Source organism: Mesoplodon bidens, assembly GCF_964165515.1.
Source record: "Mesoplodon bidens genome assembly, chromosome: 12".
In the NCBI taxonomy this organism is placed as follows: Eukaryota; Metazoa; Chordata; class Mammalia; order Artiodactyla; family Ziphiidae; genus Mesoplodon; species Mesoplodon bidens.
The window spans coordinates 76,207,167-76,279,255 of record NC_138168.1 but is presented as its reverse complement, the minus strand read 5'-3'; the positions used below and the strand labels follow the sequence as shown (position 1 = coordinate 76,279,255).

The 72,089-nt window shown below is 40.5% G+C and overlaps 1 protein-coding gene across 1 annotated transcript; it reads right to left on the bottom strand.

Moving 5' to 3' along the window:
* Positions 1-18,652: 18,652 nt before the first annotated feature.
* On the bottom strand, positions 18,653-70,917 carry SAMD5 (sterile alpha motif domain containing 5; the record flags this gene model as incomplete). The annotated part of the gene is made up of 2 exons (XM_081251042.1): positions 18,653-18,673; positions 70,453-70,917. 2 exons carry the CDS (start codon positions 70,915-70,917, stop codon positions 18,653-18,655), a joined length of 486 nt encoding a protein of 161 aa, XP_081107168.1.
* Between the last annotated feature and the right edge of the window lie 1,172 nt (positions 70,918-72,089).

Sequence of the window (72,089 nt, the reverse complement as noted above, 5' to 3'; positions counted from 1 at the left end):
AGAAAAAGAAGATCAACTAGTTTTTTTCTAATAAACTTCTTCCAGGTAACTTGCCAATTTTTGCAGGGTTTTTTAAAATCCACTGTTTTACATAATTAGCAGGTAACTCATTCTAGAGCAATGGAATCCTTCCATAAATTTCTCTTGCTCTTCATTTACCACTCCTCGCAGAATGGCAATAGGTTACAGACGACTTTATGAGTAGTTTTTCACTTCAGTATAGGGCTGATGGTTCCTGCATAAAAATTACCTATGACCTTCTGGATCTAACTTTCAAGTAGCTATGCATATGGTTTAATACCCTGGCCCAGGAATATTAGAGTCAGCTAAATATATGAATTGTATGTGTCAGCTCTTTCTCATAAATAATAATGTTATACTTTCTCTCTCAAAACAATTGGCTGCCACAATGACAACTGATTGTAGGAAAAAAAAAGAGGGTTCCTTGTGATGGATCCTTAATAGGTTTTAAATAATAAAAATTACAACGTGATAAGCACAGAAGCATAGCGATTACATTTCCCTTGTTCAGAATGTAACCCAAATTCTCGCATTAATTCCATGCTGTGTGTTTAAATTTTGATTCACTGAGGCTTACCGATTAGACCAGATATATCTTGTAGTATTTCTTTCAATATCTAACTAACTGTGGACTGAGTAACTATTCCCTCCAGAGCCCTGATGTGGCATCTGGAGAAACAGCTGCTCTGTTGCATACTGGAGAAATATTCAGGTAATGAAATGTTTATGTTTAAAACTAGATATGGATATTTTACATACAGTTTTTATGTAATGAAAAGGGTATGTTATTTTAAGAAATCATTAAGTATTTTAATGTTTAGTCATAGTTTCATTTTGCATAATAAGACTTTCTCAGAAGCTGATGCCACCCAGATCCCAACCCACCCCAGTCGCCTGAAGCAACTGTGTTTTCTAGCACCTGTGAAGACAATGACGGCTTCAGCTGTGCACCAAAGCAGCCAGGCAGGCAGGCACCACAGACCCCTGTCTCACACAAACAGGTGCTTCTAACACTGGGCCTCTGGCTGCAGCGCTGATCCAATCCGAAGCATAGCTCACAGCTTTTAGGGCTCTGCACCTTAGAAACTCAAGGATGCATTTTGGTAGAGTTTTTAAAATTAAAACCACACATTTGCAATACAAACTGCAGAGAGGAGAACCCAAAACAATGATTGTGCTCGCTTCCAGCTTTTAACTTACTCAAGGGGGATACCTAGAGCTCCTCTTGATTTTATTTTTTAAGATTTATTTATTATTTGATATTTAGTTTTGGTTGCGTTGGGTCTTCATTGCTGCGTGTGAGCTTTCTCTAGTTGCAGCGAGCGGGGGTTACTCTTTGTTGCGGTGCGCGGGCTTCTCATTGCGGTGGCTTCTCTTGTTGTGGAGCACGGGCTCTAGGCACGCGGGCTTCAGTAGCTGTGGCTCGCAGGCTCAGTAGTTGTGGCTTGCAGGCTCCAGAGCACAGGCTCAGTATTTGTGGCACAAGGGCTTAGTTGCTCTGCGGCATGCGGGACCTTTCCGGACCAGGGCTCGAACCCGTGTCTCCTGCACTGGCAGGCAGATTCTTAACCACTTCGCCACCAGGGAAGTCCGAGCTCCTCTTGATTTTAGAGCCTCAGGACTGCTTGCTGCTGAGTCCTGCAGATGACAGTGAACCCGTCTCTTTCATAAACCCTGGACCAACTTCAGAAGCACAGCTGATTTGGATGGGGACTCTTTATGAGCATATTTCTATTAGGGTAAATATAAAGGTCACCGAGAATCTTAGACATAAAACTAGCTTTGGCAAAGCCAGCACTCAGACAGGACTTCCTCACCATCTACTGAGCCTCTTAACTCACCCGTGGCCATACCGGTCCTTTCCATCTTAGATTGAAAGTCACCCCTCTCTCTGCCTAAGGTTGATGTCTCCCCCTCCACCTGTCCCTGGACCCCAACCATCTGCCGTTCTCATGAGCCCCCTCCCTGGATGACCTGCTCACTCCCTTTCCCATATCACACCTTCAACCCCTCTCTATGGACCCCTCAGCTTGAGCCAACTCTAACCTACCTTTAGAACTAAACAAAACCAAATCCAAACACCTCTCCACCCACCTCACTTTCCCTCAGCTACAGCCATTCCAGCTCTCTCCCCATCACAACCAAACATTTTCTGAGTAGTGGAACATACTTGTTGTCCTTGTTTTCTCACCTCCTACCCATCCCTCAAAGCTGTGTCACCCATTCTCACTGGAGTCTCTACTTTCCATGTCATGTGGCTTCATCTGATGGCTACTTTTCAGTCCCTCCTTAACTGGACCTTTCCACAGCACATGACACTGTCAAATGTTCTTTTTCTTGAAACTGTCTCTCCTTTTGTCTTTGGTGACTGTTTTCTCTTGGTTGTTTCCTCCTACCTCGTTCAAAGCCGCTGGTCTTCATCAATCACATAAATACTGATGCTGTGGCTATGTGCTGTCTCTCGTCCTTTCTTTTTCTCACTCTACACACTGGGTCTGGGCCATCTTATCTTTCCTGTGGCTTTAATTAGCATATGCCAATGACCCCCAGACATTTATCTCCAGATTAGATCACTCTCCAGAGGTGCAGATATACGTCCCCCATCCAACTGCACATTTCACCACAAAGACCTCGAACTCAACATGTCCAAACTGGAGCGCATCACCTCCCTGGCCCTGCTAATGGATTTCTTCTCCTGTGCACCCTTCATGAATGAATGGCACCACACATGGAGTTCCCGTCAGGTCATACGTGAGCCCTCCCTCTCCTTCACCCCACATCGCTTAAAAACCAGGAGCCAGTGAAGAGGAACCATATCACTTTGCCGGGTACCTTTTTGTCTAAACAGACCTACCTCTTCTCTCTTGCAATTCTTACCCTGAGGTAGCTTGTTTAGAAAAGAGAAGAAGAAAAACAACCATTCTTTTCCTTGGTTAGAGACTGGCAAGAGGTAGATTAAAATAAAATGCCACAGTAGAGCTGTATCCCCAAGCTGTCATCTCTTTCCTGCCTGCTAATATGGCCACAGGACCCTATTAAACAGCAATGTCAGTCTCCTGCTCCTCGATCTAGTTGAGAATTAAAAAAAAAAATCATAGATTAGCTGCAAAAAAGAATTCCAGGTACTTGAAAACTAGAAAAATTTGCCAGATAGATGACTGTCAAGGAAGTAGAACATGGCATTGGACATTTTTTATGAACGTCTAGATCTACACTGTCTAATATGTTACTGCTAGCCACCTAAGGCTATTTAAATGTAAGTTAATTTAATTTAATTTAATTTAATTTAAAGTTGCATTCCTGGGGCTTCCCTGGCGGTGCACTGGTTAAGAATCCACCTGCCAACGCAGGGACATGGGTTCTAGCCCTGGTCCTGGAAGATCCCACATGCCGCGGGCAACTTAAGCCCCTGCGCCACAACTACTGAGCCTGCGCTCTAGAGCCCGTGCGCTACAACTACTGAGCCCACGTGCCTAGAGCCTGTGCTCCACAGCAAAAGAAACCATGGCAATGAGAGGTCCGTGCATTACAACGAAGAGTAGCCCCTGCTCACCGCAACTAGAGAAAGCCCGTGAGCAGCAACGAAGACCCAACGCAGCCAAAAATAAATAAATAAATAAATAATAAAATAAAATAAAGTTGCATTCCTCAGTAGCACGAGCCATAATCCGAACACTTAGCGGTCACGTATGGTTAGTGGCTACTGTATTGAACGGTGCAGAATAAAACATTGCCGTCATTGCAGAGAGTGCTACCTGACAGCGCTGATCCAGAAAAATATAACGACAGAAATGAGCGTGGTAAATAAAACAAAGAGAGGTAAGACTGAATGAGAGGAAAAGGCCAGTGGTGAATCTGCACTGTCAGCAGCTGCGCCTTTAGCCTGTGGTATAAAGGTGGTGCCGACAAACACAAGTAAGAGCAAGTCTCAGGGGAAGCCCAGGGAAGGGCTGCCTGTGAATTCATGGAATGATGGTGCTCACAAGACTAGGCTTTTGTTTGTTTTTTTTTTTCACACCATGCAGCATGCAGGATCTTAGTTCCCTGACCAGGAATTGAACCCGTGCCCCCTGCAGTGGAAGCGTGGAGTCTTAACCACTGGACCGCCAGGGAAGTCAAGACGAGCCTTAATATTAGCATCCTCTGGTTTCTTCTCAGATCACATCCCTTCCCTCCTGAGCAGCAGTTGGCAGACGCTCAGAAGAGCTGGCATGGATTTTGAGTATACATGTCAGTAATCTGCTGACAAGTACATATAAAGCAGCAGTTTGTGCATAATTAGCAATTTTATGCACTAGGTTCTTCCTATCATAACCACATTAAAGACGAAAGGAATAGCCACTAAATGACCCACACCTATATTTCTCTAGAAACACGCTCTCCATGATGGCAGGATTATGTCTCGTTTTCCCTAGCACTTAGAACAGTGCCTGGCATGAGCAAGGAATCAATACACATTTGTCGCATGAAAATACATTGTGCGTGTGAATGCCATCCAGCTGTACACCTCGAGAAAGAAAAGCTTGAAAAGACCCAGCCTACAAAATAAAATATGTCCTCTTAGTATAATATTTAAGGATCTGAGACCTGCTTCCAAGCTATGACAGACATATCTTCCTCTCATTCACCTATCTGTCCTAGGTTCCTAGGCTCCAGAGCCATTGGCCAACATCCTTTCCTCCATAGGCACCACACACTTTCATCCCTTTAGTCCTCTGTTCATGCAGCTCCCCGATCTGGGAATCCCTCCCCACATCACTCCTCTTCCAACCCCCCAATAATCAAAATCCTACCCACCTGTTAGGACTGTTCATCTAAATCATACACATCTCTTTACTTCTCATCATGTCCTAGGAATTTACTTGGCACTAGTGCCATTTTGTTTTGATGGAGTTTGAATCCTCTGCACACCCACCTCCTCCTATACACAGTAAATCCTTTGCTCATTCCTCCTTGTGGTCCCCTCAGAGCCCACTGTGGTACCTGTGGGCATACTGCTCAATAATGTCTCCTCAAACAGCATCGTTTAGGAAATGGGCCTTGGTTCATCACACAATCTTAACAGTATAGTTGTCAAAAATGAAAATGAATTCTGATGACAACTGTTAACTAACATTTATTGGGCACTTATTATATGAATAGAACTACACAAATAGTTCATATGCTCCTGACATAGGTGAGGTAACTTGCCCAAGGCCACATCGATTTAGGTGGCAGAAAGAAATTCAAACCCACATCTAACTCTTTTCTTTCCACTGATTTTTGTGTTTTCTTTTCTTTGCACTGTGTTTTATCATCTGTAATAAGTGTGGATAGGTTTGATTTTTTCACTTTGAAGATATTACTCTTGATGCTATCTATAAAATATGAATGATTATTACCCACAAATGACTTTCAACCTCTGCCATATGTTTTTCCTATGGACATTAACTCCAAAATGTTTGAAAACATTTTAAACTACAGGATGTGGACTACAACCTATTAAGGTTTACCACTCTTATGTCTACTGTAACCTTTACCATCAAGGGGAAAATCATGCTTAAATTTTTTCTGTGACTAGATAATGCCTCAGAATTATTTTTGAATCACGCAAAAAATAAACTCATCCTTTACTGTGAAGAAATATTTATTCTCATGCAGTTTTTGTTTGTTTATTTTTTGCTGCATCATGCGGCACACAGGATCTTAGTTCCCCGACCAGGGATCAAACCCATGCCCCCTGCAGTGGACGTGTGGAGTCTTAATCACTGGACCACCAGAGAAGTCCCTCTCATGCAGTTTTTTAATAACTGATGTGAGTTAAAAGCTCCCTCAGTATCTCCAAGGTGAGCAGAGAGGTGCATTACCCAGGGCAGGTTACCTTCCTAACTTAAGGTCACTCTTCTTTTGGGAGGTGGGAGTGAAAATGGGCATAGCATTTTAGCTGCTGAACATTATTTGCTGTTTATGAAGCCAGGTAAATTATACGTAAGTAGACCCTAAACATTCTACTAACACCACAACTAGGCAGCAGAGTATCAAAATGATTAAACCTTAAGCAACTATTAATTAGAGTCAAAAAATCCAAAGGCAATATTCAAAAACCTTAAAAAGCAGAAGGGCAATAAACTTCTTCCCATGGGCAGTAAACTTAATTCACAGCACCTTCTTGTCCTTCCTTATTCTGTCAGTTGTATGTAACTCCATGAACTAGGCTTTGTAAATGTCTTCCAACTTCTCCTCATTGTATGACACAGATGCTTTGCCTTATTCCTAACATTGCACTTAACAGACCTATTATGTTGATAGATTGGACTGTTTAAATAGTATACTCAATGTTAGAATGCAGGCCTCATTGGTTTATTCTTTTCCAATTATTGGTTGAGATGACACTATGGTTTGTGTTATAAAAACACTAAACACTAGATTTATATATATATTTAGTTGCTACATGCTTTTTAAAAAACTCATTCATCAAAATCACATACAACCTAGCTATTTTCCTTACTACAAATAGCTATTTTGGTTTACATCAATGATGTCTCTGGAGATTTTAAATCTAAAAGAGATTTAATTTTTCATTCAAAAATCACTTTTTTTACCAACACTTTCCTCCTTCCAAAATCTAGGAAATGTGCCAAGATTTTCAGAAAATATATTTACTTATTCTTTGAATGTACTTGGAAGGAGATTAAAGCATAGAAAAATAAAAGCAGATGAATAGGACTTGTGGGCCAAAAGAGATATATTTGGTTCATTTTGTTGTCACTTCCAAGAAAGAAAGAGAGAAAAAGAAGGAAGGAAAGAAGACAGGCTCAAAAACTTAAGGCAATGATTTTAATGTTTCCTAAAACTATGCCTTAATCAATTACATCTATCAAATTCTTGAATGGACTTCTTTGTCTTAATATGTATATAAATACTACTCTGTTTTGTATTTTGTTGGGGCATTGAAGTAATTTTCTAAAGGGAATATTTCTAATGCTAACACTGGGATTTTATCAAGATAGGAACTATTGGAAGTTATAGTTTGTTATGTATCTAACTGGATGACCATTGGTTCATTAAAAGTACAGAAGATATTAGGTTTTGTCACCCAAAGGTCCAATTAAAAAATATTTGGTCACTAAATTCCTTCAGTTTAGGCATCATGGAGAATATTCACAAACATTTCGAAATGTTTGGACCTTGGTATGAAGCTGCCTACTGGGTTTTCTGAGTAAAAAAAAGGATTGACATGTACACACTGCTATATTTAAAATGTATAACCAGCAAGGACCCACTGTATAGCACAGGGAACTCTGCTCAATATTCTGGAATAACCTAAATGGGAAAAGAATTTGAAAAAGAATAGATACATGTATATGTATAACTGAATCACTTTGTTGTATACCTGAAACAAACACAACATTATTAATCAACTATACTCCAACATAAAATAAAAAGTTTTAAAAAATTAAAGGTTATCAATCACTTAAGACAAAACATGAAAAATCAGTATGTGTAACAGAAAATGATTTGGGGGGATCAAAAATTCCAAACTGTTTATTTTTCCTCTCAGAATGTATAAGGCGATTTCAAATGGCAAATTATTACACCTTAGGGCATGCGTGGAGGAGGAGAAAAGCAATTAAAAACCAGTGTAATAAAATTAGTTTCCATTTCAAGCACCTGATATATGCAGTGTGTTTTCAGGATATGGCTAATACTCACAAATAATCACTTTTATAAATCTAAGGACACCTAGAATGAAAGAGGTGAAATGAATTTCCTAAGGGACTTGAAAACTCTCTGAGTCTTAGTTTCCTCATCTGTAAAATGGAGCAGTAGCAGCAATTATTTTATTGGGTTATTATAAAAATTAAATGGAATTTGTATATACCTTGCTCTGACCAGTGAAAGCACTTGGTGTTTTCTCACCAAGGCCACTCAGTAGGGAGTTTGGTATTCCTTTCTTCCTGGTCCCAAGGCCCCACCCTCTTTCTGCCACACCACTCATAATACTCTGAGCACAAGGAATGGAAGCCTAATAGCTCCTGAAGACATGTAGAAACTTCAAATATTTTAACAGGCCCTAATTTTTAAAGGTCAAATAGTAAATTATGAGCTGCCACTTGGAATTCTAACTACAGTATAGAGTATTCCTTATGCTGAAGCATTAGTGAAAACAAACTCCTGCTTCCAACAGTGGGCAGGTACATTGGTGCTATGATGGTTAACTCTATAATGGGGCATCATTATTAAAGAACTCAAATAAAAATTATCATTCCATGGGGGAAGGTGCTAAATTCTATAAAATAATATTTAAATTATTGTTTATAGACTCTCCATGAGCCAGAGATCCCCATGAAATACAGAACACAGTAAGCCAAATTTACCAATATGTATTATGTGACTATGGGGTAAATCATGTCAGAGAGCCACTGGAGAATACTACTAGCACAGGCTCAACTACAAAAAAGTCAAAAGAAATTCTTATTGAGTCTAAGGTAGCTACAGACAAGATTACTCATATATAATTATCAACAAAGTAGAGGAACATAAAGTAAAATGAGATAGGTGTCTAATATTCCTCCTAACTTAACACACAAGTATATTTTGTGGATTTGAATGCACACTTTGTCACCTTTCAACAACACCAGGGCTGAGAACAATGGAGGGGCAGCTACAGCTGATGTTGACCAGCGGCTAGCGATGCAGTTGCCCCTAGGTGCATGTATGCAAACGCGGATGCCACTCCTGGTGGCGCAACTGCAGAGCCGCAAGCCCACATTTCAGCTTACAAACCACTTAATGACCATTTGAAAAAAGAATGAGACGCCGTCTGGAAACCTTCTGCAGTCAAGTAAGATCAAGATAGTACCAGCATCTAAACTCGTAGAAGGGTTTGGATGAAATCCAGAGATGACAGAGACGCTCTCAGACAGGCTGCATTAGCCATCCATCTTCCTGCCGACCATGACACTGTGAGGATGGACCCGAGTCTAAAAGTGACTCAGAAGAGTCTGCCTAGAAAAATGCTGAAGGATTACCTCATACTTGCTTAACTTTACTTTTATAGTTACGTATGTCTGAGTGATAAGTCATAAACATCTATGTATAAGTTAAGTCTAAGACAGCTCTGTCAATAAGTTGAAAATGAAAATCTTAATGGAAAAGCAGGATCGTGTACCAGCTGAACATTTCTTCTTTCTCAGTGGCACTTACTAGTGGTCTTACCCTTTATGGAACCTAAGACTTGCAATATATTTCACACTTTCTTCACCTTGTCTCCTGACCCCTCAAGCACTCCCTCTTTTAAGATAAACCCTACTCTCATCCTCCTGCCCTCTCCTACTTCTTAATTTATGGCCCTTATGTTTGGTCTCATAATAATTTGGCCCCATAAACTGTAAATAAAGGTTAAGGGGAGAGACTTAAAGTTACACGGCTGAGATTCAAACTCCGGTTTTCCTGCTTGCTGGCTGTGTGGCCTCAGGGAAATTATTAAAAACCTATCTTCACTTCAGTTTCCTGAGCTGTAGAGGGCAAATAATGATAACACCTACCTCATGGGGTTGTCGGGAAGATTAAAAGAGAACATACATGCAAAGTGCTTTGAACTGTCCTGGGTACCATATTAAATATCCTTTAAAATGTTGACAACTATACATTTTTGTTTGTTTGTTTTCTGTTTTTTTGCGGTACGCGGGCCTCTCACTGTTGTGGCCTCTCCCGTTGCGGAGCACAGGCTCCAGACGTGCAGGCCCAGCGACCATGGCTCATGGGCCCAGCCGCTCCGAGGCATGTGGGATCTTCCCGGACCGGGGCACGAACCCGTGTCCCCTGCATCGGCAGGCGGACTCTCAACCACTGCACCACCAGGGAAGCCCCTGACAGCTATATGTTTTAATGTTGTTGTCTGTAATCAAGTCAAGGCAGTAAGCTTTTTTCTAACAGATCTGGAATACAATTTTAGTTCACGAGTCACAAATTGTTCTTCTGTGTCCTGCATCTCTACTTCTTACCTGCCAGTATTGCCCACCGGATCTGTGGTAAGGACTCGTGTTCCTTCAACACAAGACCTTCTATCAGCTACAGGTTAGTTTGTTCAATTTCCACAAGACCTCTTTGAGAGGGTTTTATTAACCTCACGTTTCAGGTGGCAAAACAGACCTGAAAGAGTTCAATAACCTGCCTACAGTCACTGAGCCCATGTGGGGAACTGGGATTTGCATCCAGGTCTTTGTGACTCCAAAGCTTTAATGCTCTTCCTTTCCTTCCACGTGATCCACACGTATCAGCACAACAGAAGAAAGACAAGACATGTGACCATTGTAGAGTCACAAGTTTCCTTCTAGATCAAGTGACTGTAATTCTCAGTGCTCTCTGGGATTCAAATCCAGTCAGAACAACCCTGGAATGACTGTTTTTTCTAAATTTTTATTTTAGATTGGAGCATAGTTGATTAACAATGTTGCATTAGTTTCAGGTGTACAACAAAGTGATTTAGTTATGCATATACAGGTATCTATTCTTTTTCAAATTATCTTCCCATTTAGGTTATTACAGAATATTGAGTAGAGTTTCCTGTGTTATACAGTAGGTCCTTATTGGTGATCTATTTTAAATATAGCAGTGTGTACATGTCAATCCCAGACTCCCAATCTATCCCTCCTCCCACCTGTTTATATCACTCGTGGAATGACTATTCTTAAATACTCCACTCTTTTTTTTGCCTTCCTAATGGCAGAAGGTAAACATAATCTTTAGGGAAGAAATAATTATTTCCAAGGACAAAACCATAGGTCATATATTTATATTAAATATATCTAAAAGGCGGTGTGTCCAAAATGCAACAAAGAGGGAAGTTACTATTTGTAGGACAGGTTATCAAAATATCTTCGTATGTTGTCTAGTAGCACACCATACACTAGCTTGCATATGATAAGTATATTCATCATAGTTTGATTAGCTTTAATCGCAAGAATAGATTGATATTTTATAAGCTTTAATTGCAGGAATAGGTGATATCCCTCTCACAATTCAGATTAGGAAAATACAGCCAAAAGAAAATCACAATTCAAATACTGTGTCATTTTAATACTTCCAGATGCCTTCACAAATTATAATATTTAATACATTTCAGCAAAAAAACCCTAAATGAGCATGTAAATTTTTATGTTATAAAATATTTGCATTTATAGTTTTATATAAAAGGAAACAGGAAAGCCAGAGGACTTGAATAACAACAAAACTACACCCCAAGGTGGACTTCTGATAAAAAGAAATTTGGTTTCCCACTTCTTGGAGTGAAAGGCATGCTCTCCTTCAAACACAAAGGGCATGGAGTTCCTGCAAATTCCCTGACACCAGGAAATGCCCTGGTAGAACCAACGGATACAACTTCAGTGTTCAGTTTCCTTAGGCACGTGAGAAAGTTCACTTGGTTCTTCATTCATTCAACAATATTATTGAACACCTACAATGTGCCAGAAAATACACCAGAACTACGGAAGTACTAAGCCAGGAACAACTCTACTGGGGGTGAAAGAGACATGCTCACAGCCTCGGGGGGGTCATAGTAAAAAACCAGACCATGTTGCTCTGTGACTTTCTTCTAAAGGGCATGATGGTATTCACAGATACCATCTGTTTCCTAGACCTTTCACAGGGTGTGTTTAGGTAACACTGTTCACTGGACACTTTTACAGACGTGAGAGCAGCAAAGAGGTAAAAAGAAGTGGTTAGACAGCTACTCACCAAGAAAACCAAGACTGGATTGGATTTAGGGCTTCTGATTTATCAGTCAGGATTTAGAAAGAAATTAAATGTATATTCTTCACTCAAAATGGCTATTTTTGCAAATGCTATTTTGTAGATTGATTAATTTCCAAAATGAAGTTGAAGTTAAATTGATGGAGCTCAGTGGATATAAAAGAATGCACACGGAATATATACAGTTCATGACTGGTGCTCATTTTTCAACCAAGAGACAGATGAGATTCCACAGACATCCTGTTAATGGTACATGGACATAATAAAGTAGAGAAGGTGGGCCAAAAAAGTGTCCATAATTACATGAAGGCACTCTGTCCTCGGAGTAATTCTAGGGTAGGGGAGGGAGGGAAGGAAGTTTTTCACTTAAAATTGTTCAAGATTCCTCTTTTAAATTAAAAAGTCCTCAGTGGGACAGCGTATGACCTGGAATGAGATTAAAAGGTATTCATTTTCCAGATTCAGTTGACAGACTTTAAAGGCTGCCTTAGGTCAAGTGATTTTATTTATGATATAAACCATCCTACTCTTTATCAAACGCTCCTTACTCAGGATTTCTACTGCATGCTCGCATTTTCCCTTTTTTAAAAATACATTTTAGTGCTGTTCACCAATATTACTGACTTTTCTATTATTGACTTTTTTGTTGACAGATCAACGAAGTCTTGAAGCATACGATTTTAGAGCTGACAGATTAGGTTTTCATACCATAATGCTGGCCCCTGCAGAACTCTGGGGCTGGTTGGAGTTTTAGTTTATGAACAAAAGTATTCTAAGGCTATGTCTTGAAAACCATGAATCTAAGTTGAAATTTAGGACAGTATAGAAAGATGGTTCTTTTTTTTGAAGATGCCACATATCTTAGGTATACTTTCTAGGATCTGACATCAGACAAAAAGCTGGGATTAGAGGACCTGGGAATAACCTCAACTGTCTATCACCAGCCTAATGTCACGGCGGGTGTGCCACACACTCTAGGCTCCAGTGTCTTAACTACACAATTTCTGAATCCACCTAGGACATCCTCAGGTCCCTTTTCATTTCTAAAAATCAAAAATGTAGCTATTTCTTCCTAATATTTACTCCACATCTTCCTTGCTTTAAATTTACTTTCCTTTCATTTTGTATTCAGCGTGAATAAAAACAGCTATTCATCATCATCAAAACATATCACATGATGCCATTTATACAGAACCCAAAACACTATTACAAAACTTCTTTGAATTAATGTTCGGGGCTGCTTATCATGTGCTAATTATCGTGTTAAGCATTTACAGGAATTATTCCATTTGCTCAAGGTCCTGAAGGAAGAAAGTAGTAAGGCTGGGATTCAAATCTTTAGGTCTCATGACCCCTGAGATGTTGCTTATCTATAGTTGAATCACAACAACCTTTGGGTGGAGATTCAGGGACTCTGGCAGCCACAGCAGGATCCCATATGGAGAAACTCCACATACGACCCCGCCTACCACCTAATATACACCACCACGCCACCTCCCACTGCAGGGGGCCACAATTACTGGCACAGAATCGCATGCTACCACCCTCAGAAGTATTTTTTTAGTCAGAAGCGGGATGGGGGGAGAAGGGAGAAAGCCACAACATACATGTATATAACCATCACACAAAAGCATCCAAGCAAACATCATTAGGGATTTATTTGAATTTTGCAGGCAGTGTGTGGACCCCGGCTTTCTCCTTTCTTCTGGGTTCGCACTCTGATTTCCCATGCTAACCATAATGCTCCAGTACCATAAACATTTATATATTGTCCGTTTAAATAACGCACATACTCTGTCCCATTCACTGAAATGTAAACGATCACAAAAGAGTCAAGGCGGAAACCGCGGTGAAAGCTGTAACGTTTATTGAACAGAGGACATATGTTTGCAAATTACAGCGCTGCACGAGCACACAGTCCAGGTTTTGTAATGCTATTCCAATTCAGCTCTCCAAAGGGCCTTCTCACACAGTCCCTTTTTAAAACAGTAACTGAAAGGAAAAAGGTGTCAATTGCAGTTACATGCACAAAACCACATGGCAACTTTCATTTAGAATGAATCTCTGCTCTACTACTTAGATGGACACAAGGTGATTCTTCAGGTCCATGCACATGTTTTTGTACGGTCAGAACTTTTCAAAGAATAATGCTTTTGTAACCCATAGAATATCTCAGAATAGTGTCGAGTTTAGCAAGCAGGGCAACAGCTTCAGTGAACAACAGAATTTCTAACATTTGTCCCAATCAATATCCTACTTTGCCCTCAAGAAATTCAACACAGCACTTCATTTTTGGAATAACAAGGGAAAATTCATCTGACAAAGGACATGATATGGAATACACCTATAAAAGGTATTTCTCATCTCAAACAATGTTTAATAGTCGACTTCTTTCCTTTTGTTCCAGTGGAAGAAAGTCTGGTCAAATTGTCAAAAAAAAAAAATACCACCAGGTTCTTGAGGTAGACTTTAACCTCCAATTTTCCTCTAAAAGTTATCTTTTAACAACAAAAATTTTTTTAAAAACTTAATTTCCAGGAATTTAAACAATTTAAAACAAAATAACTATTTTTATAAGTAAAAAAAGTTACGTTGTTCAATTTTCTGAACTACCATTCTCTTTTTTTTTTTGCCTTTTATGGAAATATCTAAAATAGTGATCATGGAGTAGAAAGTTATTAGATTTTTATCTCCTTAGAGATTAATAATAGAAAACTGAAGAGGATTTTCTAATCAAAGAATCTGATAGTATAAAACATCTGATGTAGGAATACTTAATTGATGACGACTGAGACTGCTAATAAGAATAAAATTAGAAAATTCTAGAAGAGAAAGCCTAGCTGATTCACTTTGCTCTGCACAACTTATATGGTTTAATTTAATACAGCATCTATGATGATTTTATTCTAAGCATAAGATGCCAGCTGGTCTCCTAAGAATTCTGTTGCTCTGTCGTTGGTCTGAATGATGAACTGGCCATTTTAGAGCTGTAGCTCTTGCTCATTTCTTGCATATGTCTCTGGATATAATTTTCTACTCTTTATTCCTTATTCACTTTGAAATGCAGAAATCCTCCACCTGTCTGAACATATTTTGACACGTGATTAAATATTACACGTAAAAATTAACTATTTTGTTGAAGAATTTAATTTTCTTCAACCTTCCTTTTTGTTATTGTTCAATGCCCATGCAAAGGACCTGTTTACAACACGCAGATTCTTCATAGAGGACAATCCAGACAGGCTTATCTCAGTTTGCTGGCAGGTGCATCCCAGTCACTTGCGCATCTGGTTTCTCTTTGCACAGAAAAGAGTTTGCCATCCACCATCATCCGCTTCATGTCTTGGCTGGATTTATCCCAGAAAAGGCTATGGGGGAATGCCCATTTGCACTCTTAATTTGTAAATCACAGTCATAAAATCAGAGGAAATGCATATCTGCCTCTCTCTAATTTGCACACTAAATTTATAAATCTAAAACTGTTTTAAAAAGGGGCAACTTAAAGAATACCTTTATATATGTCTAGGTAACAATTTCCCCAGACTTGAAAAATGTTGGCCTTAGCTATTCAACTCATTGTTTTTAAAAATCACATTCTTTTCATTCGATCAAAAAACATTTACTCAGCTCCTACTATGGGCAGGCACTGTAGCTCTCCTTTATCCTTCCTAAAAGAAAGCAAAGGGCCTTATTCAGTGGGTTCAAGGCATCAATAAGGACAATTTATGCTTGAGTCAATTTATTCTTGAGCGTTCTGGTCAGTTTTAAGGTAATCTCTTTCATATAAGAGGGAAAAAAAGAAGGGAAGGGAGCGAGGCACTGCACACCTACTATGCGTCAACACCGAGCCAAGAACTGTGTGGGTGTATGTTGCAGAATTATTAAGCCTCTTAAGAACTAAGGGAGGGTATGTATTCTTCCCATTTTATGGACAAGGATAAAAAGCTTTGAAGAGTTTAATAATTGTTCAAGATCATTTCTCATGCTACATTCTTAGCTTATGTTCTTAACAGATTCATGACAGGAAAAAGCTATCAACGTGATTCTAGAATTTGAACTCAGATCTGAGGAACTCCAAAATAAAAATTCAATACTTATGGTTTCTGTTATTAATTTCACAACACCAAGATGCTGTAAATTTCTCTGGACTGAAAAACTGCTTGAGAACAGCTATTCTATGTTGCTGTAAATTCCTTTGTGAGGAAAGAGCCCTTAAAATCATGCATTCCCTATGCCAAGAATATGTGCGTAAGATCTTTCTTTCCTCACCTTAAAAATTTTGTTTTAAGATGAAATGAAGAAAGCATTGCTATAATCCTCCCATTTCCTCAATATTATGAAGTAAAAGTCTGTAATTAATGTCTCTTGATGTTCTAGGAAATACAAATCAAGATAATCCTCTAGTTTTGATAATATATTTATTTGTCCCTCCGCTATTTCCTTTACCTTAAAAAATTAAGGATATCATGAATGTTAGATAAAAGAAAAAAACACTATGAAAAAATTACTCTTCTTAAGCATAATTATCTCCAGATATAATTCATGGTAAGATTACTTCCTTTCTCTTATGTCTTATATTCTAACTCTTAACTCATCTTCATTTAATGCAAAAGAATTAATGGGCTTCCTTTAATGTTTCTACGCTTATTTTAAAGCTTTCTTCCTCTAGCTTTAGGTAAGAAGTCTTTAAAATCCATGGGCTATTTCACCGTTCTAGATTGTGATAGAGGATTGTTATTTTCAAATTCCAATTGCAAACACAAAGAGAAGATTTAAATTTGGCAAAATAATTGAAGCTAGACATTATATAAATAGAAAATAAAACTTGCAATGACCGAGCCCCCTTTTTGGTTGCAGTAGATTGCATCATAATGTCCACAGTGAAAATACTAGATTTTTCAGAAATAGGGTCCTCTCTAGCAACAATTCAACAAATGCATGTAAATGTACATCTGTGAAATAAATCTGCCACAGATCCTGCACCTGGAAATGAGGTCTCGAACAGGAAGCCATTTATTATCACAATAAATTATATCTATAATCTATAGAGACCCCCACTCCTTAAAAAAAAACAAAAACCAAAAAAAAAAAAAACCTAACTTGGAAATTTTAAAGACTCACTTGGGAAAAAAAAAATGATGAAAGGTTGATTGGCGTATAATTCTTACAAAACTGCAAGCAGTTTTTTTTAAAACATGCAGTTTAAAAGACAACGTATACATGCTTTTAGAGCTTAATTTCCTTGCATTTGTACTTAAGAATGAGACTGACTTTACCCAGTATCTAAATTAATCTCTAGAAGCAGCTAACTATGTCAACCTTAGATTTTTAAAGCAGTATTGTAATTCAAATAGCCCTTGGAGACCTTAACTGCCTACCCATTCCCATATGCACCAGGAAGAAATGAATGTACACCTATCTCTTTTTCTCCGAGGGTTCCTACTCTTGAGCATTACAATGTGATGTAAGCTTCAATCTCTTTTGTACTTCTAAGTAGTGCAGGGCAGATTCTGGAATACAGTACTGCCTAGCTGCTCTCAGAATCTGTCTGACCGTGGAGCTTTCTGCATGTCTAGATCTCTTTTGATGATCTCCTTTTAACTAAGTTTTGGGTTTGGTCAACATGACTGCATTTTCTAAGCAGAAAAGAAAACTGCCAACATCCAAAGGCAAAAACAATAGGAATTAGAAGAACTCCAGATTCATCTTAATTTCTTCCTCCCACCTCCTTCTACTCTCCTTTTTGGCTGTGGTTATACAGGGCTCTTAATGTCCACTGCCACGGCCCACCTCTCTGCACCCCCCACCACCAAAGGCCTGAAATCAGAATCTGGGGAGGGAATCTGGGCCATGGCAGTGTCCAGGGCTGAGGAAAGCTGGCCATCCAGTCACACAGCTGACCCTTGTTCCATGTACATCAGAGTAAGACACTCTTACTGGTCCTAACCCTCAGCTTCAGCCAGATGAAACTTAAAAAGAGAAGTTAGAAAAAGTTTCTTCCTTTGCAGATGTTCCTGAATTTGTCACCTTTATCATTGAACCTACATATGAAATAACTATATAAAGCACCTTAAAATAAGAATTCCTTCACCAAACTATTCTATAGAGAATTATATAAAATACTTCACCTATGAAAACAGTCCTATATAAAGTGAAAAAATATGTTAAAATACAAAATTAAAATGACTATTCTCGGGCTTCCCTGGTGGCGCAGTGGTTGGGGGTCCGCCTGCCGATGCAGGGGATGCGGGTTCGTGCCCCGGTCTGGGAGGATCCCGCGTGCCGCGGAACGGCTGGGCCCGTGAGCCATGGCCGGTGAGCCTGCGCGTCCGGAGCCTGTGCTCTGCAACGGGAGAGGCCACAGCAGTGAGAGGCCCGCATACCGCAAAAAAAAAAAAAAAAAAAAAAAAAGGACTATTCTCAAGTTAAAGGCTAATTTGGAAATGATGTAATTTCTAGCTATTGCCAGAAATCTTTTTGTCTTGTATTACCACTTAAAATTAGTCAGTACCCAAATGCCTTAGCCAACCTCACTTATTTGCAGCAAGAATCCATAGTACCGAGGGCAGAATCCCAAAATATGTAGAAGACTGTATCTCACAATGGTATGTCTTTAAAGAATGAACTCAGTACTTCTTTATGTGTGATATTTCACTGCCTTTTGTCTAGCTATTATAAGTTCGTTACCCAGTGTACTAAGTTGATTATTCCAGAATTTTTCCAAGCAAAAAGTTAGGCTGATGAGTATTTCCAGGGTCATCATCCATTTCCCTTTTTGAAAGAAGTCTCTAAATATGCCCTTTTCCAGTCTTCAGGCACCTCATCAGTCCTCCACGAGTTCTCAAAAATGATATCTAGCGGTTCTGTGATGACTTCGGCCAATTCATTAAGAACTCTAGGATGCAGCCATTGGGACCTGTGGATTTGAACATATCGGGGTTATTTAAGTTCTCCTTTACCCATTCTTCCCCTAGTCCATCATGGATTCCTGCTCCAATTTTTAAGTCGTACTTGTCCCTTTCTGGTTACCATATGGACTTCTGAAAACTAGCTTTCAGTCTCTGCTTTTTATCTATCAATTTTCTCTTTGAAGCTAATAAGAGAAAAATGTATTTTATTCTTCTCAAGCCTATGTTTTGTTTAAAAAAAAAAAGGTCTACTTCTCTTTCTTTTCATGTTTCTTATAAGAAAAGGAAAGTTAAAAAACGATAAATAAATAAAAGTATATCTTGTAATAGTTTGCCTTCCTAAATCACATCACTGAATTCTACATTCTGGCAGCCTTAGTCATAGGTAACAATCAACATACTGCAAAACATTTCAGAGGCTACCTAGCTCGTGCTCAGAGGGTACATATCTATCCAGCTTGTCTGTGCAAGTGCTAATTCAAAATGTACTTTCCAAAATAAAAAAAGATTCACAATCATCTTTAATCATGATTTGTATGCACATAACTTTAACACATAGGCATTTAAAAAGCATAGTTGTGCATGAAGTGGAAAGAGATGAAGAAGGATTTCTTACAAAGCAGTAACCTAGTTGAATTCATCTGCTATTGTGTGGTCATCTGCACCAGTGTTCTGGGATTGATATTACACTAATTATCTCCAAGCTCTGATCCGTGTTGACAGTTTTAACCCCTTCGTGGTCACCATGATTCCTCCAAAATTGAAAGACAGCAACAGATTACAGTTTCCTGCCCATCTGTCATAGTTATGCCCTGGGCCTAGAATCCCTTGACAGATCGAGAATGGACAAAGGAGAAGAAGGAAGAAAAAAGAGTGCAAAGGAAGACGGAGGATGCCTGGGTCTCTCCTATGATTCTTGATATGACAGGCAGCCTGTGCTGCTTGGATTCAACGATTTTCTTGTTGTGTTTTAACGGGAAAAGCTTTTGGAAAAGGTTGAATCAATTTTGCTCTCTTTTGTTTTTGTTTTGTTTTGTTTTGTTTTTCTAGTCTATATCTCTGCAGTGGTACCCCCAGTTTTATCTCTTGCAAAAAAGAATCATACTTCAGGCATTATTAAGACTTTTAAGAAACAATTCTGCATACTTCTCTAGGGCATAGTAATTTGTTTTAGCATGTGCCATCTTCACCCTTGCTCAAACCTGCCGATGGCAATATGTTAACTAATAGGTCACCATTAATTACTTTGGGTAATATCATTCAGCAGTTGCATCTAAATGGATAGGAAGTATTACTAGCCATGCTCAGGAAGTTTCTTTCTCCAGAAAATCAAGCTGTTTTCAGGCCTTTTTCGCCCCTGTAAGACCAAGTAATAATATCTTACTACTCACTAATATATTCACGTAGTCACTCAGATAAACCCATACCCAAGCCAATCAATGCCTCTATGAAAACCAAACTCCTGTTATAAACTATGTAAAAGTAATGTTCAATCTATCTTGACCAACTAAGCTTTTTTTTTTTTTTTTGAGGGGGGAGTGATCAAAGTTACCTTAACATGAAGAAGGCAAAACTGTTTCATTGTTAATGCTCTAGTGAATGAATGAATGAAAAAGCATTGCAACAAAAATTGTATTTGCTATAGAGTGTAAGATAACTTGCTATTTCTATCTGAAAAACCAGAAAGAGCCTCAGGTTACAGCATTAGGGTTACTAAGACTTCAGGAAGACTACAGCTGAATTCTGAAGGGGTCACAAAGGAAGGAGGAAGCATCTTGAGGACATTCTTATTAAAATGATTCTCAGATGTCTGCACTGCACCTGACAGGCTCTGCCTGAAGTCAGCAAGACGAACTTGTCTGCTGTTAAAGGTCATTTTATTCCAGGAACCTGTGGAACAGGTTTGTACAGACTATCATCTAGTAAATGGGCAGACACCCTCCACCTTAAACTTATCTAAAGATGTGGACCACGAAGTCATTCACAAATCTAGCGTCAACCTAACAGCCTCAGAAACCTCTTGTGTCTTTGGTTCAACAAAAATAAATCGCATTCATTCAACAAGCCCAGCCGTGCAATTTGCTACTTTTCCTTCTTTGGTGGAGGGGGTGGGAGGCAAACAGGATTTCCACAGTTGGGTCATGGAGCGTTTCAAGATGTAACAGCAGTTGCAGAGAACAGTCATTAGCTGAGCACATGTTGCTTCATGATCATAGGAAACGTGAGCCATTTCCATGCTAGGAAGGCTCCTTGGAGCTCTGGCGCCTGGCATGCATTGTGACATCCCAGATCCTTTTCCTTACAGACTGCAGCCCTCAAGCCGAATAGAAATGAACAGATGTTTACAACTCTGACCAGCTTTAAGGAGATAACTGCTAGAAATACGTCTTATGGGCAAACAAGTGATGCCGGTCCAGCCTCATTTCACAGAGCTGCTCCTACCACCCCACATTTTTTCCTTTCATTTTCCCCCCTAAATAATCCGGCATACTCCTACAATGAAAAAAGCCCCTTCTTGGTGTTATTTTTCCACCAAGAAAAATAACAATCTGTTTATATGTGTTTACAGCCGTCTTTGGATATGACTAGGCTGACTTCACAAATCATGAAAGGAATTGCCTCAAATCTGGTCCTTTCTCAAAATTCATAAAAGTCAACCTCTGGACCAATAAATAGCAAGTTATATTTTTGGTTCTACTAATGCTCCTGAAGTTTCCCTGTTTTTAAAGTTTGTGAAAATTGAATGCCAGTGGTTTGTAATATGCCAAATTATCATCTATGTCTACGGGAACATTACTAAAAGGTTTATACTCTGGTTTGGCCTAATTCTTCCCCAATCTGCCTTTGAGCCCACTCTCCGATAGTCCTACATCAGGGCCATACAAACCTAATTCTTGGGCTGAACTGTGACTTTCTCAGTTTTATTTGTTCTAAGCTCTTATGGGGGATGGGAGGGGTACGGACAGTCTTTCATTTCACAGGTATTTGGCAATTCTAATCTATGTTAGAGTTCCAATTAGAGAAACAGAGGGGGTGGGCAGGGGTGCAGAAAAAGTTATTTAAGGAATAAAGAAACTATTATCCTGTGGTTAAAAATTAAGTGTTAACGAGTTTACTTTTTTTTTTCTCAGTTGATTATTCTGATTTTTAACTGGCTTCCAGTCTGTTGCTCTTTTCAGCTTGTGATTTTCCCCCTAATTAAAAGGCAATCAGAGTTATATGCAGGCTAAACCATTTAGAAGTTATTTCTCTATTGTGATATTAGTTTAAAGGATGTAGCTCCATTGCAGATGTAGAACCAATAAATTCTCCACATGTGGTGGCTGAGATAAAAAAAAATAAAACTGGTGACTGTACAATAGGCCGTGCAATTTCCTTACGGCGGGGGTGGGGAGGGAGGGGGACGACTGTCTCATAGGAAAGAATTAATAAAGAACAATGGTGCAGATGTTGCCTTCTCTCCTCCTGGATGGCACAAGGCACACAAATCTGAACCTTTGGGTGGTTGGTGATAAGACAAGATTTTTTTTGCCGCATAACTTTCTCAACATTCAGCCATGTCACACTACTTACTGTTATGGAACCAAGGAAGGTTGGTAATTTGATAAGAGAGGAGGTGGGTGGGTGTAAATACAGCCTCATTTTAGCTGTAAATTTCTCCAAAGGCAGAAACCACATTTTACACTTCTTTCTATCTGCCTCAGGAATATTATATAGAGCATGTCACACACTTCTACTGCTGATTGATTCAACTGTCCACAGTATAATTTTTACATACAATTTCTCAGTAAACGAAGTTGCTATTGAGAAATGTTAGTCTAGCAAGTCAGATAGGAGTATAGTTTCCTTTGCCTACACAACAGAGAATAAAATAGCAATATGTTCACTAAACCCACCTGCATCTTCACAGTCATCTTTCAGTTCCTCGAAAGGCCTCTCGGGGGGGCACCTCTCAGCTGCTGGGAAGGCTGAAGCTGCCTCCCAGCCCTCAGGAGGCTGGAGGATGCAATGTTATGTTACACAATGAGCTGGCATATATGTCCTTTTTTCTACAGGAGTCTTACAGGGTAGGTTTCCAGGGATTCTATAGAAAAATGTTTGGCCTGCTCCAGAATGATCCACGTATATTTTCTTTTTCTGACTTTAAACACAAATACCCAGACGCATTATAAACCATTCTGTACAACCATCCTGCCTCCATCTATGGTGTGTACTTGGTAAGTACTGATTTACTATCTAATTCCTGGAACAAATTAAACAGGTTATAATAAACTGAGCGGCTTCTCGCCACCTTCTCTGGACCCACAAGAGTTCTAAGCTTCATTCAGGACTGAATCTGCAGGTTTTAAGCAAATGGAAAGTATACTGGAGAGGATGGAAAATTTCCTACCCCTTATTATTCAGAAAACTCTCAGGAACAAATTCAGAGGTTAAAAGACAAAAGCGTCTTTATTTATGCTCTCCTCAGGGCATTCACCGATTTTATAATTTTTCCAACTGAATAGCTATGTAAATTCCTCATTTCTTAAAAGCACTTTGTTATAGTCATCGTTGACATATTCTGAATATGCTAAATTCCCCCCATACGGAGGACAGCCCACAGGGCTGTGGTCGGCAAGTGGCAGCAAACTCCAGGAGACCACGCTTCAGAGGCCCGGGACCTCCTCACTGCTCAGAGTTGGGTCATGTCTTATCTCTACCAGAAAGAAATTATCAGGAGTTTAGCTGCTGGGAATTCTGAATTCTTCTTTCAACAATTTTATAATAATTAACAGCTGGTCACAACATGAAACTGGGGCCAGGTCACCACACTTTCAAGAAGTTTAATAGTATTGTTAAGGAGGCAAAATAGTAGCTGGAGGGGACAGTGCTTTGAAGAACAAAGAGGGATTCTGAGCATGTTTACAGATGGAGTGGAAGGATTCCATGGAGAGAGACCAAATGCAAGAAAATAAAGGCGTAATTATGGACCATAATTATGACCAGGGCCAAGGGTAGATACCCAGAGGAGGGATTAGTCTTAGAGAGGAGAGAGGCAATTCCTCATCAGAAACAGAGGGAAAGGAGAACAGATGGGCAAACATGTCAACACACTTTGAGATGAAGGAGAGAGCGAGGGAGGTAGCTCGTGTGCAACGGACATGCAGTTCTCAGGAACGACCTAGCCAAGGTCATCTGCAGAAGGGGAGGTGAGAGAGGAGAAAGGGTACAGTTTTAAGGTGCCCAGAGGCGGTAAGGGGGGCCTGAACTGGGACATGAAATCCGTTTGACAGCCGCAGGAGGGCAGATTCAGCTGGGCTGGACTGCATAGAATTACAGTGAAATGAGCTTTTAGAGTGTTTCTGTATTATGCTTCAAAGTCTCCAAATACTACCCAAAATAGGGATCAAGACACAGGCCTGGAAACGCGCAACAGAAGTCCAGAATAGAAATAATGATAAATGCTACAGTATGTTGTATATGAGCATTCTGTCTTCCAGTAAAGCTCTTTAAGGCATGTTTGATATGCCTTTGAATGAAACAGTGCTGTTGATGACTAGCTTGGTCTGTTTGGGCTGCTATAACAGAATACCACAGACGGGCTGGATTATAAACAACAGAATTATTTCTCACACTTCTGGAGGCTGGGAAGTCCAAGGTCAAGGTGCCCACAGGGTCAGTGTCTGGTGAGCCCGTCTTCCTGGTTCACAGACACCATCTTCTCACTGGGTTCTCACACGGAGGAAGGGGCAAGAGAGCTCTTAGGCCTCTTTTCTAAGGGCGTCAATCCCTTCCTGAGGGCTTTACTCATAATCTAATCACCTCCCAAAGGCCCCACCCCCAAATACCATCACACTGGGGATTAGGTTTCAACATATGAATTTTGAGAGGACACAGACATTCAGTCTATAGCATCATCTGTCTCTAACCAGGCTCCCTGGCTACCCATTTAAGGGTTTCTCACCTCTCTGGCCCTCCCTGTCTCCTTCTCTCTCATCTACATACTCACAGTAAAATCATCCTTTATTATGTACTAATGGTGCTTGAAACCACCATTAACGCTAACCTGCTAACTCTGATTACAATTATCACCAATGTAATTGCCATCAACTGTAGGTTTATAGTACATATTACAATTATTACTACCTGCCTACCCCGCCAACAGTAAACAGCTACGAACAGTAACTGAGCGACCTTCTTCTGTGCCAGGCACTGTGCTAAGGACACAGTATATTTAAACATAATCTCCTTTACTTCTTACCACAAGCCAGCGTGATGGCTATCATGGACTCGGTTTTACACATGGGGAATCTGAGGTTTTAAAGTGTAGATGCCCTGAGAGGGTCAAAGAGCTAATCAGTGGCAGAGCAGTCCTGTCCCACAGCAATGCCCAACCTTATAAAAGTATGTCTGGGCTTCCCTGGTGGCGCAGTGGTTGAGAGTCTGCCTGCCAATGCAGGGGACACAGGTTCGTGCCCTGGTCTGGGAAGATCCCACATGCCGTGGAGCAGCTGGGCCCGTGAGCCACAGCCACTGAGCCTGCATGTCCGGAGCCTGTGCTCCGCAATGGGAGAGGCCACAACACTGAGAGGTCCGTGTATCTCAAAAATCAAAAACAAAAACAAAATCAAAAACAAAATAAAATTAAAAAAAATAAAAGTATGTCTGCACTCCCCATCAATTTTGTTTTTATTTATTTATTTATTTATTTATTTATTTTGGTCCATGCAGCATGCAGGACTTCCTTGACCAGGGATGGAACCTGTGCATCCTTCAGTGGAAACGCAGAGTCCTAACCACTGGACTGCCAGGGAATTCCCCCCATCATTTTTGACTGTGAATGTATACTAGTTAAATAGCATCCTCCAAAATTCACATCCACCTGAAACTTCAGAATGTGATTTTGGAAATACAGCCTTTGCAGATGGTTTAAACTCTGGAGATGAAATCATCCTGGATTTAGGGTGGGCCCTAGATGCAGTCACTGGTGTTCTTTTAAGAAGAGGAGAAGACACAGACACACACCGAGAAGAAGGCCATGTGAAGACAGAGGCCAAGAGCGGAGTGATGCAGCTACAAACCCAGTAATGCCAGGAACCCCCAGAAACTGGGAGAGACAAGGAAGAATTCTCCCTTCGGGCCCTTAGAGGGAGTATGGCCCCCCCAAACCGTGATTTCATATTTCCGGACTCCAGAACTGTGAGAGAGTAAACGTCTGTTGCTTGAAGCCACTCAGTTTGTGGTACTTTGTACAGCAGCTCTCATAAACTAATATGGAAGCCTTTCACAGAAATACTTAATCCTCAAATGCTCTTGGGAGTATTTTTAATCACTCCATCATTTTTAGCAATACATGCAAATGTGATTTTAGGCAAAAGTTATTTTATTTTTATTCAGGATACAAAATGTTGCACATAATGCTTACTTAGATATTATATTTAATGTCATTCATAATACAAGAACATTTTAACTTTGTCCTATTAAATAAATGATGCAAACTGTTATATGATTTGTAAAAAATACATTAAGAACTATATACTGTGTTTATGCATCCTCCATGTATATTAAGATGCAGACTGAGATTTAACTATTTCTTACAGCATCAAAAATAGAAAATAATCAGGGCTTCCCTGGTGGCGCAGTGGTTGGGAATCCACCTGCCAATGCAGGGGACATAGGTTGGAGCCCTGGTCCGGGAGGATCCCACATGCCGCGGAGCAACTAAGCCCGTGCGCCACAACTACTGAGCCTCCCTGCGCTCTAGAGCCTGCGAGCCACAGCTACTGAGCGCGCACGCCTAGAGCCCGTGCTCCGCAACAAGAGAAGCCACCGCAGTGAGAAGCCCGTGCACCACAACGAAGAGTAGCCCCCCTCGCAGCAACTAGAGAACAAAGACCCAACTCAGCCAATAAATAAATAAATAAAAAGATTGGCTTATGATGTTTAAAAAAAAAAAAGAAGAAAGAAAACAATCAGCAGTTGGGATGATTGTTTTCATTTTGCTTGATGTCCACTAGTTTATTTACTTGAATATTTATGATTTGCTTTAAGTTGCAAGACCAGAGGGAAGGTTACAGTGACTATTTGTAAGCATTTCTCTACAAATAACACTCTATATACATGGACATTTTTATTTCCAATAAGTTAAAATTGAATGTGAACACCAGTATTTTTCTGTTTTGATATCAGTCATTGAAGAATGTGAGTTTAGTGTTCAATGTAAGCATATCTGAACTCTAATGAAGCTCTCATTTTACAGAGGAAAATATTTAAATAATTTTCATTGATATACTTAAAGATATATAATGAAACAGTTACTATTCCCAACCTGGAAAACTTTCTTGACTCTTTTGACAGCTCAGAAACCTCCAGCTAGATAACATGGCAGTTTTCTATATTAGCAGTTCTCAAACATTTGTTTCCAGGAGCAAACTGCATTTTTAAAAAACACTGAAGATTCCAAAGAGCTTTTGTTTATATGGGTTATAATTATCAACATTTACCATATTTGAAACTGCAACTGAGAAATGTTTAAAATATTTATTTAATTCATTTAAAAATTAAAATAGTACATGTATCATGTTAACATAACATTTTTATTAAAAATAAATATATTTCCCTCAAAATTAATAATAAGCATGACATTGTTTTGCATTTTTGCATATCTCTTTAATGGCTAGTTTCATAGGCTACTGAGTTCTCATATCTTCCACACTTGAACTGTGACAATATGTTGTTTTAGTTGAAATAGATGAAGAAAATCTGTGCCATTAGAAAAAGGAAAATATTTTAATAGCTTTTTAAGATAGATAATTGTAGATATTCTTTTGCTACCATGCCAAAATTTGACAACATATAGATTCTTAAATCAGTTACCATGTGAAATCTGAAACCATATCAATGAACTTTTTGTACTCCATCAACTACATGAAAATCTTTGGTCTGTCTTCTACTATTAACAGATCTCTTGTCATACGTGATTTGGCAACATCATGCATTAATCATCTGGAAAACATTAGGGGTCCTGAGCTATGCAGATCTTCTAAATGTTAACACATATCATCATTCAATATCAAAAAAGTAACATTCGTTACTATCACCACCCAGCTCATCAAAAAAGCCTTCAAGTCTTGGGAAACTGTCAAGCTCACTGTGGCAGACACAGGGTTTTTTTTAAATGTATTTTTACTTGAATATTCAAATTTTATCATTAACAAATATTATCCATTACTTTTCTTGAAATATTAGGTTCACTTTACTCACATTCAAGAAATTTAGCTGCCAGAACTTCCCTGGCAGTCCAGTGGTTAAGACTCTAGGCTTCCAATGCAGTGGGTGCAGGTTCGATCTCTGGTTGGGGAACTAAGATCCCACAAACCACGCAGCGTGGGCAAAAATAAAATAAAATAAATATTAAAAAAGAAAGAAATTTAGCTGCCAAATACCCAATCAGTAACCACAATTTGTTCCTCAGTTGTTCTTGTAAGGCAGAATGCTGTTCCATGACTAAAGCAGCTAGTTCAGCTAGTAACTTAACAGCAGAAGTGGTTAGTGAGGAGGCAAGGTTCACATGCACTTCCATTTGCAACAGAAGTCTTTGTGAGTAGTTCTCATTTTGTCACACAGAATATCAAAAAAAAATGTACTCAAAGGTTGAGAATTTAATAAGCTTACTAATTTCTACTGCTTCATCAAGGATATTTTAAAGAGAACAGCTATTTTTTGGCATGTGTGCAGGTGATGAATGCCGTAAGCACTAATGCAGTTTGATGCCACTTCCTTGATTGGCACTAATGTGCCAGCATTTTTACCCACTGTGGCTTTTGTGCTACCAATGCAAATGTCCACAACGTGAAAAAAGTAAATAATGTTACAGTATTGTTGTGAAATAATTATTACCTCAAAGACCCCTGGGACCCTCAAGGATCTGTGGACCACACTTTGAGAACCACTGTCTAAACCACTTCTAGATGGTACAGGCCACAAAATCAGCACCAGGAGATCTCAGACCAACTCATCAGTCTGGAATATAATTCTGCCCTTTGAAATGATAACTCCTTCTTAACAATCGCTCTGTATTTACCCTCCTGGCTCCCCACCTGCCTCAGCCCCATGAAACTAGAAAGTCGGCAGCCTTCCTGCCATGACGGTGAGTTGACTTTCCTCCTGTCAGGAGAGGGTTTGCAAAGGTAGCTGGGCTGGATAGGGGGGCAAACGCTTCTCGGAGGGACAGTGCTTGCTAGATTTGATGAAAGCAAGAGCTTTTCATGTGACTTAGGCAATTCTGATCAAAAATAATCCGTGGTCTCTTGGCATCCAGTCCCAGATCCCTGAACACTGAAGCGTGGCCTCCACTGGGCCTTAACCTCACCTGCCAAATTGGAATGGGCAGGGAAGCAAGACAACTGTCATAATCCTTTTTAGCAATTCCTTGGAAAGCACATTTGCATGTATAGTGGCAGCCAGAGTGAAGCACTACCCAGGGGATCTGTGCTGTTTTCCATTACTCTACCTCTTCTCTGGTTTGGCAGGGGAAAAGAGGGACATTTTTAAATGTCTCAAGAAAGCCACAAGCTCTGATGCCATCATTCTGGGTCTTAAGCACCATCAGCTAATTGCTTTAAAGAAACAGTACTGGGCTTCCCTGGTGGTGCAGTGGTTAAGAATCCGCCTGCCAATGCAGGGGACACGGGTTCAATCCCTGGCCTGGGAAGATCCCACATGCCACCGAGAAACTAAGCCAGTGTGCCACAACTACTGAGCCTGCGCTCTAGAGCCCACGAGCCACAACTACTGAGCCCGTGTGCCAAAACTACTGAAGCCCGGGCGCCTAGAGCCCGTACTCTGCAACAGGAGAAGCCACCGCAATGAGAAGCCCGTGTACCGCAAGGAAGAGTAGCCCCTGCTCGCCACAACTAGAGAAAGCTTGTGCACAGCAATGAAGACCCAATGAAGCTAAAAACAAACAAAAAAAGGAAATAAAATAAAATAAAGAAAGAAACAGTACTTATGAAGTCATCTGAATAATCCTCAAGATGCTGGCCTTGTCCAAATAAACTCTGAGGACATGTAAATGGGTTACCTGAAGCAGCAAAATATGTAAATAGGACTGAGTTTCATCATACACTGAAGGTCTTTACCACACACACACTTGCTGTTATGAAGTGACACTTCTAGAAGGTTTGGGAGCAAAACCCAAATCGTAGCCCTTCACATGGTTACAGTTCAAGGTAGCCTAATGTCACTGTGTCCAGAGTGAGCTCAGAGTGGCTGTGTGTGTGTGTGTGTGTGTGTGTGTGAGAGAGAGAGAGAGAGAGAGAGAGAGAGAGAGAGCGACAGCGACAGAGAGAGAGAGACAGAGAGACATTGAGGGTTGGGGGCGGGGAATGGAGGACATCTGGGTCTACCTCCTCCAACCAAACCAGCCTATCCTCCAGGTATCCTCAGCAGTCAGTGCATCCCTTCCTGCCGGGACAGAAGTGAAAGCCCCTGGCGGGAAGCAGTGCAGGGCTAGAGACCCATGCTCAGACTCTGGAAGGAAACCCAGGTTTACTACTTTCTGGATGGGTGGCCTTGGGCACATTACTTAACCTAACTGCTCTGTGCTTCAGTTTCCCAACTGAAATGGGAACAACAGTGGTACCATTTCAGAGACCTGTTATGAGGATTGAACGAGCTAACATTTGCAAGACTGTTTAGAACAGTATCTGGCACAGTGTAAGCCTATACAAGTGGATGTTTCTTCTAACACGTACCCCATAAAAGGCATGGAATTCTATTTCTTCATTCAATCACCGAGTGATATAAACCCACCCCTAAGGAGGCATAGATACTTAGGCACATCTTCAGAACAAAAACATAATGGATGTGCAGCAACATTATTAAGTTAGTCATCCACAAATGTTATTAGAAGAAATCATGAATAGTGTGTACGCTTTAAGCACTGTCTAGCCATTAAGTTTGAAAATTTTCATTTAGCTTTGTGAAGCATGCCCTATAGAACATAACTGCCATAGCAGTCGTTCTCAGCTTGTTCAAGCATAAAGACCCCTTTAATTGTTTTAAAACGTAAGTCACACCCCCCCGCCACAGGGCATGTGTGTGAGTGCAAGCATCCACACACACACACACACACACACGCACGCACAAAAGAGAGTAACTTCACTATTAAATTCTTCTTACTTTCCTACCACTCTTTGAGAAAAATTGTTGCTTTAAAACTGATCAAGAATATAAGAATACCTTCAAATAAATGTATATGAAACATATTATTTATGTACAGATCCGCTGAGGATAGTTGGTACCCAAGTAGGTTCCAACTGGTTTTTTTTGGCTGCACCGCGCAGCTTGCGGGATCTCAGTTCCCCGACCAGGGATTGAACCGGGGATTCCACAGCTGTGAAAGCCCAGAATCCTAACCAGTAGGCCACCAGGGAACTTGGTTCCAAGACTCCTGTATTAATTCCTCAAGGGTCTTGGTTTCTCAGATTAGAAGTCGCTTTCACAGAGGAATGGAATCATCAGAAGCTAAGATCGTGTTCTTGAAGAAATTCAAATATATTAAAATAAAAGTTGATTAACCAAGTGAAAGTCAAACCCCAGGATCCCGACTTTAATCTAACACCGAGTGGTCACTCCAGGCTTGCATTGTTTAGCATACGGCAGGCAAGAAGTATTTCAGTACATCTGAATACAGCCGTATTCCAAGGAGCTAAAGGCCAACATTTTTTACGACTTAAATCAGAATAGCTTGCTTTCCTCTCCACACAATCTTCCACAGTTGAGCCTCACAATTTTTCACTGTTTACTCCTTCAGGAATCTGACCCTCTGCAGCAAAGATGTTAAACAGAGAAACAGATAATACCATGTAGTTTCTACAGGAAACATGCCTGGTTCCAGAGATAATAGAAAGGACCCAAATTTCCTGGAACTAATACAGATCCATGGAAACATCCCCAGGCAAAAACAGAGAAGCTCAGTGGACTGGACATTTTTCAGACAATTCAAAACTAGGATAACAACAGAGTTTAGAAACTCCCTGCTGTTGATAGGACTTTGCTCTGTATGACATGGAATGCAATCCCAAGAGCTGACTTTTTGTCCCTCAGACAAAATAGTATTTGAAATAGGTATAAACGTCTGCTGAAATTACGTTTAGGAACAAGTTCTTCAGTTATTTTCTTCTGTGCTTCTCATTCCCTTTGAGAGCAAATGTAAAACAACCTCTCACATAATTGAATTTTGCTATCACTTTAAAGGCAGAGTTGTTTTTATTTTAGGACATAGTGTGCAAAATCAAGTTATTTGACACTACATGATATTCACAGATCATGCAAGCTAAATAAAGACACCTTGCTGATTTCTTAATATAGATTCAGCTAAGATTAGTTATGCATCTGACACCTTAACATTCAGATTGGGGGGAAGAAAAGCCTTAGTCAAAAATCACACTTGCATTGGAAGCACTTATAATTTCATGGTTCATTTAAGAGCATCACAATCAAGAATTTAATTATGTCAAAAAAAGAATGGTATCTTTTTAACAACCAGAAATGCATCCCCCTCAATTCCTCTCCTCCCCCACCACCAAAGTGGGTCATTCTTCTTAACCTTTATTGGCTTGTTTTCTGACCTAGGAAATAACGAGTGTGATTAGATGATCTCAATATGCCCTCTGGTTCTATCATGCTGTGATTTTAAGATTTCTAGGGAATAGTCTGAGGAGGAGGCAAAGGCGAAACAGAGCCAAGATGCTATGGGAACTCGGCCAATTCAGTTCCTAAACAAGGCAGTATTTCCCACGATGCAGACACACATCTCACTGGGCACTGTCAGTGGACTGGCAACTTGAAGCTACCACAGAACAACAGTTTCACCAAAACCTCAACTCCACATTAACATTTAAACACCTGCCTACACCCTTTATTTAATCCATTCTATGGTTAATGCAAGGATCTCTATGACACCTGTTAAAAAACAAAATATTCAACTGAATATTGGCTTTTTAAATAAGTAAATAAAAATGAAACAAACATTTGCCTAACAATATGCCATTCAATAAATCACTGAACCTCAAAAAAAGAAAAAAAAAAAAAAGAAAAAAAACCCATGGATTCCTCCCAACTAAGGTCTGTGTCACGGCATCAGAATGGACTGAGAACTAGTAACAGAAAATTAACTTCTGTAGCGGGGAAGGGGAAAGTCTTATTTTTGGATCAGCAAATCTAACAATAACTTCCAGGTTGAGTAACGAAGTGTTTATGCTTTGCAAATTTCTATAAATGCATAGTATAATCCTTTACACTGCTGAATTACTTAAATAATTCACTCTGGTGTTGGATAATGTTCTGATTGTTTCCATTAAATGAAGGTCTGACTGGTTCCCCCACCAAACAGAGCCTGAGACAAAAGCTTAGGTGCAGGTCGTTTATTTGGGAATGTGATCCCAGAGAGCCAAAGTAGGGGCCAGGGAGAGTGAAATAAAGAAGGGAAAGCCAACACAAGGATGCATCTGGAGTTGGCCACTCAGTGATGTGCTGTTCAATTCTGTAAGACCTTCAGGGGAGCCTTAGGAAATGCATCTCAGAGCCATGCATGTGAAAGAAGAAAGGAGGAACATTTAGACCTCATCTTCTATTACCCACTTGTCAAGGTTTTCCTGGTGGGTGGCAATTTTTCTGCACTTTGTATTTACACACGGTGAGAGCCTAGTCAGTTCCCATAGGAGTGAATGACAAAATCAAAGAAGCTCCTGGCTGTAAAGCAAGAAGCGCAGGCTTGAGCCAATGAGCCGTTAGGCTACACTTATACGCTACCTGTTTAAGCCTGTGCAGAAGTGTTCACTCAGCAGTGGGTGGAATAAGAAACAAGGCTAAGATGATTTGAATTAGTGCACACAAGCATCAGGCATGTCTATGAGTCATGATGGGCCAGTTATGCCACAGTAACAAATGACCCCACGATTTCAATGGCTTACAACAACAAAGGTTTATTTTTTACTCATGCTACAAATCCAAGGTGGGTCTGCTATGGCTCTGGGCCATTTTCTTCACTCCAGGACCAAAGCTGACAAATCAGTCTCCATCAAAAAACATAGCCAGGGCTTCCCTGGTGGCGCAGTAGTTGAGAGTCCGCCTGCCGATGCAGGGGACACAGGTTCATGCCCTGGTCCGGGAAGATCCCACATGCCACGGAGCAGCTAGGCCCGTGAGCCATGGCTGCTGAGCCTGCACGTCTGGAGCCTGTGATCCGCAATGGGAGAGGCCACAACAGTGCGAGGCCTGCGTACCGCAAAAAAAAAAAAAAAAGACAAAACCAAAAAAGCATAGCCAGTCACTGTGACTTGAGGGGAAATATTAAATTTGTGAACTATGCACAGTTTTATAAAGCTTCTGCCTGGAAGAGGTCCACATCACTTCTACTCACCTTTCATTGACCAAAACATGCCATCTGCCTATTAGTTCGAAGGGCTGGAATATATAATCCTCCTGCAAGGAGGGGTAATGTAGGAAGAGTGATTTGGAGTACAGTAATACAGCCTATTACTCTATATTTTCATTTTCATGGGAGAAAAGCCAAGGGTAGGAGGAACAATTAACTTTAAGGAATACTGTGAAAATTATTTCATAGCACCATTTTTCTTTGGGCACATGGCAACCAATATTTAGGAATATTAAGTCTCAGTCAAATAAAGCAAATCTTTTTCCAATGAGAAAAAAAAAGCATGGGGGATACCTCATGGGGAAGGATAAGAAACCATCTACTTCCTGTTTTGTGAATTTCTTCATTTTATAGATGTTCAAATGATTTTAAGAAATCCCAAATGAAGTGACTCCTGAGGAAGTTAATGACAGACCTGGGACTAGGCTTCAATTCTCTGTATTCCCATTCCAGGACAGGGTTGATAGAAAACATTAGTCATCATTTTATGTTCAAATTACCTGAAAAGTACATACATTTTACAGAAAATATCTGTTTCTTTTATAAAATTAACAACCTAATGTAACAATGAAACAATTTAAAATAGTGAGGTGAGCACTACACTGACAAGACAAAATTCAATTTAATTTGTTAATAAATTAAAGGAAGCATGTTACAGTTAGAGCATTTGATTTACCAGCCTGCTGACCAGAGATACCGAGTTCTTTGTACAAACTTAAGAACCATCAGAATTTTGTCAGATGAAACAACCAAGAGAGAAGAGGGGAGAGGTTAGACGAGCCTCATTTAAATAAAGGGAGTCCCTATTTGGGAGAGAAAACTGTAACCTCCAAGCCTTTACCTAATTTGATCTGCCTTAGAGGCCAACGATGAAAGCATGGCAAACTATTCCATCCGTTTATTCATTCAATCCGTTTTTACTGAGCGCCCATCCTGTGCACAGCACAGTTCTAGGCACTGGGCTGACAGTGAAGAGAAGGCAGCAATGTCCCTCCCCTCATGGAGTGTACACTTTGGGGAGGGGGTGGGGGGGTGCAGAGAATAAACAATTAGACATGTAAATAACCAAGATAACTTCAAATTAGGGTAGGTCTTTAAAAACAGTAAAACAGTGGTTTGATGGTGAGAGGTGGGAAGTCAATCTGTTAAGTGGTGGTCTCTGAGCAGGTATCATGTAAGAAAATTATGACCCTATTCATGTAAAATCACAACCCAGTTGTTAGTGACAATCAGCAACATTATCCTTTAAGGGCTATTGTTACTCTAGTAAGATCTTGGAATGGATTTTACCCCCTGTACTTTCCCTCCACTTCCCATTCCCCACTAAATCTCTCTTTTAATTGCCCATTACTATATTTTTCTTGTTTTATTTATTAAATGCACTTTTATGATTACAGACAATTTAAAAATGAAGTAAGCTATTTTATATCCCCATTACCCAAATTAAGTTGCTTTGTGTTTTCTATACATCATGAAGCCTTTGAAAGAAAATTCATCCTCCCTCCTCACCACCCTCCATTACCCCCTCTTCTCCTACCTGCATTTAATTCTTGCTGTAGAAAGATTTCTTACCTTTCAAGTCTGGATTTGGGCAAAAATACAGGTTCTGCTAAACAAAAAATTCCTTTCTTACCTGTCCCAGGTAGAAACACATACAAGAGGCAGAATTCTAAGAATGGCCCCAGTGACTCTTGCCTTTGTCCAAGTCCCTGCCCTTTGAGTAAGGGTGAAACCCATGAATACAGGATGTCACTCCCATGATTAGGTTACACTGTATGACAAAAGGCAGATGCTTCACGTTGGCTTAATCTAATCCTAGTCATTTAAAAGCATAGTGCTTCTCTGGCTAGAAGACAGGAAGACAGAGAAATTGGGAGCATGAGAAGGACTTGGCTCACCACTGCTGGTTTAAAGATGGAAGGGTTATAGGAGAAGGAATGCAGTCAGTTTCCAGACGCCCACCACTAACAGCCAGCAAAGATTTGGGAGCCTCGAATCTACAGCTGTGAGTGGAGTCCTAACCACTGGACAGCCAGGGAATTTCCTGCAAGGAACAGTATTCTCCCAACAACTTACCACCTTAGTAGCAGATTCTCCCCCAAATCCTCCAGATAAGAGCCCAAGTTGGTTGATACCTTGACTTTGGCCTTATAAGACCCTGAGCAGAGAACCCAGCCAACTTGCCCAGAGTGTTAACTTACAGAACTGTGAGATAACCAATGGGTATTATTTTTAGCCATTAGGTTGGTAGGAATTTGTCATGCAGCAAGAGAAAACTAACACAACATGTAACCAGATTTATCAACTGAGTGTTCTATTGTTAAACAGCTAAATAACGACTCTTTCCCACCTTCAGAATATGCACCATTAATTCTAATGAAATGAGGGGAATTATCTGGAAGAAAAGGGGGAGGAGGGTCAGTGATGGAAAAGTAGGACCCAATGTGGGACAGACTAATGGCAAACACTGTGTCATTTACCCTGCCCGGCTGCAGTGTCACATGTGCTGGGCCACCAACTCTAAAGGAAGGAAAGAGGCAGAACAGCTAGGATAAACTAAAATGTGCCACGGCCCAAAGTGACAGGACACTGGGTACAACCAACTGTTTTTCTTGTCAATTCTTAGTACATGGGGTGTGGGAGAGAGGGGAGATGACAAAATTGCTTAAACGATGTCATGCCTTTCTGGCATTTTTCCAATTATAAATTCACATGATTATATGCAGAGTTCAGAAGTATTTACATATTGCAGCAGAGGAAACACTGTGTGTTCACCTGATGCCCTTTCCTTTTCCTTGGCACAAAGGAAGGCTACCATTTCAGGCTCCCCTACAAATATGTTGGGAATACGATGGAGTCTGGCAGATGGGATGTAAGTAGAAATAACAGAAGTCATTTCCAGGCCACCCTCTTCAAAAATATCCTGAACCAATCTGAAGTTCTCTTGTCCCTGAAGAGGCCACGTGTTGAGGGAACCTGGATCTCTGAGTCACTGCATGGAAGAGGGTCTCTACCAAGGTACACTGGACTTTGTTGGAGCCAGAAATAAGTACCTGTTAAGGTTTTCAGATATGGGGGGGGAGGGTAATATTCTTATTACAGCACAGCTTAATGATATTCACTTATCCTAAATAATACAAATATATTTTCTCCTTGGATTTAATTTATTAACAGGTTTAGACAGAATCTCTTTATCTTAGACTTTTTCTTGATTTAGTGTAACACCCAAGCATTACACAAGGACATTAACACAGGAATTTGAATATCAAATTTAATTACTGTTACAAGACACTCACATTCCGACACATCTGATATTTACACTGGATAATTTCTGTCTTACGTAAAACTACAATTAGGAGCACACATATACATGCAAATTTACACATATACATGTAATTCTTAATAATAGGAATAATGCCAAACTCCTTCCTGCAATGCCAGTTTAAAGTATACTTAACCTCGTGGAGGTTATTTATGCAATAACAAGACTTTAAAAATAAAACTAGTGTAACAACAACAAAAAAAGTACACTTAACCTTAACCACATCTCCATCCCCCACTACCCCCACCCCCGCCTCAGAAGATGAGCCCAGAGCTCTGATCTTTTCAGCCTAATGTAAGCAATCAATGTCAACCTGGAACAAAGACAAGTTTAAAATGAAAACTAGCATTTGTTTAGCAGGCAGAAAGACTCACAATGAGAAGTCAAATTATTTTTCCTGAACATTCAGAAAAGGTGTTAACCACTTATAAACCAGGAGGCAGAAGTGAATATACCAGGCCTTCTAACCCAATCACCCATTTTGCCATTTACTTGAAATGAATTTCAAAAGACCTAAGAAGAGACAAAGGGCTAACACATATTCCTTTAATGTACAAGATTATAATTAACCCAAAGTCTGTTTCAAATTTACTGTTATCTATTAAAGAGTAACTAATTTTACAGCCCTCTAATACAGCTCTTAAGCTTTAAATCACTGACCATAACTAATAAGCAGCTTCATAGCAATAATACCCTAAATAGAGCAATTCACTGAGCATAAATCATCATCATTTTTAATGCAAAGGCAACAGCAAATCTCTGTAATTACTGGGTGCATTTTGAATCACTTTTATTATTACTGCACTGGCCCCATTAAAAATCCAGAACACTGAACTGCATGGAATATAAAACTGGAATTATGATACTCTACAAACTCAAATTGAAATCCATAAATTTTCTGCTAGTATTCAGAATTATTTTGTTGCCAAAGACTTTCAGCTATTCAGAAATAACTTTGAAAGCATTTGCTTTGTCTAGAGCAATAAGTAAGAGCATTTTACACTGCCAAACTGGGGGAGTTGATTTCGGAGCAAAACTATGTGGATGGTTTCTTAAGCACTCAGGATTTTACATTTCTAAAGCAAACCATAATATTCAAAAAGAAAAACAGAATAGAAAAAATCAAATAGAATCTACCATCCACGAAAGGATATTAAATGGTGCATCCCTTCCCAAATCACTTCCATAGCCCCCCTCACCCAGTGGGATGTGATGGGGGCTACAAGAGACCCGGCAACATCAGCATCAATCTCCTTACTACAAATGACCAGGGGGTGTCAGGACATTTACAAAAAGGTAATAACGACAACATTGTTATTTGTGTGCATATGAGCAAGGAACACAGGATCGGCCACCAAGCCACTGGGAGGGATGGTGATACTATGAATATAAGTGTAAGTTTAATAGCTAATGATCTAATAACTCCCTCTTAAATATATTCCGTAAATGCTGGAGTTCACATGAATGTATGTATCTATGTAGATACAGTATTTACTATTTACATCACATGGCTGAGTATGCAGTGTAATCATTCTATTAAAATTAAATTTCCTATATACTAACTCCTACTAATTTGCCTGAAGTCCACAATAGATGTTACAGCCCTGAAAGACCAACAATTTCCTTTCAATGAGGATGTGCCACCACAGAAAGCGCTTTTATAAATTATATGTGCTATAATTTTCTATTCACAGTGTACTGGCATCTGAAGGGCCTTAATCTCCTTTGAGTATCTTATTTTTGAATATACTTTTCTACTACCTTTCAAAAGAGAGGATCTTGCTCTCCCTTGAACAGTCCTTGCCCACTGCTTATATGTGTTCGCTTATATACATATTTTTTCATATTTATTACCCTTTATTAATGCAGTATATTTTAGTTTCTGTTTTATAACAAAGTGAATCAGTTATACATATACATATGTTCCCATATCCCCTCCCTCTTGCATCTCCCTCCCTCCCACCCTCCCTATCCCGCCCCTCTAGGTGGTCACAAAGCACCCAGCTGATCTCCCTGTGCTATGCGGCTGCTTCCCACTAGCTATCTATTTTACATTTGGTAGTGTATATATGTCCATGCCACTCTCTCATTTCGTCCCAGCTTACCCTTCCCCCTCCCCATATCCTCAAGTCCATTCTCTAGTAGGTCTGTGTCTTTATTCCCATCTTACCTCTAGGTTCTTCATGACATTTTTTTTTTAGATTCCATATATATGTGTTAGCATACTGTATTTGTCTCTCTCTTTCTGACTTACTTCTCTCTGTATGACAGACTCTAGGTCCATCCACCTCACTAAAAATAACTCAATTTCGTTCCTTTTTATGGCGGAGTAATATTCCATTGTATATATGTGCCACATCTTCTTTATCCATTTATCTGTCGATGGACACTTAGGCTGCTTCCATGTCCTGGCTATTGTAAATAGAGCTGCAATGAACATTTTGGTACATGACTCTTTGAATTATGGTTTTCTCAGGGTATATGCCCAGTAGTGGGATTGCTGGGTCATATGGTAATTCTATTTGTAGTTTATATTTTATTACGTTCTCCTGGAATGCCTCCTCTCCTCCTGCCGACTCATATCTAAACCTGACTCAAACTCCATCCTTTATGTTATAAATTCCCAGATCACCCCATCCTGAAGAATTCATTCTCCTTATTCTAAATTCTTAGTTCATTTAGCAGCCATCCTGCTTTCCCATCTTTGCTGCCTTAAGCTATGCATTTAACATTTCACAAATTTCTGTCTTTTCTTATCAACTATAAGTTCATCAACAGAAATTATGCCTTAGTGCTGAAGTATTTTTTAAAATTGTCCATAATTCTCAACACTCAAGAGTTTCATAATTTTAGGACTAGATGTTCTTTCTCAAGTTTTTTAGACCTAAATATTGTATATTCTGGTCATTATATCTGATTTGGCTCCAAGCAAATCAAACACACAAATGGCAAAACAAACGGCTAAAATTTTTTTTAATTAAAGTTTTCTCACTTCTAGATAAGTTCAACTAAGTTCTATAATTCTGACCTTGCTCTCACTAGAACTTTCTCCAGAGGAGTGAACAGAGGATGTTCTCATTTGAAACCATAAAAATGTTTCTAGATGTCAGAATGTATACATGTGTTTCATTAAGCAAATCAATGCAAGTCAGGCCAAATGACACAGCTTTCAAACAAAGAAAATAATTTTGCGGCCAGAAGGAATGTGACTTCAAATCTTGATTTTGCCATTCCACAAGCTTGGGACGTTGATTCAGTGGTTTAGAAAACAGGGATGGGAAAGCAGGGTTAGAATGACAGGGATCAGTGATTCTCAAACCACTGAACTCCCCAGCCTGCTGTGTGTTTGTTATCTGACTCTTAGTCCTTGCCCTAACTGTTCATTCAGACAATCTCCTTTTAACTCTGTTTGGGAATTCCTTATGAGATTTTTGCTTCAAAAAAGGCATCATAGGGCTTCCCTGGTGGCACAGTGGTTAAGAATCCACCTGCCAACGCAGAGGACACAGATTCAAGCCCTGGTCCGGGAAGATCCCACGTGCCGCGGAGCAACTAAGGTCATGCGTCACAACTACTGAAGCCCACGGGCTACAACAACGGAGCCTTCGTGCCTAGAGCCCATGCTCCGCAGCAAGAGAAACCACTGCAGTGAGAAGCCCGCGCACTGCAACAAAGAGCAGCCCCCGCTCACCGCAACTAGAGAAAGCCCGCGCGCAGCAACGAAGACCCAACACAGCCAAAAATAAATAAATTATTATTTTTTAAGTACTATAAGAAAAAAAAAAATTGAAAACCCCAGGCCTTTCACCTCTGACGTGGCATGCCTCTACAAATGTTTTCATTTGATATAGAAGAAAACGCAGGCTGGAAAGGCTAAAGGGCTCACCTCCCTCAGGACCCCAAACTAAAGTAGCCAATGGCAAAGCAGGGATTGGACCCCCATATTCCACTTGTGGTCATTCTGCTGCATTCTAGGTGTAGCAGGCCATCTCCTGCTGTGGCAGGAGGTGACCTGCCCTCCCCCACCCCTTGTTGTGGTCCAGGTTGAGAACTTGCACTGGGGCTTGTGATGATTAATTTTCTGTGTCAGTGTGGTTTGGCAATGGTGCCCCAAAACAGTCTAGATGTTGCTGTGAAGATATTTCTTAGATGTGTTTAACAATAGATAATAAAGCAGCTTTTCTTGTACAATGTCGGTGGGTCTCATCCAATCAGGTGAAAGCCTTAAGAGAAAAGCCTGAAGTCCCCCAAGAATGAAGAAATTCTGCCTTCAGACTGACTTTGGACTCAAGACCATAACATCAATTCTTCCCTGAGTCTCCAGCCTGCCCTGCAGATTTAGACACACCAGCACCCACAATCACATGAGCCAATTTCTTAAAATAAATCATTCTCACTGCCTCCTTCTCTCTCTCTAAACCTACATACACACACACACACACGCACACACACACACACACACACACCACATGCACACACCCTATTGATTCTGATCCTCTAATACAGAATACTCACCCTTCTGGATTTGCAGTAAGTCTCTCACTGTCTTCTGCCACCACTGAGCTTCCTGTGTAACCTGTCTTGCAATCCTATTGTCTGTCTTCCTGATCTCAGCCTGAAAGCTTTGCCTGATCTCTAAAATGTTCCCTTTGCTTGATCAAAGGCAGGTATACCATGAAGTAGAAGCCTCGAGGCTTCTTACCTGGGCTTTTCCCAGGCCTTTTACCTAATTGTGTATTTTGTTTCTTAAAAAGGGTCCTCTCAATTTGATAAACCTCATCTCCAAGAGAACTGGCTCCACCCCTGGGTTCCATGGATGTGTGGGCCTGGGTCCCTATGTTGGAGTCTGAGCTCTGAACTTGCCTGCCTCGCCTCTGGCGGAGCTGCGGGACTCTTACCCTGCCCAAGGCCTGACCATTCCTGGGACTAGGCTGCATGGCAGGTGTGTAAAATCTCAGCTCAGAAGAAATTAAGTTAACCTTGACTATCCAAAATCTTAGAAGTAACTCTAATAATAAGGCCTCCTCAGTGGAGTGCTGTTAATATTTAATAACCGGCTCCCCAGGGGGAAAAAATGTATACATACATACACGTTCATAAATATATTATAAATTTTACTGATATAAATGATGTGTAGCACACAATTTACAAAAAGATAAACTCTGTAATACCCCTTATTGTAATTCCATAATACCCAATTGATTCTCATAGAATGCTTCTGTTGATTTTGGCTGAACTCTTGTATTGGAAGCCAACCCATATTATAAGAGTATAGTTCTGACATGAATGTCGGTTGCTATGTTTGTTTAAATTAATGAGCAAGATGAAAATGGCGGCAGGTGTCCTCTTGGTGCACATTCCATTGAGTGGGTGCCTGCCAAGCACTAGGCATGGTGTCCGGCCTTGGGCCTGAAGAAGTAAATAAGACACGGGCCTGCCTTCACATCTCACGGAACGAAAAAGACTTAAAACAGCAATTATCCTGCTAATCATCTAAGATTACAATTAAATACTGTAATTTCAGGCAGAATATTTTAAATGCTGAGCCAAATTCACTTCTACAATTTATATAATCATAACTGACTATTATGACTTGAGTGTAGATTTCATGTGGACTGGACTTTATTCACATAAACAAGATTAAAGTGTTTTTTCTAAAACATTAGAACAAAAATTAATTGAGAGTTTTAGAGCCTAAAGAACCTTTTTGATCTCCAAATTTGAAAAGGAAAAAAAAACTATTATTTTTAAATCCTTGAAAGTTTAAATGTCCTGGGGTAATTGAAATACATATTCTGGTTTTGTTATAGAGATTTCTCAAGCCAGAAGGGATCTACAGTAGGAAAAAAGGCATATGTTTTATAAACAGAACAACTGTTTAATGTGCCATAGTCATGACAGTAGTTTACAATTTTAAATAAGGCTAATTCTAAGTGAAAGTAGGTCAAGTTCAGAGGGTAACCTGGATTAACCTGGATCTCTGTAACACAATTTGATAGTTCTAAGAAAAACAGATTAAGACATCCGATGACAGAAATTGCATAGAAGGCTGATTATGCAAAATGCCCAGGGCTCAGAACCCAGGACTTTTCTCCCAGTGTTTGGGAAATAGTGGCCTGGCCACGCATCTCACTAGTTCCTTAACTCCACCCCAAGCCACTCTGCACCCCAGCTCTCTGCCTTTTATTTGCTGATTCTTAGCGTTTACAGCCAATCCTCTGTAAAGTTTGCTTCTCACTGGTTGTTCTGCTTATTAAATTAATTTCACAATCCTCAACAATCACCACAAAGATTCAAAAAACAAAACAAAGCAAAAACAAAAACTACAAGCCAGCTGTGGTTGAGAAGGTGGGGGTAGGGGCTGGATGGCATGTCTCCAGGATGCCAGCTAAAGGAAGGAGTGGGCTAGCCCCAGAGGGCACCGTGGGCTGCTTCACTTTGCACTTCTCTGCAGAAGGAAATGAGAATTGACATGCCCTATCACTCATAAACAGCTGTCTGCACCTGCCTCCTGCACACTGCCCACAGGCCCTGCTCCAAAGTAAATGCCAACAAGAAAAATGTGCACGTGTGTGCACACACATGGCTACAACATGGTAGTAACTAACCATATCACCAAAAAACATTTCTCCACTAATATTGAAGTGATTCCTGTCCAGGTCACATTTATAGTATAAAAGCAAAAGTTAATTATTACTAAAGAGAAATCCCAAACACAAACAGCAAATATTTCCATTCCTGTGGCAGAACCTCTTCATATGTTTGCTGGATAGTTCTGCTTGTAGGTTTTTTTTTTTTTTTAAAGCAGAACCTAAATATTAGAAACGTACCATCACCATATGTAGTAAAGACTAATCCACTTTAAAGAAAAAAGAAAGGTCACCAAAAGAAAAGATGCTGAAGCATCCCAACTGTTGACAATATTTTTAAATGTCCTTTCAACCCGTCTCCAAAACTAACGAACCTTTCCCACTAACTTTATTCTTTTAAACACGCAATACAAATCTTAAGTATCTCAGTTATCATTTGTATTGTATAAACTGGGCAACCTCTGAAAGAATTATTTTGTGATAATATTCAAAACAGCCATATATTACAAAGTATTTATAAGTGCCTGACTCATTTTTATTGGATATTTCAAAATGTTCTAAAACAAGTATAGGACTAGCAACATAAGTGGTATGAAAAGCATTAATAATAAACTGCTTTACTCAAGGTGGGAAGAAGTAGGCAGAAAGTACAAAAGTCCAAGAAAATCATTACTGATGAGTTTATTCAGCATTTTCTACGAGTGCCACCCTTCCTTTATGCAAACCTCCTGGAAGGCTTCCTATGACATTATCTGTAATGAAATGATAATGGTGTCCAATTGTTTTGTGTATATTAACAACACAAAGAAATAACTTATTTGTATCTATACCCCGTAAGACAATTAAAGTTTATACTATTAACAGAATCCAATGTTCAGTTCTAGAAGATAAATCCACCTAAGTTACATCCAAATTGGTATCACTCAAATTGTTGGATTAAGGCCAAGGAAAGTTATTTTTCAATAATACTATAGTGTACACAAGAATAAGAAGTACATTTATTTAATAAGGGTATCAGAACAATATTTATATTTTTAAAATATATAAAACATAAAAAATTATTTCTGCTATTTGTATAAATATGGCTACAAAGACTAATATTTTGATATAGTTCTATTGCTAACATGCCTATGAATAGATCCACCATTTTCACCTTTAATAGCAGCTAACATTGAGTAGATATTAGATTAGTTAACTTTCTGAGTGCCATGTACCAAGCACTGTGCTAAATACTTGACCTACATTTTCTCCTTTAACCTTTCTGAACAATCCTATGAGGTAGGAAGCATTATCTTTGATTTATAGATAAGGAAAGAGTGCCAGGGAAAGAGTCAGCCACCTGCCTGAGGTCACACAGATCAAAAATGATGGAGTCCAGTACACCTGACTTGACTCATCTCATCAACTATACTGTTTAGCACTTGCTTAGTTGGTGATTCTCTAGTAAATGTCGTACAACTGTGCTCTGGATTTATGTTCATCCTGTCCAAACTTACTTAAAACTATTATAATATGGACTGCTTCTGGATTTGGTAGAGACTGAGCACTTCGGAAGGGATCACTTTCACTAGGCAACAGTCGAGTTCCATCAGCTTCTGAGCAACTAGCCACTTACTTAGATTCAAGCTTAGATCCCAACCACATGTGACACAAATGGCCTTAAACCCCAACAGTATGATTTCCTGTCAGGTGGTAGAGTACGGATGTAACTCCTTAGGTCAGTGTTATGGGTTGAACTGTGTCCCGTCCAAAATTTACGTGTTGTAGTCCTAACCCCCGGTATTCCAGAATGTGACTGTATTGGAGATAGGGCCTTTAAGAGGTAATTACGGTATAATAAGGTCATATGGGTGGGCCATCATCCAATATGATTGACTGGTGTCCTTATAAGAAGAGGAGATTAGAAGATTAGGACACAGTCAACAAACAGAGAGGAGACCATGTGAGGACTCAGTGAGAAGATGGCCATCTGCAAGCCAAGGAGAGAGTCCTCAGAATGAAACCAGCCCTGTCCGCACCTTGATCTTGGACTTCCAGCCTCCAGAACTGTGAGAAAATAAATTTCCGTTGCTTAAACTACCCAGCCTGTGCCGTTTGGTTATGGCGGTCCCAGCCAACTAATACAGTCAGCAGTTAAATCCATGTTCAACCTCTGCAGGAATACCTTGTTCCTGAATTACATGCTTTTGACCAATAAAATAGGAAAATTAATTGATTACCATTAGAGCAATGTCGGAGATAGTCTTTTAAAACAAAGCCCCAATGATAGGGGTAGGGTGGAGCCCAATAAACTAGGTGCTTGTGGATAAAGAGATTCAGAACTCCTGAGGAGATAACAGGAAAGAAAACCAAGAATGGTGAAAGCATGAAGGAGCTCTGTAAAATAAATACGTTTAGGTAACTCTCCAGGTCAAACGTATCTGACAGGTCCCAGGCAGCAGAATAAATTCTGAACTCCTTAGCACTATAGCAAAGTCCCTCAAAAACCCAGCCCAGCACTAAGCTGCACCCTATACCATATAAACACTGGCCCCTAGCTGAGCACCACCCATGGTGGACCACTCACCAATTTACATTATTCCCCTCTTTACTCTGAAATTTTGGTGATGATGTTTCATGCATGCATTCATTCAATAAATGTTGTGTAGCAAGGTGCTGAATATTCAAAAGTTTATAAAATGGACAAGTTATAAAATGGACAGTCTATTTCCCTCAGTTTCCAATCCCTAGTCCCCACCGTGGCTCTGCCTAGTGAAACCTACCATTTACTCTCCAAAGATCCTCCCAACCTCCAATCAAAATGGACAGCTTTCTCTTTGGTACCCCCCAAAATTCTGTTTATATTTCATTTTGGCATTCATATCATACTGAAATATTATGTATACTTACATATATACATATTTACTATGTATGGATTTGTGGATGTATTTGTGTGTGTACATAGATATCAATACAGATACAGATATATCCATATAGATCGTCCTCTAGATTATAAATTCCATTAGAGTTTAATTTATACTTTAGTTACCTTTGAATTCCCCACATAACACCTAACAGTGCTTTGCACATTCTTGGTGTTCAAAAAATATTTTCTGAACATCAATTAATTTTAAAATATTAATGAACAATAATCAGTAATCAGTAATCAATAATCAGTAATATGCTAAGGTACAGAACTAAACAAAAATATGAAACTCACCAAATCTAGGCCCCCAAATTTCTAGGTTTACAATGTTTTCTCTGCAAAACACTGTTGCCCATTCCCTCTGCAAATATTTTTACTTTTTTTGAGCTGAACTGCCACAGCCCACTTCATGATGCCTGGACTCTGCCCCAGGAATTCATCTCTAGCAGGCCATCTAGAGTGTGGTGTGTAGGTGACACTAACAAAATGACAAAAGCCAGCCAGGTATGGTCTCTGTGGTAATCCAAGGATAATGGCCCAAAGGTTGGACCTGTACCTGTTTGCTGGAACCTAAGATCGGTTTAGAAATTGATGCTTATCACTATCATAAACCGTCTAGCTTTTCAGATGGCATACTGGCTTTCTTAGTTGTGTTTTTCTACCTGTAGGTAAGCATATCAACAGACTGATCCTTCTAAAGCATATTCAGGGACATTAACAATAACCAGTGCTTCTCTAACACAGGCTGACAGATGTCTCTCTCACCATCAGGCTTTGAGACACAGGCTTCAGATGATTTTGCCCATGCAGGAACCTACCACCATGGTTCACGCCTCAGTTTAAAAACCTTGACTGCTCTCTTCAGGAATTTGATCGTTGTGGTTTAAATGTGACAATTCCATTGTGACGAACGACAATGCCATGTCACAAATGGGAAAAGTCAGAATCTGATCCCTTGTAACCTCTAGCTACCTAAACTTTGGATATCAACTGATTTTACTAAAAGGTCAAATACTATTTATACAGATCCAGTTCTGTTTTTTAAGTTTCTTTTCCTTCTGTATCAGTGTTCCATGGGCCTTTAAAAATGTATTTCCACTCCCAAACGGCCAACTGATGACCAGCTTGCATCAGGGGTCAGCCACATCATCACCTCCTCCATAAAATCTTCCCGCTTTCCAGATCAGATACCCACTCCATAGAGTCCCATAACAGGCTCCCATGCCTACTCATAGTACTCATCCCAGTCAAAGCATTGTAATCCCCTACTGAGTGGTCTGTTTTCACAATAAGTTCTTGAGGACACGGACTGAGTCTTATTCTTCAAGACAAACAGTGTCTAACAGAGAGAGAGTGCCCAGTTAAAAAATTTCAAATGAATGCAGAAATAAGTCTGTGCAATAGCACAAGCAAACATCAGTTTTGAAGTAAAATTGTGTGGACAAAGAATGTCACCTGCCACTTCAGTAAACAAAGGATGTTGCAGCCATCAAGTCGTCAGCCACTGCAGCCACCCCTGATGGTGCACCTGAGGGGAACTCAGGGTGGAGAAAAACAGGATACTGGCCCTAGATAGTTAAGGTGCATATCAAAGGAATAATTTCAGTAAGCTCAGACTCCTGCATCTTCCCATACATAGAAAAGCATTAAACTCATTAACTTGAGATGTCTCTTTTTTCTTTAGTTAACAGTAATCTTTTGATGTTGACTATGTGGGTTTTGGGGTTTTTTGTTGGGTTTTTTTTTGGCAAAAATTCCTATATATCCTGGCTCCGCTCTTACCTCTTTGGAACAGTCCCTCAGAGCTATCTGAGAGGCTATATCTGGGGTTTAAGTCCTCAGTAAGTCCATCAAATAAAACATAACCCTCAACTTTTAGGTTGCGCATTTTTTTCAGTTAACGATGGTAATGTTTCTCTAAATCCTTACTTCAGGTTATCAACAACACATGGACATCTAAGTTTTCAGCCCCCTATTAGACACAGAAGCTAAAGCAGCACAGAAATAACATTATTTGAGTACTTACTATGTTCTGGGGATTTTTCTAAGTCCTTTATGAGTATTATTTAAATGCTCACAAAAAATTCATATAAGGTATGTAGGACTATCCCATTTTATAGATAAGGAAAATAAGGACCCAAGAAGTGAAGTAACTTGTTCAAGGCCCCTCACATAGCACAGCATTACTGTAGACAGAAAGTACCAAAAGTTCTTAAAATTACATTTTAAATTATTTTCTGAGAACTTACTGTATGTTTGTCTATGGTTTAATAGTGCCTTTGGACAAGTTTGTTGAAATATAATTTGCATACAATAATTTACCCTTTTTGTCTATTTGGCTCAATGAGTTTTGACAGATGTATACAGTCATGAAATCACAACCACAATAAAATATATAACATTTTCATCATCTCAAAAATTTTCCACGTGCCCTTTTGCAGTCATGCCCAGCCCACGGCAATCACTGATCTTTTTTCTGTCACTATAGTTTTGTCTTTTCTAGAATATCATACAAATGGAATTGTACACTATGTAGTCTTCTGTATCTGGCGTCTTTCATCTTGCAGAAGTCTTCTGAGTTTCATCCATGTTATTGCCAAGTACCTGTAATTTGTTCCTTTTTCTTGCTTGGTAGTATCTCACAGTATGGATATATGACAATCTGTTTATCCATTCACAAGTAGATGAAGATTTGGGTTGTTTCCAGTTTGGGGCTATTTTAAGTAAAGCTTCCATGTATATTCATGCATAGGTCTTTGTGTGGACATACGTTTAATGTCTCTTGGGTAGAGAGCTATGAGTGGGGCTGCTTGGCTGTATGGTAAGCTTACACATACCTTCATAAGAAACTGCCAAACAGTTTTCCAAAGAAGCTGGACCATCCTGCATTCTCAACAGAAACGTATGCGAGTTCTACTTGCTTTATATTCTAAACAGTGCTTGGTTTTGACAGGCTTTTTAATTCTAGCCATTCTAATGGCCTCTCACTGTGGTTTTAATCTGCATTTCTCTAATGACTAATGATGTTGAGCATCTTTTCATGTGCATAATTGCAATCCATAAATCTTGTTTGGTGAAGGTCAAAATGTTTGTCCATTTTCCTGTTGAAATGATTTTCTTACTGCTGAGTTGTTAGAGTTCTTTCTTTAATCAGACAGGCACTTTGCAAATTCTTTCTCTCAGTCTCTGGCTTGAACTTTTATTTCCTTAATAATATATTTTAAATGTATTCCTTAACAATATAGTTTTTAATAAACTTTATTTTTAGAACTTTCAGATTTACAGAAAAATGGAGAAGATAGTACAAAGAGTTCCCATATAACCCCATACCCGCTTCCCCGTTTTTAACATCTTACATTACTGTGGTATTTTTTTTATAATTAATAGCCATTTTTTAAGTTTCTATCTGATAGTTGCAACATCCTGGTCATTCCTGGGTCTGGTTCTATTGACTGCTTTTTCTCTTGGTAGGTTAATTTTCTTTTCCCTTTTTATTCTGCATATCTCATAGATTTTGATTAAATACAAAACACTGTATACAGAAAAGCAGCTGAGACTGAGGTAAATGAATCTACTTCTGGAATGGGCATATCTCTTCTGTTGTCAGGCTATTATTGTGAGTGCTTGAGTTAATCTAAGAGTACTGAGGTGGGTGTGTGTTTTGTTGATGCTATAGTAACTTTTGGTACAGCAAAAACTATGAACTCTTCTAGCAGTGGATTCCAGCCACCTTATGTTTAATGTGAGATCTGGGGTAACAGAGGGTTCTTCTTAGTGTTCCTGTTCCACACCAATACATGGTGGGGTCAAAGGAGTTTTCTTTATTCTCCTGCTGCAGCCTCTGTCTTTGACAGACCTTGTGCACCTGAGCTTCAGAAGTGAGGCTTTCTCAGCATCCCTTCCTCTTCTACCTATGAATGACAGCCAGTCTCTACCTTGCACCACTGGTGGATCAGTGGATCATGAATCCAAGCCTGCTCCTCCCCAGCTGATGGGATTTATCCAGCATCAGTGCAGGGCTGAGACAGTATATTTTCTATCCCTATTCCAACAATGTGCCAAACTTTGCCTGGATCCAGGTTTGGGCAGGTTTCTTGCCCACCCCCTGCCTATGACAGCTTTTGTGTCCTATGACAGAAGTTCTGGGACACTGGTGGATTTTGTGCCTGTCTCCGAGGGGTAGAGTTCGTCATCACCTACATGCCTGCACCACTGACAAGCTTCCTCTGGTTTCCTGCCCCACTCATTCTTTCTCATGAGTACTGAGTTGAAGGCCTATGGTAAAAAGTGGTAAGTACTGATAGATACAGATCCTCTTTGTATCTGGGGTTCCTGACAATTTAAAATTGTCATGCTAGCCCATACTAGCTTTCGAAAATTCACAAAAATTGTACTTGTTGTCTTCACATCTGCTTTGATGGCTGCTAACCCTCCTTCTCGGGCCCTGCTAAAGACAAAACAATGATGTGTCCCTTCTCTCCTTGGAATTTAGATCATCTGACTACCTTTAGAACTCAGGTCTCTGATGGGACCAAAAATAGGCACAATACTGTACATTATCCACCTTTTTCTCATGGTTAATGTGGGAGCAGCATCTTCCTGTGGCTTTCTACACCTTAAATGAAAGCAGAACTCTAGAGTTAAATATTATTTAAAACAAGTTAATGACCCTATAGGACTTTACAGTATAACCAAAGGCTTTCTCATTATTTTGAAACTTTCCTTTCCTTCTTTCCAACAAAATTAAGCCTCATATTCAGCATGTGAGTCTTTTTTCAGACTCAAATGATATGAAGGTATCCTAGGAATATTCCCATTAAGACACACACAGTGTTCAAAGATGTAACATGGGCTGAGTCTTACTGGAATTGAATATGTCAACTAATTCTTCAGAAGAGGCTAATTCCCTCTTTTATAATTAAGGCCTAGAAGACAGCCTGCTTCTCCAAGTTTATAATTGCTACTCAATTTCAAATATCTATTCTTAATTTCAATTGCAAAATAAGACCATTAAAACACATGAACCTAAGCAAAGGGGATACTTATTACAAATGATTAAATAGATTTTTTAAGCAAATAAATCAAGACTTACATATGACCCAAAAAGGTATCTTTAAAAGTAATTTTTGTAAATAGTGCTGCAATGAACATTGGGGTGCATGTATCCTTTCGGACTATTTACAATAGCCAAGACATGGAAGCAACCTAAATGTCCGTCAACAGAGGAATGAATAAAGATGTGGCACATATGAACAGTGGAATATTAGCCATAAAAAAGAATGAAATAATGCCATTTGTAGCAACATGGATAGACCTAGAGATTATCATACTAAATGAAGTCAAACAAAGACAAATACCATATGATATCACTCATATGTGGAATCTAATTTTAAAAAAATGATACAAATGAACTCATTTACAAAACAGAAGCAGACTTACTGATATCGTAAACAAACTTAGAGTTACCAAAGGGGAAACGTGGGGGGAGGGATAAATCAGGAGCTTGAGATGAACATACACACACTACTATATATAAGATAAATAACCAACAAAGAGCTACTGTATAGCACAGGGACCTCTACTCAATATTCTGTGATAACCTATATGAGAAAAAAATCTAAAAAAGAATGAATATATACATATATGTATAACTGAAACACTTTGCTGTACACCAGAAACTAACAGAACATTGTAAATCAACTATAACCCAATAAAATTAAATTTAAAAAAAAATTTTAAATAAGACATTTTAAAAAAATACGTTTTGTTGGGAGATAATGCTTATTACAACACTAGGGCTATGTACATGATCAAGATATTAATAAATCGTTTCTCCTGAAAAATGCACAGTTCTAAGAAAATCAGACTTCTCATGATAGTCACATTTTTGTTTTGTTTTATTTTTTATTTGACTGTTTGGTATTTGGGACTAAAATAGGACTACCCACTAACTAACTTGTTTACCAAAATGACTTTCAACTGTTTCCAAATCCCACCTCAAACACCAAATATGCCATTATGGATATTCAAAAACTGTGCTGGAGGCTAAGAAAGCAACTCAAATTAACTTCAAGAAGTGTTCCAAGAAAGAAAAGAATCATTTGATTAAATGCCTACTTCCAATACTATTCTCCACTTTGTCTAAAAGAAGAAAAGCCCTGATCTTAAGAACTTATCTTAAACTAAAATCACAAGTTATATATTTATTAGCAAAGACATTAATTCAGTAAAAACTCCTGAAAAGCAGAACCAAAGAAGACCAATATTTGCTCTGCAGAGTATGTACCACAGTAACAATCATACATAGTTAATGATGGCTACTCACTTCATCAGTGGATGTTCAAGATTAACAGGACTTCTGTCACCAAACTGGTGTGATTTAATTTATATATGACTTTCTTTCCAATCTCCTCTTGCCAATCAGTATTTGTAATGCATGTGGAAAGAATGGAGGAATTCTCCTTATCTTAAATCAAACACGAAATATGGATTCATTCTACCGTAAGTCTGTGAAATTTACACTTACTAGTATGGTATTAAATTTTAAAAATAAAGTAAAAATCTCTAGGACATATCCACTCCCTACCCCACAACTATGCCTCATTTTTCCCACCTATAAAACAAGGATAGCAAAAACAGCATCTTCCTCAGAGACCTGTGATGAGGATTGAATGAAATAATGTGATAAAGCACTCTTAACAAATAATATAGACTGTTTTCACTATTATTATCCTGCACGAGGGAGGTGGTTCAAGGAAGAAGAGAAACCCTCCCCTGATGCAAAGAGGAAAATCAGACATATCCATAAATAATTCATATAAGGTTGAATCAAGAATAAGTCTAAATTTCACAGTGAATGAAATCAAAGCACAGTGAAAGGTGTTCAGACTACAGGGTGAGTTCCCTACTCTAGGAAGCTCTTGCTTTTTCAATTTGCCTGCTTTCAAAAGAACACCATCCCTCTCTCCGTTGCCCTACAAATCACTCTTAATGTACTTTAGCATGTTCATCCCAAAACAGCAATCTTGGGGCTAACAAAGAAGATCATGCTTCCTGTCAGGGAGCAGGACGAATATGCCTCAGCAGGTCAAGCATGTCACTGTCACAATGTTTTAATAAACCATCAGAAGATTCAATTCACCCCCATTTTCAAGGTAAGTATATCAATACAAGGAACCATATTAACAGAGATAAACATAGGGCCTAAACTGCTGTGCCAAGAAGTGGCGGTGAAAACTCTGATTTAAAATGACACAGCAAGGGGCTTCCCTGGTGGCGCAGTAGTTAAGAGTCCGCCTGCCAATGCAGTGGGCACGGGTTTGGTGGCACAGTGGTTAAGAGTCCGCCTGCCAATGCAGGGGGCATGGGTTCGAGCCCTGGTCCAGGAAGATCCCACATGCCGTGCAGCAACTAAGCCCGTGAGCCACAACTACTGAGCCTGCGCTCTAGAGTCTGAGAGCCACAGCAACTGAAGCCCATGCTCCTAGAGCCCATGCTCCGCAACAAGAAAAGCCAGCCACCGCAATGAGAAGCCTGCGCACCGCAATGAAGACCCAGTGCAGCCAAAAATAAACATAGATAAAATAAATAAATTTATTAAAAAGTAAATAAAGGGCTTCCCTGGTGGCGCAGTGGTTGAGAGTCCGCCTGCCGATGTAGGGGACACGGGTTCATGCCCTGGCCTGGGAAGATCCCACATGCCGCGGAGCGGCTGGGCCCGTGAGCCATGGCCACTGAGCCTGGGTGCCGGAGCCTGTGCTCTGCAACGGGAAAGGCCACAACAGTGAGAGGCCCACGTACTGCAAATAAATAAATAAATAAATTAATTAATTAATTAATTAATTAATTAATTAAAAAAATGACACAACAATAAAACTCAAAGTTAATGTCACCAACCTAACTCCAACTCTCCACCACCTCTCCGTAATGAAGTAGGTCTCAAAAGAGTAAATTATTTTGCATACCCTCTGGCTCCACTCTAATCTATAATGGATGCAATATGCATATCCTGAATTTTTCTCCTACTGTGCAAGCCAGAGATACAGGGGGTTCATGCAATCCCAGATAGCAACGAATCCCCTCTTTTCTTTAGATGCCTTATCAATGACAGTGACTAGAGCACTGAACTTGGATGCAATTAACAATTCACTGAATTATCGTTTTTTTCTTTCACATTTAGGTAGAGCTATTTTTCACCTTAAATGGATCCTGTAGTTAGCAAGTCCTAAGAATTGCTCAACAGTATTTTATGTAAAATATTTTCCTCTTCATAAAGATTATCTACTGCTTTATTACTTTCTGGCCATGAAAATATTGCTGCTACTTAATGCAGTACTACTTTTGTCAATCAAGAGTTTCCCAAAGGAGCACTTCCTAATCCAGCAGTGTTCCATTCTGCATTGATATATGGTTACTTTAAAGTGCCTATATATTTATTGCGTGATTGATGGCCAGTTTGGGAAGCGTTGGGTGCATCCATTTCTACACACTGAGCTGAATTCAGCACCTGAGGTAGGTATTTCTTCCAGAAACATACCATTCCTGTACCCCATCTTTAATCCTTGCTTCAATGACCTTTTTAAAAAGTAATTCTTTTTGACCTGTCAACACATGTTTAAATGTAATCAAGGATTTGTTGTAACAATATTTCCTACAGAGTTTTCCAACTTCATCTTTGTTACAATTGGGCTATTGTTTCTATGCAAAGCCAAACATTCAAATTAAAATGAACGCCACTTCAATTTCTTTTATAAGGGTTTTCAGTTTAACATGGCATCTGGCAAGCAGCCCCCATCTGTATTTTCCACCAACAGGCCTTGGGTAGGGTGAGGGCAGGAAGGGAGCAGACTAGTTGATGAGGGAGTACAAGGGGGTGGGGGGAGTGGAAGAGTGGGAGGATGAAGGAGAAGAATATAATTCTAGAATCTGGGAGCAATTTCCCGAACTATACTTAAGGGGGAGAAAAGCCCATTTTGGCTGTGAAAACAGTAAAATCAATAAAGATTCAAGTTAACCCCTCACCCCCCACAGAGTCTCTGCCCTCTGGTTCAAAAACAAAATGTCTGCAAAACCAGAAAATTAAATCGTTACCCACGACTATGTGGCTGTTGTCTTTTGAGCAAGAGCGGGGCTGGTCCCCACGTCTCACTGCTGTCACTGCCTCTCTTGCTTGTCTAGACAGAGATGGCAATTTCCAAAAAGCTATTGGCAGGAAGTCAATTGTAATAATATCATGACAATAACTGCCATAGTAGTTACCAAACTGAAGGTAAATGTCAAACATCATTCATGAAAGAAAAGCTATGTAATGTAAAAGAATGTCACAATAATCTGGGAGTAAGATCACAAAATTCCTCGTCTCACACTCAGGTTGCTTCAAAAGAGAACACTTAAGGATGGTTTCATATTAGGAAATTTGTTCATGCAATACATCACAACATTAGGCCCAGGAAGAAAAAGACTTTCAATTATTTTTAAGTTGCTACAAAGATATTTAATATAATCAAATATCCATTCCCAATAAAAATGTCTACAAAATTAGGAAAACAAAGATGCTTTTCAACATCATGAAGAATATCTTAAGCTGAGAGCCGATGGCAGAATAATAACAAAATACTTGTAGCATGTCCATTAAAATTTGGAATAAGACAAGAACATTTAATTATCACTAATATTTAACAATGCTACATAAATCCTAGCCAATGCAGTAGGACCAGAACACAGAAATAAAAGCTGTAATTCTTGTAAAGTAGGTGATAAAATTATCACCTGTGTATGATTACATATAACATTAGAACTCCATCTTATATCATGTCCCAAAATAAATTTCAGATGAATTAGAGTTAAATGTAAACCTAAAACCAAATAAATTAATTGGAGATATAGATAAATATTAACTGATCCTGGACTAAAGAAGGGATTTATTATAAGAATAAAAGTGACCACAAAAATAGATTGATTATACTTCTCCATTAAACAAAAAGGTACAATACAATTCCTATCAAATTACCAATGGCACTTTTCATAGAACTAGAACAAAAAATTTAACAATTTGTAGGGAAACACAAAAGACACCAAATAGCCAAAGCAATTTTTTTTTAAATTGATTTGAGTCCTCTCCATTTTTTTTCTTGATGAGTCTGGCTAAAGGTTTATCAATTTTGTTTATCTTCTCAAAGAACGAGCTTTCAGTTTTATTGATCTTTGCTATTGTTTTCTTTGTTTTTATTTCATTTATTTCTGCTCCGATCTTTATTATTTCTTTCCTTCTACTAACTTAGGGTTTTGTTTGTTCTTTTTCTCTAGTTGCTTTGGGTGTAAGATTAGGTTGTTTAAATCTTTTAATTAAATTATTTGTTTATGGCTGCATTGGGTCTTCATTACTGATCACGGGCTTTCTCCAGTGTGGCAAGTGGGGGCTACTCTTCGTTGCAGCGTGCAGGCTTCTCATCGTGGTGCCTTCGCTTGTTGCCCAGCACAGGCTCTAGGTGCGTGGGCTTCAGTAGTTGTGGTACGCGGGCTCAGTAGTTGTGGCTCGCAGGCTCTAGAGCACAAGCTCAGTAGTTGTGGTGCACAGGCTTAGTTGCTCCGCGGCATGTGGGACCTTCTCGGACCGGGGATCGAAACTGTGTCCCCTGCATTGGCAGGTGGATTCTTAACCACTGTGCCACAAGGGAAGTCCCCAAAGCAATCTTGAGAAAGAAAAATGGAGCTGGAGGAACCAGGCTCCCTGACTTCATGCTATACTACAAAGCTACAGTAATCAATACAGTATAGTACTGGCACAAAAACAGAAATATAGGTCAATGATACAGGATAGAAAGCCCAGAGATAAACCCACGCACCTGTGGACACCTAAGCTATGACAAAGGAGGCAAAAATATACAAGGGAGAAAAGACAGTCTCTTCAATAAGTGGTGCTGGGAAAAATGGGCAGCTACATGTAAAAGAATGAAATTAGAACACTCCCTAACACCAGACACAAAAACAAACTCAAAATGGATTAAAGACCTAAATGTAAGGCCAGACACTATAAAACTCTTAGAGGAAAACATAGGCAGAACATTCTTTGACATTAATCACAGCAAGATCCTTTTTGACCCACCTCCTAGAGAAATGGAAATAAAAACAAAAATAAACAAATGGGACCTAATGAAACGTAAAAGCTTTTGCACAGCAAAGGAAACCATAAACAAGATGAAAAGACAACCCTCAGAATGGGAGAAAATATTTGCAGGCAAAGCAACTGACAAAGGATTAATCTCCAAAATATACAAACAGCTCATACAGCACAATACCTAAATAACAAACAATCCAATCAAAAAATGGGCAGAAGACTTAGACATTTCTCCAAAGAAGACATACAGATGGCCAATAAACACATGAAAAGATGCTCAACATCACTAATTATTAGAGAAATGCAAATCAAAACTACAATGAGTCATCATCTCATACCAGTCAGAATGGCCATCCTCAAAAAAATCTACAAACAATAAATGCTGGAGAGCATGTGGAGAAAAGGGAACCCTCTTGCACTGTTGGTAGGAATGTAAATTGATACAGCCACTATGGAGAACAGAATGGAGGTTCCTTAAAAAACTGAAAATAGAACTACCATACGACCCAGCAATCCCACTACTGGGCATATACCCAGAGAAAACCACAATTCAGAAAGAGTCATGTACCACAATGTTCACTGCAGCACTATTTACAATAGCCAGGATATGGAAGCAACCTAAGTGTCCATCGACAGATGAATGCATAAAGATGTGGTACATATATACAATGGAGTATTACTCAGCCATAAAAAGGAATGAAATTGGGTCATTTGTAGAGACATGGGTGGACCTAGAGAGTGTCATACACAGTGAAGTAAATCAGAAAGAGAAAAGCAAATCTCATATAATAAAGCATATATGTGGAATCTAGAAAAATGGTATAGATGATCTTATTTGCAAGCAGAAATAGAGACACAGACATAGAGAACAAATGTATGGATACCAAGGGGGAAAGGGATGGGGTGGGAGGAACTGGGAGGCTAGGATTGACACATATACATTATTGGTACTATGTATAAAATAGAGAGCTGATGGGAACATACTGTCTAGCACAGGGAACTCTACCTAATGCACTGTGGTAAACTAAGTGGGAGGGAAGTCCAAAAGGGAGGGGATATCTGTACATGTATGGCTGATTCATTTTGTTGTACAGTGGAGGCTAACACAACAGTATAAAGCAACCATTCTCCGATAAAAAATAATTTAAAAAAAGAGAAAGGAAAACCTAAAAGGCAAATAGTAAATTGAGTAAAATATTTTCAATTATTATAACAGACAAATTATGTATGTTGTTGTTACTTAAAGAGCTTTTTGAAATTATGGAAAGAATATTTAGCCTCAACAGAATCATAAGGACATGAACTAATAGTTTAAGATACGTCTTCATATTGAGAATAACTTCATAATCACAAGATTTTGTATTATACGACAAAGATTAGCCAGATGTTTTGAGGAGTTACTGTCAGTTATTCTTTGAGGCACTTTTCATATACAGTCTCTCTGATTCAACACCCTTAAGAAGTAGGTAATATTATACCCATTTATAGATGAGATAACTCAGTTTTAGAAAGATTAAATAATTTGTCCAAGTAAATGGTAAAAAAGAATGTAACTTCAATTCTATCTAAGTCTGTACCCTCTATATTCCTCCAGTCTGGAAGAAACAACTAAAATTATTGATAATGTGGAATACATAGGAGTTTTTAAATTTTGGACATCCAAAAATAAATCATTAAAATCTAAGGTAAACCACACTCTGAAAAGTGCAACCTCTATGCAACAATGATTATTTTCCTTAATATATAAAGAGCTCTTGCCAAGCAACTGGAAATGGTCTAAGACCAACAGAAAAAACAGGCAAGCACAGTGAACAAGCAATACATAATTATAAAAGCCACAAACATGTAATTATGTAAATCAATAATCTAAGAAATGTCATTCAAAGAATGATGAAATACTATTTCTCAAACATGACATTTTTAAATTATGAAGAAAGTAAAATAATCAATAATAACATGGGTGAGGTTTCAACCCAATAAGAAAATGGTTAAATTAATTATGGTGTTAAACTAAGATGGAATATGTCTTAGCATTAAAATCATTTTTCAAATGATATCTGCCAACATAGGACTAGCCTTATCCTTACTCTTATCCAATACCAGATTTATGCATGTGTACAAGACAGAAATTCTAATTCATAGGTGATTTTTAAAGAAATACACTGTAGTGTTAGAAACTGTAAAACAGACCATTTTAAATTTCTTCTCAGTCTGCCTCAGTGTTCTCCAAATTTTCTCAATTCAGTATATTTACTTTTCACCCAGAAATGTTTTCAAAATTGTATTAGAAACAATGATTTATTCACTATCGGTAAGAACACTTCAAATTTGTAAAGTTCTTTTAGAATTTACCAAACAACCTCATAAATATTATCCCATTTAATTCATACTACAACCTTTTGAGATAAATACTGGCATTATTTTACAGAAGAAATAACGTTTCCTTTTTTTTTTTGCGGTACGTGGGCCTCTCACTGTTGTGGCCTCTCCCGTTGTGCAGCACAGGCTCCGGACGCGCAGGCTCAGCGGCCATGGCTCACGGGCCCAGCCGCTCCGTGGCACGCGGGACCCTCCCGAACCGGGGCACGAACCCGCGCCCCCTGAATCGGCAGGCGGACTCTCAACCACTGCGCCACCTGGGAAGCCCCGAAATAACGTTTCTTAAACTAAAAAGATCACATTTCCTTATGTCTTCCAAGGACAGGGCAGAGAGAAAGGGCAGGCAAAGAAGGGGCCCTTAAAACAAAATGAAATTTTTAATTATTAACAAGACCTATAGAAACTCTAAACAATGTCAGTGATAAAACACTTCTCCCTGAAAAAATCCTTTTGTTGGCCTAACTTCTAGCTGTCACAGTTACTGTCGAGTTTCAATGGCATTTACATTTGCTTCAAGTTAGCATCTTTTATTACCTGTGCTTTTATGGGCATTGTGTTCTACCTGGGAGTTAATTCACAGAACTCCTGGTTATATGGTTGGCACCAACCCACAAACTTGGTTATAAGAGTCCTTTCTAAAATAAGTTTGTAGGACTTCCCTGGTGGTGCAGTTGTTAAGAATCCTCCTGCCAATGCAGGGGACACGGGTTCAATCCCTGGTCCAGGAAGATCCCACATGCCGTGGAGCAACTAAGCCTGTGCACCACAACTACTGAGCCGGCGCTCTAGAGCCCGCGAGCCACAACTACTGAGCCCGTGTGCCACAACTACTGAAGCCCGTGTGCCTAGAGCTCATGCTCTGCAACAAGAGAAGCCACTGCAATGAGAAGCCGGTACACCACAACGAAGAGTATCCACCCCTCGCTGCAACTAAAGAAAGCCCGGGTGCAGCAACGAAGACCTAACACAGCCAAAAGTAAATTAATTAATTTAAAAAAAAAAACTTAAAAATAAATGAAATAAGTTTGTAAAAGTTGTCATGTCTCTCCCATGGTACTACATGAATAAGTTAAATTGTAGAATGAAAATAAACAATGATAGCATCGTGATTTGTAAAAACAAAACAGAAAAACGTGAAACTTGAGTTAGTTCAATTCCATTATACTTATGACCACTTAGAGTTTTTATATGTGTTGAAAACTCAAAACAGTGAAACAGAGTACAAACCGCAAGGTGCAATATGTTAGTTTGGTTAAGTGCAAATTCTATTTTATAGATGAAATGTTTTTACTAAATTTGAATTTTAAAACTGAAATATATTCCTTATTTTAACTGTTAACTGTTTAAAACTACAGAAGAAATCAAGAAAATAATTGCTGTGTATTATTCCATGACTTTTACTTAAAATAGTTTTGTCAAATAGAGGTAGGGTGTTAAAAAATATGGGTGTCAAGTACAACAGGTACACTTCTAGTCTTATAAAATTATGGTATGCTCTAGGGAAAATATCTTAAAATTCAGATTTTGGTAAAGAATACATGCTGATTGTTTTCCTCATCTTTTGGACATGTTCCAAATGAAGTAGGTCTTATTTTGTTTGTATTTATAACTTTATGGAAACATAACAGTAAGGTTTTAAGAGCTCATCAGACCATTTATTTCAATTAGAAGCAGTAATGAAATCTCTTTAAACTATTAGATGTCACTGAGTCTCTATGTAAAACGGATTGTATGCTTAATGCCTTTTGGCATGATCCACAATTATTTGCCCTTAATACTTTTTATATTGACTGAAAACAAGGATTCCCTTCCTACTTCTCCCAGGCGTCCTCAAGTCCAAATTAGCAGACTGAAATAGCATTTTTCATAAAACTTAGAAAATAACTGTTAAAAACTTTTTAACTCAAGTGCTAGCAATAGTATAATAAGCCTTAGCTATAGCTAAGGACTCGATGCTGTTTCTAGCTCTACACAGACTATAACCTTGAAAAGTTATACCGATCATGGTCCTGGGTGTACTTTCCCTTACCATGGTCAATGTTCTTCCAAATACCTTAGGATATCCCTTGTTAATTTCAAGCACCAGCGTTGGTTGAGTCCGTGTCATCTGACTTACCTTACTTCAAGAAAATTCATTTCAGAACATATTTCTGGTGAACTGGAATCTAATTACTTACATAATCTGAAAAAATGTGCTTTTTAATCAAAATTTCTTTCTTATTTTTCATGGCATGCGTTAGACAACTACCTAAGAGCAGACGAGGTTCATGAGGCTGTCCTTAGTACTGCTAACGCTGCCTTGAGCATCTTTTTTTCACTGAACAGTGAGGAAGGAAGAAGAAGCACAACTGAGACCCCTTTAAGACTGGAGATGCCAGTGCAGAGAAAAGAGCTTTCTTTTTTTTTTTTTTGACCTTTTTAATTTTAATAAAAATATGAAAGTAATAATACATACCAAGAAGGAATAGCTGTATTTTTCTTCCCATCCACAGAGGCAGTAGTTAAGAGTGTGACCTTGGGCAAGTTGTATGACCTTGGGCAGGTTGCTTAACCTCTCTCTTTTTTTTGCTCTTTTTTATCTTCTTTTTTTAAAAAAATTTTCATTGCAGTATATTTGCTTTACAATGTTGTGTTAGTTTCTACTGTACAGCAAAGTGAGTCAGCTATACATATCTATATCTATATCTATATCTATATCTATATCTATATCTATATCTCTCTCTCTATATATATATCCCCTCTTTTTTGGATTTCCTTCCCATTTAGATCACCACAGAGCACTGAGTAGAGTTCCCTGTGCTATACAGTAGGTTCTCATTAGTCATCTATTTTATACACAGTATCAATAGTATATATGTCAATCTCTCACTACCAGGTGACAGTTTTGAACATTACAACTGAATTTTGAAAATCTAATTTTTGAAGTTTTTACAAATAATTTTCATTATTGTATCCTCAGGCCTGCAGAAATGACTGGGTATCACTTGTACTAAAAATGTACTGCTGATTAATTACCAAATCCCCCTATTATCAGGAGTAAGACCTGGGCCAACAGTACACAGCCAAGACATGACCACTATGATGGCGGCTGAAATGTCCAAGCAAGGACAGGTACGGGGTGACAGGAGCCAGGCTACCCATATGGCAAATGTTGTTTGCTCAATGCCTGCTAATATCCACAAACTTGGTTATAAGAGTCATTTTCTAAAATAAGTTTGTAGAAGTTGTCATGTCTCCCATGATACTACATGAATAAGTTAAACAACAGATTGAAAATAAACAATGATAGCACCATGAAGGCAGAGGAATTCTTGGGAGAAGGAATATTTACTGTCATTTCAGCTTCTGCCAGGACCCAAGGCACAACTCCAAAGAATGTAGCATATTCTCTGTCAACCTCTCTCTTTCCTTTCTAAATATTTTTTCTATATCCTTCACCCTGGCCCCAAAAAACAGAAGCCCTCATGCCACCTGTCTCTCCAAACACCTCCATCCCAAGCCATCTCTCCCCCAAATCCATGAATAACCCTATTACCATGAGAGTCTTATTACTTACAGTAATTAAATTCACACTGAGGCGTGAATGATGCTTAACACTCCTACAGCATTGTTAAATAACATTATATTAACTCAGCTCTACTTGGTAGTGTGTGGCAAGGAGATATTTTCCAGTGAAGAAGTCTATACACCATCCCCATCCACCATCTACCCTAGAGCCTGCCTTCCGCTTTTCCAAGTCTGCTAGAAAACAGGATACTTTTACAGTCCCATACAATCCACATCTACCACAACCCCCATGCACAAGCACTGCCAAACATAGGCCACAATACAACATCACACATAGCTTGTAACCTGCAGTGCAAACACAGGAATGGTGATGGTACTTTCTATTCACGTATAGCTATATACATCCTACAAGCATTACTGTATAATGTTTACATTTAGGCATAGCTATAAACACCAGATGCATAATACCTAGTATTTGTATATTAACGCAATACGCTCCGTAAACCTCTCATCTCTCCAACTCCTCCCTCACTGGTATCATGTGAGCAGACAGGGAAATGATGGCTCTTCAATGCCATCCCCACAAAGTTCCCAGTCTCCTCATCCGTCCTTCCTCTCCACCCCTCTGTCATGGAGAAGGCATCCCCCCCACTGGAAGTGTGTCCCCCTTTTTTTTTCCAGTGCTCTGGACACAATTCCCTCCCACCTCCTTGATCTCTTGGGTGGTCTTCCTTCTCCCACATCTTCACCCGCTCCCTCTCTCTGGCTCCCTCCCACCAACACTTAGACATGCTGTAGCTTCTCTCATCCTTAAAAAAAAAAAAAACTTATTCACAAAACTCTTCCTTTGACTCAAATTCTCCCTTCTTCCTCCAGCTATAGTTCTCTCTTCTCAGTCTGACCTCATTAAAAAGTTGCCTATAGTACATCCAGACAATGGACTATTACTCAGCGCTAAAAACAAATGAGCTATCAAGCCATGAAAAGACACAAAGGAATCATAAACGCCTATCACCAAGTGAAAGAAACCAATCTGAAAAGGTTACATACTATGTAGCCTTTCCAAATATGTGACGTTCTAGAAAAGGCAATACTGTGGAGAGAGCAAAAAATCATTGCTTGCCAGGAGTTGGGGGAAAAGAAGAATGAACGGGCACAGCACAGAGGATTTTTAGGGCAATGAATATACTCTGCATGACACCATAATGATGGCTACATGTCATTCATTATACATCTGTTCAAAGTCAAGAATGCACACCACCCAGCTTCCCTGGTGGCACAGTGGTTGAGAGTCCGCCTGCCGATGCAGCGGACACGGGTTCGTGCCCCGGTCTGGGAAGATCCCACATGCCACGGAGTAGCTGGGCCCGTGAGCCATGGCCGCTGAGCCTGTGCGTCTGGAGCCCGTGCTCCGCAACGGGAGAGGCCGCAACAGTGAGAGGCCCGCGTACTACAAAAAAAAAAAAAAAAAAAAAAAAAGAATGCACACCACCAAGAGTGACCCCCCTAATGTAAGCTATGAACTTTAGGTGATTATAACGTACCCAGGTAGGTTCATCAATTGTAACAAATGTCCCACTTCCAGTGGGAGTGAGAACACCATGCATGTGTGGGGCAGGGGTATATAGGAACTCTCTGGACCATCCTCTCAATTTTTCTGCAAACCTAAAACTGCTCTTTAAAAAAAATTAAACCTTAAAAAAAAAGTTGTCTATGCTCCCTGTTTCCATGTCCTCTCATTGGTCCAGCACTTGAACCTGCTATTTCAGAGGTCCCCACTGGCATGGCTGCTACTTCCCATGGCATGGCTACATTTAGTGCTTGTCCTGCTTGATGGGTCTCCGACCTCCTGACCAGTCCCTCCTCCCTGAAGCATCACTGCTTCCACTGACTCACGCTTTCTGCCTCCCTCGAAGGTTCTTCGTCCTCTGCCCATCTCCCAAATCCTGGTGTTCCCCGAGGTCTGTCCTGGTCCCTTCTCCCTTCTCCCTCTACCGATCACTCATATTTGTGGCTTCAATGTGCAGACTACTCCCAAATCTGTATCTTTTGTCCCAGCATCTCTCCACTGCTCCACAATTGTATTTCCAACTGCCAACTAGACAAATATGTTCAAATATGCCTCTGGCATCAGTATATTTAAACTTGAAGGCAACATCTCTGTTTCCAAACTTGCTCTTCTCCTGGGTCTCCTGCTCAGGAAAGGGCATCGCAATCCTAAATCAGAAATCTACACGTCATCCCAACCTCTCTCCCCTCTCATCCCTGTCATCCAAACAATCATCCAGTTCTGGCAATTCTACCCCTCAGTTACCTCCATGGCACCTACCTCCCAGCCTGTCGCCACGCAGTCCAGGCTGCCAGCAAATCTCTCCTGACACTGCAACCTCGTCCTAATCATTTCCTCTATCTCTGGTCAGGATCCATCAATAGCTCCCCTCTCGAGATACACTCCAACGTCTACATATTACTCCAAGGCCATCCAGGACCAGCCCCTGCCTGTCTCGCCATCTCTTGCCACTTCTTCCAAGCATTCTGTGCTCCAGCCAGACTGAATTCCTTTAAATTCCCGGTGCCCTGCTGCACTTCTTCCCTTCCTGGCCCTTTGCACGCACTGTTCTCTATACCTAGAACACTTGTTCCCTTAGGACCCTCCTCTCCTTCAGGCTAAACCCTTCATCCTTCAGTTCTCACACCAAAGGCCAGTTCTAGAAAGTCTGCCATGATCCCCCCTCCCCGCAAACTAGGTTGGAAGCAATCACTATACTTTATCATTGCTGTTCATTCCATTTTATGTCTTCCCCGCTAGATCCCAAGTTCCTTGAAGGCAGGGCTCCGGCATCCTGCCGATCACAGTAACCTGGAGCCTGGCAGAGCCTCAGCATAGAGAAGCTTGGTAAAGTATTGAGAACATGTACACAAAGCTTTTCCTAATCCTTATTTTGTGAAAACATATCCCCACTTCATCAAGGTAGAAATCACAGCAGTCGGAGAAGCTACAGGGCAGAAGAGGGATTCATCCAATGTTTTTAGATTTCAAGCAGCGCTCTTTCCAAGCTCCTGGTTTTCCAAAGCTGGATTGCCTTGGTACAAAGAGAAACTTACTTTTTTTTTTTTTTTTGCGGTACGCGGGCCTCTCACTGTTGTGGCCTCTCCCGTTGCGGAGCACAGGCTCCGGACGCGCAGGCTCAGCGGCCATGGTTCACGGGCCCAGCCGCTCCGCGGCATGTGGGATCTTCCCAGACCGGGGCACGAACCCGTGTCCCCTGCATCAGCAGGCGGACTCTCAACCACTGCGCCACCAGGGAAGCCCAACTTTCTTACATTTTAACTCACCTAAAAGAGGAAAGTGGCAACTGTTGATAAGACAATGAACACAGCACTGCAGCACAGTTCCTGGTACCATTAACTGTTATTGGGGCAAATGCCAAAATCCTGCAGTCCTTTCAAGTAACTCCTGGGAAAATTCCTCAACTTACTTTCCTCTGTAAAGATTCACTATTCCTGCCTTGATCACCCTACGTAAAATCCGCTTTCAAACCATCTAATATACTCACCAAAGTACAAAAAAATTACAAGGATCAGCCATGCAAAGACTATAAAGGAGACGTGACGCCTCTCTAACAAGCAGAATTCCAAATGCACGGAATGAACACTGTGTTCTGATCATGACAGAGCCAAGGAATCTGGAGAAATTAAAAAGTGGCTCACACTTTAAAGAAGAGTCCTGGGCTTCCCTGGTGGCGCAGTGGTTAAGAATCCGCCTGCCAATGCAGGGGACTCAGGTTCAAGCCGTGGTCCGGGAAGATCCCGGATGCCGCGGAGCAACTAAGCTCGTGCGCCACAACTACTGAGCCTGTGCTCTAGAGCCTGTGAGGCACAACTACTGAGCCCGCGTGCCGCAACTACTGAAGCCCGCGTGCCTAGAGCCTGGGCTCCGCAAAAAGAGAAGCCACCACAATAAGAAGCCCGCGCACTGCAACGAAGAGTAGCCCCTGCTCGCTGCAACTAGAGAAAGCCCATGTGCAGCAACAAAGACCCAATGCAGCCAAAAATAAATAAATAAATATTTTTTTTAAAAAAAAGAGTCCTAACACTGTTGCAGAAAACGTCTTAGATCATTTAAAATCCAAAATTTAAGAAGCAATGCATACGTAAGCAACAAATTCAGAAAAACTAACATGATCTGGCACTATACATGTGCATGCTCAGTTTGGGGTACATTAATTGCATTTTAGTTTCTATTTCAGTGTGTGTTTTTCTTGTAACAAATATATGAAGTGACAGAATTTTTTTTACACTTAAATTCGTCAGCTCCATTTTTTTGGTCCCCACTTGGAGCATCAATAAAGGAGGTACAAAAACACTTCTGGCCCCATTTTATTCTTCATCAGTTTGAGAAATTACATATGTATAGAAAGTGAATGAGGGTATATTTTTACTATCAACCATTATTGTTATGGGACTTATATAGAAGTTGACAGAAATTATTATTTACACAAGCAAATAGTACTACAATGTAAGTCGAAATTTTCTTCGATAAATTGCACTTACTCAAATGCACTACCATCTCACACACCGATCTAGGCAAGAATGCACAGTCCAAAGCCAATGCCCAGACATTCATGTCCTTAGAATCCTCTTCCATTATCCTTTTCAGCTTCTGACTTTGATATCAAGGCCTTTTTAAGCATCAGAATCAAAATGTGTTACATCATCCCCACCTGCAGCCCACACTCTCCTCTGCCCTCCCAGCCCTGTACCCAGCTCTTCTCTTGAAGAAGAAGCAAGCCCTAGTGATATTAACTTGTTCTGGGCATCCCTTTCTGGCCAGGGCTTGACCTCTGCCCTCACCATGTGCCCAGGAGCTCACACTCTCTCAGCCTAAGCCCGCCTCACTTCCCAGGATGTAATCACAAAAGTCTGACTCTCCTTGAACTCCTTTGACCTGCCATCTCCAGGAATGAGCCTTTATTTTACACTGATGTCAGAGTCACTGTATACACACTACACATATCTCCACCGCTACCTGTCTGGGAAAACTGTTCTCCCCTTCATCGCCCTGTTTGGGGCACATATCAGAAACACAGTCAGAGTGGGTAACTGGAACATGTGTTTAACTTGAGGCAAACTGTCCTCCGGACTTGCCCTCTTTATATAGTTCTTGTAAAACAAATTTGTACTCTTAAGCAGGTTATCTCAGTTGCCTGTCCTACAAGGTAACCTATGGATAATATTAAACTTTTTATTCTCATCTTCCCTAGATATTTTTATCTACTTTTTGCAAAGTTTTCTCTTGAACTTCCTTAAATCCAGACATTATGACCATAACTTAAGACTATAAAGCAATGCAAGTGCCCCAGACAAGCACACAACATTTGGATTATCCGCACACAACATTTGGATTATCTGCATGTCTCTGTTGCAGTGCTGTGTCTACTCCCCTCCAGCTACAGCATCCTTGCCGTCATTTTCCGCTGGGCTTCTCTCTATGTCTTGAATTTCCCGCTGAGGTGCTCCTTTTCCTGGGCAACTCCAGGCAAGCCTGAGGATTACATGTACTGTTTACCTCTCCCTTTCAAGTCAGGACCCTCTACCTGGATGGCTGCAGAAGCCTGAACTGAACAGACTCAGCTGGTGGCCGAGCTCTTGTAAGAAATTAAGACTTTCTGTAGTTAATTATTAAAGGCCCAAATCCACAGTTCAGCCTTCCTCACAGATCAGCTGCCATACTTTCCCAGCTTCTCCCCAGGGAAGTCCTCACTGGTGACGGAAAATCTCACTTCCTTGTGTTGTGCTCTCCTTTCCTACATGCGAATCCACTCAGGCTTTCTAGAAGTCACAGCTGTACCTGCTTCATCTCATCTGGATTAATAATCAACCAAACCGGTGACCCAGCACAGAACTCAGCAGCACGCCCTCAGTGACCCCATTACCACCAATGTCCTTAGCACCCATTACCTCCCTATACTTAAGCTGAAGGAACTTATCCCAAGCGGACTGACTTGTGTTTTGTTAACTTTTCCCCTAGACTGCTCATGTCAGTCGTTCACTTTTCAAATTTGCAGCTGGGATTCGACTTTATGGAATTGAAAGCAACAGGGTATCATTTCTCACTCTTTGAAGAAAAGAGTCGGCCAGTTTCCCTTGGGAGCTTCTCAAAAAGGTGAGAAAAAGAAAGATCGAGAACAATGTGGGTTTTAACCAGTCTTCTGGTACCTTCAGACACAAACACTCCCACGGAGGGTGTCATGACTGTCCTGTGCTCCTGGAGAAGCACCGCGCGCCCAGTTCCTGACCGAGACTACGCGGACACTTGGTCCTAGTTTACAAGTAACACCTGGGTGAGGGATCCTGTCTTATCAACCGTTGGTGGCACCGGGAAGCAAGGAATAAAAGAGCGAACACGGAAAGAACCCAGAAGAGAATCCCAAATACCCAGAGCCTCCTCGTCTCCCGTCGTTTCCTGGGAAAAACGGGCTGCCAAGCCTGGGCAGGAGCGGCCGGGCCGCGCCCCTCCCGCCGCGCGCCCACGCCGCCTCCTTACCTTGCGGGAGTACGGGGGCTTGCTCAGGTGGATGCCGTCGCGGACGAGCTTATCCCTGATCATGATCTTCAGCTTCAGTTTCGGGTAGCTCACCAGCTCCCTGCCGCGAGGGGCGGTCGTCTGGCTGCGGGGGTCCCCGCGGGGGCCCTGGGCCTGGCCGCCGCAAGGCTCCCCCCGGCGGCGAGTGGGGACGGCGCCCGCGGGCGGCCCGGGTGGCGCGGGCGGCGGCTGCGGCTCCAGCGTGAAGTAGAGGCCGGCGGCGGCGGCGTCCTGTTCCCGCAGCCGGCGCACGGCCTCCAGGATGCGGCGCCGGTGCGCGGGCGCCAGCACCCCGATGGCGTCCAGGTCCGGGTCCCCGATCTGCTTGCACACCTCCAGGTCATCGTAGCCGTTATCCACGAAGGACTCAGCGTACTGCGGGAGCTGCAGCGCTTTCAGCCACTCGTAAACTATGTTGGTGCACATGGTGGGACTGGAACCCCCGCCGGCAAACGGCGTCCCAGCGCCCGAGCGGCACGGGCGGCACCAGTTCTGAGAACTTTTAATCCTCTCCTCCAAAGGGAAAGAAAAAATCTCAGTGAAGTTTTCCTTTTAAAAAGGATAGGGTCGGAAATAGAAAGCCATCAGAAGCCTGAAGAGGGAGAAGCGGAAAAGCGGCAAAGTGAATTCCCCAAGCAGCCTGGAGCTCGCAGGCACTGGCGGCTGGGGGAGCCGCGCCGCGCCGCCCTTAGATTCTCCGCCGCCGCCGCCGCCGCCGCCGCGGGGAGGGGCGCGCGGCGGGCGCGCGAGGGGGCGGAGGCGGGCGGGCGGGGCCCGGGCACACCCCTCGGACCCGCGCGAGGTCAGTGGCGCGTCGCGCCGCCCAGGACTTTCCGCAGCCCGGACCGTCCTGGGGCTGCGCGCCGCATCTCAGTTTCTGGCCGCCGCCGTTGGCGTCTGAACGCGCGCCCCGCGCTGCGGAGGCAGCTATTCGGCGCAGATCCGCGGCCGCCCAGGAGCGCCTCGTCTTCGCGAGTGCGAGTCACTGTCGTCCTCCTAGCCGGGAGGGGGTGTCTTCTAAACTGCCGGGCTCCCGCGGATGCCTTGGACTGCTTTTCACATTTGTTTTTAATCCGCTTTCTCTAGCTCGTGGAAATCTCTGCGCTCACTTCTTCCCGAACCTCTCTGGCTGCAGCCTGCGCGCTCGCCGGCCGCCCACGGGCACTTCCCCAGGCTGGGCGAGGCTGTGAGGTCAAGTTTCCCTTCTCCTTTTGCGATCCGTGTTGGATCCCCCTTGCTCGGAGCCCGCGCGCAGGCCGGAGCCCGGCGTTCTGGCTTCTCCCAGGGACGGCCGCTCGGCGCCCGGCCGCGGCGCTTTGGCTCGGCGGGTGGGCGCGACGCGGGGACCGCCCGTTTCCAGCCGGCGCTGCGTGCGGCCCCTCCTCGCTGCAGCTGGGCACTCTGGGCGGCGGGAGAGCCTGGTGCTTCTGCCTGGCTCTCCCTTCCTAGGCCCCCGGGTCCGCGAAAGTTTGGGACGGGTTGTACGAAATTTCCCCTCGGCTGGCGCATTCCCTGCCGCCCCGCCCCCCCCCCCCGGCGACTTTCTGCCGGGTCCTCTCACCCTCGTCTCCACTGTGCTTTCTTTCCGGTTCCCCCCC